This window comes from Netta rufina, assembly GCF_964035555.1.
Source record: "Netta rufina genome assembly, chromosome: 19".
In the NCBI taxonomy this organism is placed as follows: Eukaryota; Metazoa; Chordata; class Aves; order Anseriformes; family Anatidae; genus Netta; species Netta rufina.
Window position 1 is genome coordinate 8,152,786 of NC_140143.1, and position 60,948 is coordinate 8,213,733.

Consider the following 60,948-nt stretch of genomic DNA (forward strand, 5'->3'; position numbering starts at 1 on the left):
CATGAAGAGAAGGTAAAGAAGCAAAGATGCTGCTTGGAAGATCTTTGCCCAGAGCTCACCTCCTCCTGCAGCTGCCCGGGGCTGCAGACACAGTGCTGCTCTTACACCTTCTCCCCCAGGTTCAGCCCGTGCCAATATTTCATCCCAGCTGCTGCAGCACCTCTTCCTTCCTGCCCCACTCAGTCAAAGAGCAAACGGGGCTCTGTGCCCCCACGGGCTGGGGCGCAGGAGTCCCTGGAGGGATGTGCAGTGCCATGCGCACCCTGGCAGGGTGGAGAGCGGCACCAGGGAGGGACCCCTGAGAGCAGCATCCTCTGCAGAGCCCCCCAAAGGGCTGCTCACCCCAGCCCCAGCCTGCCCCTAAATTCCTGGGGGGCACCATGGGCACAGCCCCCCCCTTGAACCCACCCAACGCAGCCCCCATCCTCAGGCTTCGTCCTCCCCAGCCAGGGCGGGCACCGGCAGCCCCCCCCAAGCAGACCAATAACTCCTTGCAGAAGGGCTGGGTGTTGTTTCCCCTTTAATTTACCACTTGTCAGGGAGGGAGTGGTTAAAAAATAAATAAATAAAACGACCTCGGATGCTTCAAGAGGCTGAAAACCCTGAAACTGCAGTCTGCTGGTGGCTCGTCCCCGTTGCCAGAAGAGAGGAAGGGTGTCCCCCACCTCCCCAAGCCCCCTTTTTCTGCCACCCCGCCCCAGCCCCAACACGGTCCGGGTGGGTCCGGATGCGGACGGGCGCTGCGCCTCGAGAAGAAAAGGAAACCAAACGTCGGGACACGGTCATTCACAGCCGGCTGGAGGACGAAACAACCCACGAGAGTCTGGCACCCCCGGCTCAGCGCGCGTCCCGCCGGGAGGGACCCGTCCTGCTGCCCGGCTGTTGCAGAAGCTTTGAGCCCAAGCCCCCGGCTGCAGCACGTGGCCGAGTCACACGCAGTCCCTGCACAGAGCCACTTGTCCTTCGCGGTAGTCGCGGCAGGGGCAGAGGCGCCGGTACTTGGAGTTGTGGCCGGCGCAGCTGAAGAGCAGCGGCTCCTTCTGGAGGTAGCACTCGTGGACGTTCTCGGCCACCGCCGGGTAGAGATGGTTCATCTCGTACTCCGTGCTGTCACAGGTGATGCTGAGCCTGGGAATGAAGGAAAAAAAAAAAGCACGGGTCGGCTTCGGTGCCCCCTCTCCGGGTGGGGAGGCTGCCCGGTGCTTCGCTATGGGGTCTTTAATTCTCTGTCCATCCTCCCCAGGGTGTACCCTGGGTGAGATTTGGGGTCTCTGCTGGTTGAAGGAACCACAAGCACTATGCTTGGCACCTTGATGTGGATGCCAGCTGCCAGCCCAAAACACCCCAAAACCGAACCATGCAACCCGAGGACTGCCCCAAACCTCATGCAGGCCATAGATGGAGGACTCAGGGAATCACAGGCAAAATCCCACTAAAACCCCTTACATCCCCCCTGGGCCAAGGGGGATTCCTGCACCCTGTGGGCACCGTCCCCTGGGAGTGCACCCAAGTCAGATGCACGCCCTGGTGTCCCCTGACAGCCCGAAGCAGGAAAATGAAGATGGGAACCCACAAAGGCCCCAAGGAGCAGCAGGATCCCAGCTTCATCCTTCTCCAGGCTCGTGTCTGCAGCAGGAGCTCCAGCACCAGCGCTGCCCCTGCTCTGTGCCCCTCCAGCCCCCTGAGCCCACCCGCAGCTCCCCCAGGGCTCCAGGCACTGGGGCACAGAGCGAAATGCACGCCCCAGCTCTAATTTGTCATATAAAACTGTCACCAGGCCCCAAATTGCCTGCCTGGCCGGCGTGACGGAAATGGTAATACTCGCATCTTAATTGTCCACGCAGCAGCATGGAGCCCGGTGACAGATTTATACTCTATTAAAACTTCACTGCTGTGTGTTCAAAAGGCAGTTTTATGGAGAAAGACGTAAAAAAAAAAAAAAAAAAAAGGACAGAAAGGGAGAGAGCACGCGGGAGACGGAGAGAAGCGGGGTGGGAGAGGGATGGTGGCACGCCTGGATGTGCCAGCGCTGCTTTGGGAAGGACAAAACCATTCAGCTTTTGGGGTTTTAGGGGGAGGACACGGGGACAACGGGGGTGCAGGACAAAGCAGCCAGCCCTGGGGAACGGGGGAGCATCTCCGGCAGCCCCCCAGGGTGTCACCGCACCGTGCCGAGGAGGAGGACAGGACTTACTGGAGGAAGACCTCCTTCTTGTTGAGGAACCTGAAGAAGGTGGGCTCGCAGACCAGCCCGTGCCGCCGGCACGTCTCGGTGCAGGCGTGCCGCGTCTCCGACACCCACACCTGCAGCGAGTCCACCGGTGGCCAGGCGTGGGGGTCCCGGCTGGCACTGGGGGACCACACCAGGTGGGTGGCGTTGGGGGACAGGGCCAGCATGCTCGGGGGGCTTTGCATAGCAGGGCTCTTGGCCCTGGGAGGGGGAGGAGGAGACGTCGTGGTGCAGAAATCCTAGGAGGGAAAGGCAACAGGTCAGTGCCCGAAGGGAAAGGGGGGGTGGTGAGGATGGGGGCACGGCAGGATGCTCGGGCTGCTGGCGGCTCCTTCCCCAGCCTCCCTCTGCCAGCCCCTGAGCATCTTTGCTTTGTGTCCCCCCCAGGAGCCTCCATGGGCCAGGGGTCCCTTCCCCAGCAGAACAGGGACGGTGCCCGACCTGGTGCTGAATGTAGGCGTGGATCCGCTCCAGCATCCCCTCGCAGGTGTACTCGTAAGGCAGGTAAGGGTCCACCTGTGCAGGGGAAGAGAAGAGCACTGCAGCAGGAGGGAAAGGCTCGCCCATCCCAGCCATCACCGGGCTGGAGAGCACAGGAACCGTGGGGAAATACAGAATAAATAATACTCCTGTCCCTCCATCTACCGCCAGAGCAGAAGGACATGGAAGAAAACCATCCAGTTCCTGAATTAATTCGTCTCCTTTTCCTAAAAATAGCAAGTACCACGCAAGGGCACTGCAGGAATCAGACCCGTACCAGGACTGGGACCTCAGCTTGGAAATCTTCGATCCAATTTGGAGGAAAACTAGGACTGCAAAAACCTAGCACTGCAAAACCTTGGCAAGCAGTAAAGTGTTTGAGAGAAAAAGGGTGAAGGATTAACTGGGGTTTGACCCATATATTGGTTAAAATGAGGTCACCTTGCTCTATTGTCTTTTTTTTTTTCTTGGTGTTGTTTGTAAAATAAAACTGCAAAATAAATTCGGTTTAATGCAATAAGTCACTTCCAAAGGAAAGCTTGAACACTTCCAGCCCAACAAAGTGTCCAGGAGCTCAACAGATTTGCTCCACCCCAGTTTCCCAACCATTTCCAGGGGCATTTCCCTGGCCCCTTGGAGATGCCGGTGGCCGGCGTGTTGGACACGGGGGACCACAGGACAGGTCCTCACCCTGGGATGGAGCAAACGCCTCCCACAGCCCCGTCCTGCTGTTTGTGCAGAGCCAGCAGCACTCCGGTGTATTTTTAGCGCGGGTTATGAAACGCTGCTGCTCTCCTCTTGCTTTTCCACATCGCACCTCCCTCCCCCAGAGCTGCCCTCGCATCCCGCTGTGGAAATCAGCTCCCCCCTCTGCATCCCAGCCCCCGCAACACCCCCAGACCCTGTGGGGTCACCTTATCCCTCCCTCCGTGGGGTTTGGTGCGGGAAGGGGCTGGTGCTGGAGCCCCCCCTTCTCCTGCGCATCTCTGCTGAGCTTCGTGCGAGGGATGGATTAGAAGCAAAAATACCCCAAAGATAGTTCAGCCGGAAAACACTGCTTCTCCTATTTCTGCGCATCCAAAATAGCCGTCTCCTTTGAAGTACCTGTCAAAGCCGGGCTCAAAAGGCTCAGCCTGCCAAGAAGATCCCTCCAAGCGTCTCCCCACCATAAATATCCCACCTGAGATCTCGGCAAGGCTGGAAATCACAGCTGCTCTGTCTCATTACAGGTGTGCAGCATAATCGGGGCTGACACCTTGGCAGGCACTGATCCTGCCTCTGAATTAGCAGTGAGTTAACCGGGGCCGAGTCCTTCACAGAGCACGGTGCTGCTGCATGAAGCCCGAGCAGGGCTGGGGGCTGCCTGGCACAGCTTTGGGGCTGCTTGGAGTGGATTTGGGGCTACCCAGCTACAAAGCATCACCAGCGCTGTGCTCACAGCAGTGATGCTGGGGAACTTTGCTCAGGATGCTGCCATGCAGCAGAAGCCTGTAAAACAGCCTCTTTCCCCCCAAAACACCATGCCTGCAGGGCACAATGTGACTGATGATGGGATGCGACCCCCCCACAGCGCACCCACCACCCCGGAGTTACCCCAAAAGCTCTCGCTGCCCCTGCCACTCCTCACCCACACTCGTTAAAATTCAGCTCCCGCCACCACAACTGCAGGAAAATGCCAATTTCGGGAAGATAATTGTTTAATTAAAACCTGACAGGCTTGGCCTCCCCTTGACAGCTGCGGTGTTAATGCTGCTCCCCGCGCCGGGAGCTCGGGCTCTGCCCTGGGGGATGCTCTGAGCTAGAGGCAGGCAGGGCTGGGGGGGGCTCACCCCATCACCCCAACCCCACAGCTCGAGGTTTGGGGGCCACAGGGGTCCCCCTGGGATGGGTTTTGCCACCCTTTCCTGCACACATCACTGGGGAACCCAGGGCCAAAGCAAGGCGCGAAGGCGCTTTGGGATTTTTACAGTCCTGCTCTGGAATCCCAGAGCTGCAGGGAGGAATAAGCCTCCTTGGGTCCAAAGGGAACAAAAGAGAAAAAAATAAATCCAAACGTCACCAGAGAAATAAGTAGAAAAGTAATGCAATTGTCTGCCAGCACGTAGCAGCAGGCTGGGAAGGCTTTAACCAGCTATTTTGGCGGTGATGTTTAATACGCCACTCTTTCAAGCATAGTCTGAAATGTATAATTTTCCATTATATTCCTGTATGTTTGACTTTAATATAATGAAGCCTTCTCCCTTCGCTACACCAGAATATTGGGTCTATTAAATTGCTTGTGCGGGGACTGTTTTTGACAAGGGAAGAAGCTGAAGGCCAAAAAAATGACCGTGCATGGAAACCTCTCCCCTCCTCGCTCCCAGCCCCTGGCTGGTGTCACTGCTCCGGGGGGCAATTTGTCTCATGTTTTTCCCTCTCCTGGGTGGTGGTTTGCTGTCTGGGTTATATGGGTTTGGCTGTTATATGGAGCTGCCATGCTCCAAATCCTCCTTACGGCCAGGTTGGGGTTGAGAGCAATCGGGGAGCACAAAGCGGCTCCACCGCGGGACGAGCTCCAAAGGGGCCACCCGCAGGGGGTGCTGCCGCTTGCAAAGAGGCATTGCAAACCCAAGCCGTGCTGAAACCTCTAGCAAGAGGGAAAAAAGTTTTTTTTCTTCCAGCAAACCTCAGCTGGCTCACGGAGAAGGACACCTGCTGCATCTCAACGCCGCTATGTGCAGGGCACACAGACCCAGAAGGCGAGCGCAGCCTCAGGATTGCTGCCACCTCCCCACTGGTGGCAGCAGCTCCCAAGCCCCTCGATGGGTCCCAGCACCCCTGGGTGCCAGCACCCCACATGAAGCCTCTTGTGGAGGCACATCAAAGGAGACACCTCGCAGCTTCCCCAGCTTCGCCTCTGGAAAATGTTTTACCGACACCTGCCTCAGAGCTTCAAAGCCAAAGGTGTGCGATGAGTGATTTTTCAGTGTCACGATGGAAAAAAAAAAGGAAAAAAAAAAAAGGAAAAAAAAAATCAGTTTTGGGTCGGATTTCAATTTCCAGTGTTTCCACCCATCAAGGAGAAAAATGTGTTGTTTCAGGTCAGGCAATCTGTTTTGCTTGGGGAGGCAAAGGGAAATGCATCATTTCGGATCCAAGCCTCCCTTTCAATGAGCGAGCCGGGCAGTTTCAGACAAAGCCATGCAGATGGGAAACCAAAACACGTCACCTCATTTCGGTAATGTTGAAATGAAATGTTTCCAGTGAAAATAAAATTATAAATTGATGGTCATTATTCTGAAAGACAAATTTGCCAAATATTCGGATGACACAATGTCCCGTTTTGCCTTGGGGAGAAAAGGAGCCAGGAAAACTGTTCCTCCTACCTGGCTGGGAGCAGCAGCACTGAACCGCCCGCTCCTGCCGCTAAGACATTTGTTTTCATTTCCTGCTGTAACAAACATTACTTTAAAGACAAGATACCAAGGGATTCCTGAAGCCAAAGCCCATAATGGGGCTTTTAAACCTGTGAGGGAGGTCAATTTTAGACTTAATTGCCTTGACAGCATCTCTAGTATTGCAGACCTTTCTATTTAACCAAAAAAAAAAAAAAAAAAAGGAAGAAAAAAAAAGCAGTTGCTCATCCTTGGTCCCTGCTCTGCTTCCAGAGGATTTATAGATCATGTAAAAAATCCCAAAACACAAACCAGCAGAGGTTTGTTGTAGGATTATCCCAGCACCCTTCTTGGTGGACAGGACCTCCTTGGTTTTGGGAGGCAGCCTGAGCTTCCCTCCCTGCTCCCCTTCAAGGTTTAATTTAATAGGACCATGAAGCCCCATTTCCAGTGTGGGTGTCGCACTGTAATGGGGAAGGCACAGAAAGCCCCATACAGTGCCCAGCCCCAGGTTCCCACACCACGGACCTGGCACCCCCCCGCTACCCATTCAGGTCCCACGTTTTTGGTGCTCCCCTGCCTCCCACCAGCTGTTCTGCAATGTAAGAAATGTTAATTAAGGGAGGGAGGAAGGATGTGTTGTGACTGCACCGCAACTGCATTTGCATGAACAGCTGACGGTGGGAACAGGGAGAAAACTGGTGATGGGAACTCATCAGCCTGAGGCAGAACTTCCCAAAATCCTCCCTTTTTTTTTCATTTTAAACCCTGGGCTTACCATTAAACTCCTAAATTACCCAGTCCATATTCAGTCCACATTTCAGCATGACACAGCTGCCCAGGGACCGGATCACCCCAAAAGCCAGCACTTCCCCCACACTTAATTCTAATTCTCCCCTTTTCATGCCCCTGATGGCAGGCAGCCCCAGACACCTCTGTTTTCTCTCTCCAACACCTCTCCCCTTCTCCTGCACACCCTGCAGCATCTCCCCGAGCAGATGGTGCCGGGTCGCTTGCTGCCACTGGCGCACGCCGACAGCTGGCCCGGCGGCACGGCAGCAGGGATGGAATCGTTTTTAATTTCATTTTAATCGAGATCCCACAACGCGTGCGCAAAAGGACAGAATGTTTTCCTAAGTCAGTTTTGTTCGTTCTTTGCAGACTCTTAGGGAAAGTGAGGGAGATGAAGAGCCACAACGGTCATGGGTGACAGAGCCGGGCAGTGACTGCGTTGGCTGGACGAGGTCCTCGGGTTGTCACAGGCACTGGTGCCTCTCGTGCAGGGACAGGCAGCGATGACAGGGACCTTTCCTGTGTTTTCAGCCCCAGTAAGACCAAGAGGCTGGGTTTATCGGATTTCTACAAGTATGTTTGTGTCTGCTTTGTGTTAAGCCAGGAGGAGCAAAGACGCACGTTTCTGCTGGTGACCTCGCCAACAAGCAGGTGACCAGCAAAGCCTGCGGTCACCCCCTGGTCAGCATCACCCCAGCACCCTCCAAAATCCCATCCCGTGAGCCCCAAAGCCCAGCCCCATCTCAGCAACACATTGCTATCACAAGGGGACAGTTCATCGTAACCAAAATAAATCGTGAGAGATCAGAGACCAGCACTTCTCACTCCAGGAAAACTGACTTTACAAACTCGGAGAGGCTCCAACCCCTGCACAGGAGGTAAATATTTGCAGCAGTGTGGTTCAGTGCCAGGTGCCACCACTGCCACGCATCTCCAGCCACCCCCTGGTCCCAAACCTCATCTCCCTCACCCCAGCACCGCCTTGCTCCATCTGACCCACACCAACACAAGCAGCACCCTGAGCTGCCCTGAAGAAACCATCGGTGACCACCCCTCAGCCCTTTCTCCGAGCCTCACCTGGGTCCTCATGATTGCTTTGATAGCAGCTTCGAACTCCTCGGAGTTATTGTAGTCGACAGTCCACACGTGGGGCTTCCCAATGAAGTCCTCGGCATATGGGTGCTGGGAGGACACCTACAAGGCAGCAACGGGAGCTGTTTTTTTTGCAGTCCCTGCCAGAAGCAGCGCTGCTGTCTGGCACCCGCAGCCACACCGGCGGAGAGGAGCAGACTGCCGCCGGCTCAGCCGTGTTTGGTTTTAAACCACTGCACATGGAGATGTGCTGGGAAGAGAGCAGCTCCTCCAAGCCCAGCTGCTCCCCAGCGTTAGGCCGATGCCCTAAAATTCCCGCTGGGTTGGGATGCCTCGTTCCCATCGGTGCCAAAAGTGCCCCAGCTGCTCCGAATGTCCCCATCCCCATAACTCGGGTAAAACCTAACCTTGACCTGAATCATTCAAGGGAGCCAGGGGGCAAAACAGACATCTCTCATTGCCAGGTCAAGAAACAGGTCGGAGACAAAATCTATCCCCACCGAAGGGGCAGAGAAGTTGTCACCAGGAGAAAGTGGTGCTGGCAGATGCTGCAGGAAGCCACTCATTGGTACCCCACCGCCACCCACCTCTCACCAGGCAATTTTGGGGGAACTTGCCTCTTTTATTTAAACCTCTGACACTGCCTTTCCAACCCCACATTGCTGTAAGGCAGCCAGAGCCTGAAATCTCCCCATGGGACAGGAAGAGAGAGGATGCTGAGCTGTTTTGGGGAGCACTGCAGAGCAGGAAAACCTGCCAGGAAGAGGAGGAGAGCCACACACACTCCTCAGTTTATTCCCCAGCTTGCTCTCCCTTCCCTTTGTTTCCCCAGCAGATTACCAAACCTCCTTCCCCTCCCCTTTGTGACCACCCTGGGGCATTTCACAGCCCCAGGCAGCCGGTGGGGACAGGCACGATTGGGGACAGAGTGGCCCAGCCACCAGGCACATGACAGCCACTGCCAGGCTGAGCGCGGGGAGCGAGCGCTGCATTATCCACTTCATTAATAATGAAAGAGGCAATTTTCTCAACCCTTTAACTTTTAAAGAGTTCCTGCTTCGCTCAGATTGAATTCCCAGTGACAGGCAAGCCCGGGAGGGATTTTGTCCCCCTGCAGCCGTGCTGAGGTCCCGGCATCCTTCTCGTTTTGCAGAACGAGGGGGGAGTTGCTGGGCTCAGCCTGCAGGGGAGCACCAGACCCTGTCCAGGAGAGGTGTGCGTGGATCTGCCCTGATCAGAAGGGAATTAACATGCGTTTTTGGGGTCTGCAAGCATCTCCCACACCACGCTCTCCTTTGCAACACCCAGCAGGGCCCCTTCCATCCAAACACTCTGGATACTTCTGCACCTGAGGGTTTGGAGAAAACCTCTCCAAAAAATCCCAGTTTAACACCTTTTTTCCCCACACACACACACTTGCCTCTCTCGACGTCGGCTTCCCGCGGAAGAACTCGTGGTTGAGGGAGCTGTGCGGGGGGTTGAAGCGTGCCTGCAGGAACACGCAGCCGTTGGCGATCGCCTCCAGCGGGGCAGGGCCCTCGTAGGGGAACCCAAAGCCAATAAAGAGCTGCAAGAAGCAAACCCAGGTGATGTGAGTTAATGCTGCCTTGGTCTCTGGCACGCCAGCCCTGTGGAAAGGCTCCTGAATAACCCACCAGCATCTTGTGCTGCTACCGAGCCGCTATGGCAGCTCTACGCGGTTCAACACCCCACAGCTTAAAGGTGTTAAAAACTACCCCCGTGGTCAGATGGATGCTCTGTGGCTCACAGCCCACTGGTACAAGATAATGGGGTGTTTGTAGCAGGGGGACTTGCAGAGATCACCCACAGTGGCTGCAACCACCGTGGTCCTGCAGGGAGATACGCTGCTCTGCTTGGGGAACCAGGAGCACTGTGCCAGCACCCTGCACCTCGCTCTGAGGTTTGTCCCATTTCATTTTATCGAGGCAAGGGGAAGAAGAAAAAGAACTAAAAAAGCCTGAGCATGAAATTAATTAATCAAGAAACTTTGCACTCTGTCTGTGAGGAGGAGAAACTCGTCAGACACGTCTCGAGTTGAAATGAGGTGCTCTGCTCCACTCCCGGGTAATTAGCCCTGCTGACAGCGAACCTAGGAGGCGAGCAGGCACGGGGCTCTCCCCCCACTGCCCTCGCCTTTAATTAGAGCTGGTTTCTCAAGGCCTGCTTAATGAAGGGCCGTGGCAGAGAGCTCGAGGGTTGCCCACCTTCGCCTTCCGCAGCAGCTGCTGGAACTCGTGCTGTGGCAGCAGCCCGTGGTTCTTCACGAAGGCCGGCACCTCTGGCGGCCTCTGCGTCTCGTAGTACACCGTGCCGTGGATCTCCATGTACTTGTTGAGGATGGCCAAGAACCTCTCCTTGCCCTGCGGAGGAGTGACGCAAGAATTTGGGGGGCTGACCCCCCCAAACTCCTGGGGTGGGTGAGATTTAGTTCTGAAACCGCTCGCTTGGAACAGCCAAAAACCACCAAACCCACCCCCAACCCTTTTAGGAAGGGCAAAACTTGTACCCTCTCCTCCCCCATGGATCCCTCAAGAGGAGGGGGTCCCCAAAATCCAGCACCCCAAAACATGCCACGGACACCAGCACCCCAAACCCGGCTTTCCCCGCAGCGTCCACGGGCAGCTTTGGTGCCAGAGCTGCTGAATTACAGATGAGTGGAGGCAGGGGGAGGTTTGCAAAGCCAGGGCTTGTTAACGGCCTCTTATTCCACGTAACAAGTCCCCAGGATGTTCTCACTTGGGTTTAATCCCTCAGCCTGTTTTACTACCTGGAAAATCAAGAGGGTCATCATTTTTCTTCTTTTAGAGGCTTTCTAGCTTTTGCTCTCCGAAGCAGCCTTCCATTTTAACAATTTCTCTGCTGCAGATTTTTTTTTATATTTTTTTTTCTTTTTGCTCAGAAAAGCACAGAGGGACCATACTTTGGATGCTGTGCTTTCAGCTTATTCCAGGGCTGCGATAGGCCCCTAAGGAGCAGGCTGGGAGGGAATCAGGAGGTATAAAGGAGGAATTTGAGAAAACTCCACACGTTGCCTTAAAGCCTCTCTGAACACAGCATTTCTGCACTCAGCCACGTAGCCCTGGACTTCTCTAAGGCTAAAAACCAGAGCTGCATACAGAGGAAAGAAGCCAAGCAGCAGTTCCTGGTGACACAAAGCTGCGGGGTGCAATCTTGGCCACAAAGGGCCTGAGGAGATGGAGGTAAAACACCACAGAGCATCACTGGTGGGGAGAACCAGACCCAGCTCTGCTGAGCATAATCTAACCCCGACATGCTGTTGGGGGCGTTGGATATTATTTGTGGATTCTAGCTAAAGGGAGAAAACGTTTGTAGCACTAAAGGCAGGCAAATGGTGATTTTCACCGTCTTGAATCCCCTCCCAGATGAACCTAACAAAGCTCAAATGAAGCTTCTGGACAAGAAGAGGTTCAGGGGGGTCAAATGAGATGACAAAACATCTTCACCTCTCCCTGTAACACGCCCAGGGCAGAGGCACAAGGGATGGGCAGGGGGCACGATGGCAAAGCCACGAACCCGTGGGCAGGAGGAGGTGACATGGGGAGGTTGGATCTGGGCTCACCATGGATTTCCAGGGCTTTGCCCCAGGATTTCCTGGGCTGTCAATGTGGAAAGCTGGGCATGTGGGTAGATGCAGCCCCCCATCCACTTGGGGGCAAACAAGAGGCAAACATGACGTTTTCCCCCCCCCTAGACAGTGCACAGGGCTAACACGGGACAGCAGCGGGGTGCAGCACCCTACCTGCAGCTGGAACATCCCCAGTGGTGCGCAAAGGGGGAAGGAAAAAAGAAAAACACAAAATCAAGAGTTATCTCCTTGTTCTCAAGCCCTGGGAGGAAAAACAACTCTGGAAGAGAGAGGAGGGGAGGCAGAGCCAGTACCAAGAGCCCGGTACCTCCTATGAATGGGAGAAGGATGTTTTATTTATTTTTTTTTATGGATGCATGGAAAGTGGTGGCCCTGGCGCCCAAGGACACGCACCTTCCAGATGCTGGCCTCCTTCCCGTACACCACCGCCATGCTGCCCACTTTGTTGGACTTGATGAGCTGCCTCTCCGTCTTGTTGAGCTCCTCCGACACGAAGCCCATGAAGGAGTTGTCGGGGGTGTGAGCTGCGGACACCAAAAGAGGGACACGGCTCGGACCTCGTGGGGCTGAGACGAGGCCGGCTCCAGCGCCTTGATGGAGCTTGGAGGAAAAATAATGTGAAATCCCAGGAGAGCACCTCAAAAAATAAAGGCTTTGCACCTGCTCGAGGGGCTCTTTAAAACAAAAGGCATTTTTAAGGATAATAAATGGGTTTCCAGACAGGAAAAATTAATGTTTGAGTCACTGAGCACCCAAAGGGTCACCGGGCTTCGCTCGAGTGCAGCTCCCTTCCACGGCAAGACTTATCAGGTAAATCCAAGCCCTGGGCTGCCTCCTGCCTCAAAAATCCCAGCTGAGGAAAAATTGCACTCTGCAAACCAGACTGTGCCATGGGAGCTGGCAGCGTGCTGGAGCCACCTCTCCTGCATCTCACACTCCCACAGCAGGAGAGGCACCAGGGGATGTGGTGCCTCAGTGCCCACCTGGATGCCTCGGGGAGCGGGATCGCAGCCAGGGAGGACAGCACCGTCCCTGTAGCTCCTTCTAAAGGCAGCCAGAGCTGCTTCTGCGGCACCTACAAGCCCCCAAAATCGCCCCCGTGGGTCCCCATCCCCAGCTTACGGAACATGGTCATGAACTGGGAGGGGTGCAGGTTCCAGTAGCCCCAGTTGGTGCGGAAGCCACGCAGCGTGGCGTACTCCTCGTGGTTGTAGGCTGGCTCCGTCCCAAAGGTATCAATGACTCGGACGCGGCACCTGGGAGAGGATACAGGACATGGTCACGTCCCCACGCCTGCCTAAGGAGCGATTTCCCACCCCAGGGTTTTCTCTCCCTGTTGTTTTCCAGAATGATGCACGTCCTGGAGACTTGCTAATGCTTTTCCCAATATCCCAGGAATGCTGAGGCAGGCATTACCAACACAAGACCAAGGAGAGAAAGGGAAACATCAAGCCGGGGAAGAGAAAAACAAGCTGAATGTGAGAGCAAATGCATTTATAATAAAAGCAATAACATTGCTTGTCATTTTTCTCTCTAATAAAATTGTGCAGGATAGTGGAAGAGATGGGAGAAAACATAATAAATAGCAGGACTATCAGCACTAAATTAAATCGCATATTTTCCTGCCTGGTGATATACCAGGGGATGATGACATTTGTCTTGGTGCTGAAGGAGCCAGGGCCAGGGCTCTGCTTCTCGCAGACACAAAGGGCTCCCGCTCCCTTTGTGGCACAGCAACCCATGCCCGCAGGCTTGCAGCTTGGAGGCACACATGTGCCGCAGACATCCATAAGGTTGGGGGTTTTCCTCCCAGTTCAGACTCTTCTAACGAGGTTTTGTTTCAAACACGTGAGGCTCTGGAGCGAGCAGACCCCCTCGTGTCACTGCAGCAGGGGCTGCAGCACGGCGGCAGCTGGTAAAGCCAGGCAAAAATCCGAGCTGCCATAAAAAAGGGAGAGATTGCCTGGATGAGGCCAGGGGCTCCTGGGGAGGGGAGGCTGCCCCGACAGGGCAGAGCTGGGCTGGGGGCAGAAGCGGTGATGGAGACCCCACCGCTCAGCCCCTGAGGTGCAGCAGCTGGGTGATGATGAGTTTTGGAGCATCTCTTGTTGCCCGTTGTCCTTCGAGGTCACCAGCACCTGCCTTTGCTTGCTAGCTAAGGAGGGTTGGAGAAAGAAGGGGTTTGCTTACCTGTATTTCTTAAAGGAGAGCCCCATGTGCTGCTTCATCTGTTGGAGGCCGTGGTAGTCAGTGTAGATCAGGTCAAAAGGCAAAGGGTTGGTCAAGGGACAGTTTCCCCGTCCTGGAGGCACCCCTAAATTGCTGGAGAGAACCAGGAGGGCCCATCAGCTCCAAACAACACATGTGCACACCCCTCACAGGGCTTTAGGAAGGGTCATTGGCCAGCTCCATGCTCTCCACGTTGTTCTCGTGCCCTGGGGACTCGGGGACAGCCTTGTCCCCACATCTGTCCCCAGGCAGAGCTCCCTGTGCAAGGTGAGGTGAGGCTGGAGCTCCTCTCTCAGCACTTGGAAAGGCAGGAAAATAGCATTTCTCTGCTCAGCCTTCATTTCCTGGGCCAAAAAATTGAGGTTTGGGGGAGTCCTGGTCCCTCCCCATCTTCACACCCGCTCCAGCCAAGTTCCTGCTGCGCACACATGGATGATGAAGCTTTTGCAGAACAAGAAGCAAGAGCTCACCAGCATCTCGTCTGACACACGTGCTCCCCTGGCCCTACAGGACTGGCCTCAAGTTGAAAACACCAGTTTGCTTTGCTTTGTTGGCGATCACATCAGCACCAACAGACTTAACACAACCGTGTCCTCGTGTCCTCTGTGCCCCCGAGTTCTCCAGCTTGGTCACTGGTCCCAAATCCACCCCGTGCAGATCACACACACCCTGTTCCTCTCCAGCCCTTACAGGTACTGATCACATCCCACAGGACCCTCACATTCCCCTCTGCCTGCCCCTGAATTTTGGGTACATTTATTACTATTTCTGAGTTTTTGTCCCATTTGTGGAACAGCTCACAAAGCCAGGGCAGTCAGACCGGGGGTCTCATTCGGTGCCATTTCCAGGGATTTTCAGCCAGTTCCTTAAAATAACCCTTCTCAGCCCCCTCTTCCCTCCTGCAGCAGATAAGGTGCGTTCTGAAAACCCAGATAAACTAGATCGACTGCAATCTCTTTATCAAGATCATCAGTTACCTTGCCGCCAACGTGCAACGTGATTAATCTGGCGTGATACATGGCTGGTAAACCTGCGGCATGTCTCCTTCCATTTTCAATTACCTCTGTGAACTGATGAATCCCTCTCCCCAAAGCTGTTCCATTAAGTGTACCACTGATGTCAGCCTGACAGCCCATCTGCTTGTCTGGACCACGTTTCCTCCTCAGAAAGAAAAAAAAGTGACACCTTCCAACTTCAGCAGGTTTCTCAAAAACCCTTGCAACATGTACGTGTGATTTCAGAGTGCCAGTGTGCTCAGAAATACAGGCGATCCGCCCCTCAGTGGCAATGTTCCTGTGCCTTTTTCCTCCTAAACACTGGCTCCTCCATTACTGTGAAACGAAAACATCCACAAGAAAATAATAATAAAAAATAATAAAAATAAAAAATAAAAATAAATGCTGAGGCCATTTGACCCAGCTGGGTCCTGCCCCACTCCCACCACACTGCAGCCCCCGTTCTGCCTCAGTTCTTCTATCGGGGGGGGGGTTTATCTGTGATTTGTTGTATTTTGCAAAGCTGAGCCCAGCACCATTGGAAATCCTGACTGCTGAGATGTCTGGCTTTGTTTTCTTCTGGGCTCCTCGCTAACTCCTAACGGGAATTTATCCCATCCATCCCTATGTGTATTTTCCCTTTTCTTAGGAATAAAAGACCCAGATGGTTTTTAGATGTCCAGACTTTGAAGCCTTCACTCTTATATCACCTCTCTCATGGGTTCTCTCAATTTCTCTACATTTCTTCTTCCAAAACTGAGCATCCCCTCTGCATCCCTACAAGAGCCATCCCAAACCCTTGAGCACTCCTGCGACTCCACAAAGTGAGTAACCACAGAATCACACCGCTCGCCCAAGCCAGGGAAAGCACAGATTTTCAATTCAAGGCAAAGAGCTGCGTCTGCAGCTGCTTCGCTGCTCCTGTCACAAGGAATATCAGCAGCAGCTCCAGGCAGAGCGGCCGGGTCAGCCGCAGGGGAAACAAGCTGCACTTTTATCACTTTTATGGGTGATTTTACACGATGCAGCAGATTGGGAAGGTGGCAGGAATAGAAAGGCTCTCACCTCCGCGAGCCACCTCAATGAGATAAATAGGGCAGCAAGGTGACCCGGCCTCATGGGGGTGGAGATGTTTCCTCCTGATGGGAGATGATGCCCCGGTGCCCCCCAGGGCGGGCAGGATGCGGTCCCAGAAATGGGTTCGGGCTGGGGACAGGCTGCACCCAGCTGGAGCAACAGGGCACAGCCTGGCTGTCTGCACTAGGGAGAAAGGGAATTTTAAAGCCACTAAAAATCCCCAGGATTTTATAGAGATGCAATAGTAAATGCCACGTTTGCTTGCCTACGTGCCACTTCCACCTCAGGCATCAAGCGATGTGTATTCAGGAGTTATGGAAACCATGCCGTGCCTTTCCCCGAGCCCTCTGCACCTCTGCTCTTCAACCCAGCCCTGAGTTTTGGCTGCAGGCACCTCTGCCCAGAGCCTGGCAGCAGTGCTGGCTTGCACCAAAGTGCACAGCCATGGAGCCAAGCAAACCTTGCATTTAACCAAACCAGATCTTTTCACTTTTTCCACTTCTTTTCCAGCACACACGTGCCATACATTCTGTAATGAGGCTGCTCGTGAGATGCATCCAAGCAAGATGCCACGAGCTCGGATGTGTCACACAGGCACCCTTGTTTCAGAATCATCCAGGATTTGAACAAAGCCCTGACCAGGCTTGACAAGGAGCTGCAGGAGGCAGCAGACAGCGCAGTTCATGCCGAAGCCTCTGCAACCTTCCCCCTGGGTACGTGCCACGGGGCCAGCCCAGCCCTGCCACCTCTCCCCAGATGTCTGGGACTTCTCCACATCCACCCGTGCTCCGAGTCAGGAAGGAATCTGAAGGCAGAGCTGGTGGCTTTGAAGCAGAGCATCTCTCTCCCACTTTCTTATCCTTCCTAACCAATTCTGAACTGCTGATTTTAATAATCCAATCACGCAAATGCAGGCCGCACCTCCTAGGTGGTGGGACTTTTTTCCCCCTTTCCTCCTTATTTAAACATTCTTTATTCAAGCTTTCATCATTTGCCAGTTAAGTCAACTAATTTTCTACTAAACCCAATTTCACTCATGGCTGGAGTGAAATTTCCGTGATTTTTCCTCGTGCCGTGTACCATTAATGGCGCTTGAAATTACGCAAATAAAACTGACGAGCACAAACACCTATTTTTCTCAGCGAGCTCAGCCAGGAGATTTGTTTTCGAGAAACCCTTGATCCCGGTCCTGCTCCTGCAGAAACCTCCCCGCCGAGACGCCCAGCGCATCCCCACGGCCAGCTTCCTCAGCCCTCACTTCCCACGAGGGCTCACATCGCCTCCAATGCCAGCAGACACGAGCACCGAGCTTCCCCCTCCGCCAGCTGCCTCCACCAGCTGTGCCCACTCCAGAATAAATCTACAGCAGCTTCTTGTCCTGCTATTTTCCCCTTGTAGGTACTTCAATCAACCAGGGGACGCGTTCCCTTCCCGAGCGCGGGGCAGGCTCTCTGAATTCAGATGACTGCAGGCTTATCTTTACATCCCGTTGACCTATTTTCAAATTAACCCAACCTTTCCCTCCGAGTCATCGCTCCTGGGGCTGAGAAGCCCAGCAGCAAATAGCTCTCGTGGGAACCTGCTGACAGCCTGAGCCAATATCCCACGTTACATCCGACTGCACCCTCTCTGCCTGCATCTCCTGGCATCAGCCAGCTGGGCTGGAGCAGGGGGACCACAGGAGGGCTCGTGCCCTTTCTGCTCCCTGTTTGCAGAGGCACAGGGAATTACCCGAGGGACAAAGGGTGCTGGAGACAGCCCAAGCAATGTGCTGGCCCCTGGGACAGCCCCGTCACCAGTGATTTAAAGAGCAAAGCAGAGGCTGTGAGATGCACGCCCTGCTGCGTGGCCTCTGCTCCCCGCTCTTCCTCCTGCCAGAAGGGAGGAGATGACCTCAGAAGCAAGGGGTTTCCAGCAATTACAGGACTCTTTGTTAAGCCACCTGCACATTTCTTACACCTGCCACGTGCCACAGGCATCCGGACTCCTTTCCTGGCCTGTGGTTGTGTGCTGTAGCCCAGCTGGGGGAGGGTGCCAGCAATGCTGTTTTCTTCTGAGGTTCAACAGCACCCCGCTTTCCCGTCGTGGCAGGAGGCAGAGCTCCTCTCACCTTTCTAAATTTTGCTGTGATTACCAAGGTTACGATAACCTGTACGTGATTAAAGCAGAAGTTTCTGCAAAGGCGAAGAAGCCAGCTTAGCGAGTCCTCATTTGGCTACAAAATAAACATATTTCACGAAGGAGGGCAATTTAACAGCTCGGTAATTCGCGCTAATTTATGCACCTTCCATCTCCTACGGGATGGAGCCCTCCGAGGTGGCAGAAATCCCTCCGCTTTGTGCCGAGGCGGCTCCATCCCTGCTCCCCACATGGGAGCCACCAGCAAAGCTCTGAGCAGGGAGATGCTGAGTTAAGGGGAGCAGCACTCGTGGCATTTCTCGGCTGGAATTAGCCAGGAGAAGCCAGAAGTGGTGCCTGAGCTGGACAGAGCTGAACCCCAGCAAAGCGCAGAGGGTGCAAAGCTGCTGATTTCAGCCCTGCTTGCTCTGAATGGCTCCCACAGGGTTCAGTGCCAAGTTCAATGAACTGCGGAAAATTACCTGTGTTTGGAGATGTGCTGGCAGAGAGAATGGCTCTTCCTGGTCAGAAATTCAGCAAATAGCCAAGAAACTTCCCAGGAAAGGGAAAGAAATGTTTGGGCTAACCCAGCGAGCAGCCGGGGCACTCTCGTGCCAGCAGTGCCTGTGCACACCTTGCCTTGCTGGGCTGCCTCCTGCTGCCCCGGCGACATCTGCAGCAGCCCAAAATAAAGGATATTTTCAGCCAAATTATCACAGGCACCACTAGAGCAAAGCCGGTTCCTACCCACTGATGTCCCAGGCCCCTGGGTGCTGCATCACCTAGGACGTACCTGCTGGAAGCATGCCCTGATTAAATTACAGATGGAAAAAAAAAATGAAAAATACACCCAGCCTCCCCCCTGGAGTGCAGCATCCAGCCCGATGCCCCAGCACGGACACGAAACCCGCTTATAGAAACACACGGTCTCCAGGAATGGGAAGAGCAGACACTACACAAAACGCATTTCATCCCCAAAGGAGCTGATCAGTCCCACGACCTTGCCATGCCATCAGCACCACGCGTGTCTGGCCACTGCTGGACATCTGCTTGTCCCTGCACGATGCCAGGGCTGCATTTGCCAGCTGGAGAGGGAAGGTGAAGCCTGGAGGCCGGGCACCGCGTTGGTTTTCGTGCGAACAGATGCGAGGCGGAGAGATGGCTTTTATCTGCCAGAAAATAATTAGAAATGCCTTCATCTGGCCATCGCGTTTCCATTCGAATGGCCCTTCTTGCAGCCTGAATACACCTCAGTGACCGTGGAAAGCACGGGAAAATAGCGGCTCTAATTAAGTAGATGCCAGGCAGCGAGATGAGAGCGGTGGCTGCGCTGGCTGCAAGCGCTGGGATGCAGCCCGGGGCCGAGCAGAGCCTCGTGCCGTGGCTGTGCCCCACTTGTTGGGATGCTCCTCGCCTGCACCCCGTGGCTCACAGCCGCTGCTGCTCACCAGGGAGAGGGCTGCCAGCAGGGGAACAAGCACATGCCTAAAATTAAGTACCCTGCCAGGGCCTGTGCTGTGAGTCCAGGACTTGACACCGGAGCAATTAAGCTCCGAGAACACTTTGTAAAGCCCTGACCCCGCGAGGCATCAAATCCTGTTTTCTTCGACTTTCTGTCCTGCCTTATGAGCTGTTAATTTCAAGGGGGCGATTTCAAAAGCACCTTTCAGCGCTGCCAGGATCAATACTCCCCATCACTTCAGCAGCGTGCAGAACTGCCCCCAGCTCCTGATACCCCTTCCCCAGCAGCCCCCCCTAAAAGCAGCCAGAGGTGTTGGTGTGACCATGCCCACCAGCATCCGAGGACAGGGCAGGAGCCCGGTGCCCATCCTGCCACGTCCCCGAGGTGCTGGGGGGGATGCTCAGCTGCATGCACCCAGTGACGATCGTGGGTTTGTGATAGCACAGCCACTGCTCCAAAGGCTCTCCTTGTAATTTTCCAGCATCTCCTTCGAGCTGCCTCATTAGGAACCCAGCTCAGGTCCTGCAGACAACCCTCCCCTCCCCTGCCTCGCACAGCGAGCCTGGTTCTTGTCTCCCTGCAAGCGCATCTGGGCTACCAAAGCAGCACGGGGGGGCTTCAAGCAAGAACCGAGTGCTTATATTCAGATTTGGGAGTGTCTCTTTATTTTATTCAGGCCTCAAAATGCTGCTGTCTCCCTCTCCTGCCCCTGCACACCCAGCACACCTCGTAACCCACCTGGTCCCCTCCCGGCACATTGCAGCACAGCCAACACGTGCCCAGTGATGCTCTGCTGCCGTGTTTCACCTCCAGCCTGGCAAGATGCATCAGAAGGCAGCTAATAAATGAACCAAGAAATGCAGGAGAGGACAAACGCCTGCCTTTGGTTCAACAGCAGGAGAAAAATTAAGCTCTGGCAGGACACAGGAGCGTGATTAGCAGGTCTCGAAGCTCCAGAGTGGGCAAAAATGAGGCTGGATTTGGTGTGGTGCGGTAATTCGGCAGCCCCTGCAGCTCACGGGGAAGTGCTGGCACTAAGCTACAAGATCTGCCCGAGCCAGAAGCGTCTGCAGCCCAGGCAGGACAGACAGACAGACACTGGGTGTGATGGGGACAGAGAAGTTCAGGGACGTGGTGAAGGACACGCAGCAGCGAGGTGGGGACACGGCCTCCTGCCTCCCCTGTGAAGGTGAGCAACCTGATCGATTCCTGGAGCCTGGTTTGGAACCAGGCCATGGAAAAAACAGGGCTGGGCTCAGCAAATCCTTCGCTCCGGGTTCGCTTTCATCCCCAAAGCACCTGGGAAAGGCCAGCTCAGCACCTGGGCACTTCATTTGCAGTTTAGCCGCTGCTGCTCTCCTCCTTGGAGCACCGTGCAGATGCCATGCTCCAGATCCCTTTGCACGCCCAGCCCGCCAGGTGCCACCTCTGGGGGCCAGGGACTTTCTCTTCATCCTGTTTACCCAATCCCCATACTTTAGACCCAATCCTGACCACTGCCTCCGGGCATTGCTGCATTGCAATCAATAAACACACCAGTAACAAGCAGCTGGCAGGTAACTGCTGGCTGAAGAGTGCGCACACAAACCTTTTAGCCATCCCTTGCCAATGATCAATACAGGTATAAAAACCAGCTCAGAAACGTGAAGGAGCAAAAACAGACCAGGAGAGAGGTTATTCCATGCTGAATAATGTATGGGCACCAGGCTTTGCTCCGCGAAGCCGTGCTGGGCAGGAGCAGCTACAGCTCCGAGCCGTGAAGGGAGCAGGGGGGTGCCAGAGAGAAATAAACAAAAAGCGGAATCAACATTTCGCGTTTCTGGAGTGAAATATCCCCAGACCCAGCCCAAAGCTGGATCCTGGCTGCGGGCTGAGCTGGTGATGGCAATGATGAGATGTGAGCCAGGGGAACCCCAAAAAACCTGCAAGGTGGTGCTGCTGGAGGGGCTTCACCCGAGGCACCCGCAGCCACGTGTGAGCTCCCTGAGCCGCCCCAGGGGGCTGCACGGGGTCAGCAGGAGGGGGAATCGGAGCACTTGGGCGGGTTTATCTTTGCTGCCCACCCTCAGCAGACCCAGCTGAGGGGCTGAGCAGGGACAGAAGCATCACAACGCATTCCTGATGTGGGCTGCAGCCAGTTTTCCCTTGAACATCGTGTAAGGAGGGAGAAGAGGGGGGGGTTCTGGGTCCGTCCCAGCACTGCAGCCCCCTCCTCGCACATCCCCAGCTCTCTGCACAGCATCCCGTGCCCGCAGCCACCAGCAAAGCCCCCTCGGGACCTTGGCTAAGCACGCAAGATTAACGGCCAGCACAGCTTGTTATTAATCACACACCTTCAGTTAAGCCTCCCGCTTGCTCCCGGCAGCACGGGGGCTTATCTCAGCCCACCTCCATGGCACGGTGGCAGGGAGCTTTCCAAAAGGTCAGCAGGTACCGAGCCGGGTCCCATCCAGCACCAGGATGGGTCTACAAAGCAGGACCCAGCTCCGGCCCCAGCTCCTGCCCCGCTCGCCCCAGCTGTGGAGGATCCGTGTGTCCAGGCATCTCAGGGAATAGGTCCAAAGCCACACAGCCAGAGCAGATTTCATCATGGCCAAGCGGTGCCAGAACTCCTACGCTTCTAAGAAAGCTGAAACCTTCCAGGGCCTCTCCCCAGGGTGGCTCGCAGGGGGAAACAAACCCTGCACAACCCCCGGGAAGCCTCAGCCAGCTCCTTCCCCTCATTAAACAACCACCGTGAGGCCCTCCATCAAAAAACACAGGCAAGAACGAGGCAGCAACAACAAAAGCCTCCCAGCCATTAACTTCCTCCATCCTGGAGCACACGGATCCAATTCAGCACGTCGATTTAGCTCAGCACGCAGCGCAGCACAGGGATGGCCGCGATGCATGCCCGTGCCTCCTTGAGAAGCTGCTGCATCTTGCAGCAGGACCAGGATTATTTTTTTTTTGGAGTTAATTACTCGGGAGCTAATTCTGTTCATTAATTCTGAATGCTGCAGGGACTGGGTTGGGTTTTTCTTTTCTTTTCTTTCCTTTTTTTTTTTTTTTTTTCCCCAGGATTGTTATTTATTTTTTGCACTCCCTTCCCAGCACAGCTCATTATGCGGCAGATGCTAGCTTAAGCATCGCCCCAAATCTCCCCGGTCCACGAGGCAACTTCAGGCTTTTCTCCATTTACATCCCGCCCTCGTTTGCATTTTCATTGGCACTTGCCCTCCAACTTGACATCTCTGGCAGGAGCCCAGGAAACCTTGTGAGAAGCCCGGTGATAACAAGCTCAGCAGCAGAGCCCCACGCCCGCTCGGGCATCTCCTGTATGACCACCTCCTCCTTTTTTCTTTTTCCACTTAATATTGGTCTCTCTTGGAGACTGGGTGCTGAGGGTGGCAGGGTGCAGCTGTTTGCAAGCTCCCAACCTGCCTCACCCCATGGCACACTGCAGAAAGCACCCCAAAATTCCCCCACAGGTCCCCAAACCAACCCCAGGACCTCCAAAGGAGGGCTCCTTGGTGGCTGCCACCCCCTCGCAAGGGACACGGGTTATTTTTGGCAGCCTTACTCAGCTGCCTCACAGCCGAGCAGGAAGGGAGGGAGGGAAGGAAGGAAGGAAGGGAGCACGGCTGCCGCTCAGACACCGCCGGCACAGCCACGTACCCGCTGTGGTGTGGAGGGAAGAGCCCCCGACCCGTGGGACATCCTGCAGCCACACGGCCCCCAGAGAGCATCGCTGGGGAACGGGGGCCAGAATGGACACGGGAGATGCCGTGTGCTGACAGCAAGGGACTAACGTTGCTCAGATCCAGCCCCAGGACCACTCAATCAGCCCCACGCAAAGCCTTAAATTTGTACCGATCGCTCCCACCTCCTCGGGATGCGGAGGGGATGGGATCAAGCCCAGCATGTCAGCACCAACCTAGAGCCTGCACCAACCATGGGCAAGGGAAAAGCCAGCCCTGAGCTTTGCAGATCTCATGATTTCAGACAAGTGCACGCCCCGAGGGCATCGCGCACCCGCGGCACCCACCTCTGCAGCTCCTTCAGCGACACCGTCACCCTCAGGCTGTGTCCCAGGAGGAAGAGGGCAGCCAGGATGTCCGCCCACTGCACCATCTCGCCCAGCGGGCCCCCCTTCAGCACCCGCGGGCTGAAAACATCCCCCGATTCCTCCGTCAGGAAGCCGATGTGAACCAGGATCTGGGGACGGGAGGAGAGGGGTCAGTGCCGAATGGGCGGCTGGGGGGGGGGAATGATGTTGTCACCATCAGGCAGTTTGGTTTTTAAAGGCTTTGGCCAAAAATGACTGATGATTGTGCCCCCCTCCGCCTCCTCCTGCAGGCTGTAATTACTCAGGGAAATCACTCGGGTGTGAAGACAAACAATCTATGCCCAATTAGCAAGGACCCAATATTCAGATGCTCCCAGCGGCTGGGCTCTCTCTGTCTTTAGACCTGGTCCTTTTCCCCCATGCCCATCAGGGGCTGTTCATGGATGGGGCAAGAATCTCTCTGCAGAAAGGGCCACCCAGGGGAGGGCAGAGGGAAAATGCCAACAGGATGGCCAACAGCCTCCAGCACCCCTAGGAGCTGTGCCACCCCCTCCCCAAATTGCAGTATCCTGCTGTAAAATTCTGCCCAGATTTTGGTCACGCTTGTCCTGTGTCGTCCTGAGCGCACACAGAGCCATGGCCAAGGCCACCCTGCTGGGAATCACAGAATATTAGGGATTGGAAGGGACCCTAAAAGATCATCTAGTCCGATCCCGCTGCCGGAACGGGACCAAAACCCACAGGAACACAGCCCAGCTTCTGAAACCACTGGAGCTGAACGCTCCGTGTCCCCATCCCCACACCAACACCCCCCCCGCAAGCTGCTCCTACGTGTTTCTGGTCTCTTTGCCGCCCCTTCAGCTTCTGCTCGAGGCGCCGGGCGGCCCGCAGCCACTGCTGGGCCAGGTGCCGGATCCTTTTCTTCATGAAGCTGAGCGACTCCTTGCCTGTGCCCACCAGCTCCAGCAGGCGAGCCAGGTCGCTCCGGAAAGCTGCCTGCAGGAGAAGGGAGAGATGCTTTGTGCCTGCTGGGAACTGGCAAGAAAAGTACTAATTTTTTTTTTTTCCCCAAAAAAAAAACAGTTGGAGAGGGATGGCTTCACTTGGGAAGCCTGACGCAGAGGACAGGTGGGAGAAGCGGGGGATTTTAGGGGTTGCTTCCTCTTCTTGTTGCCTCTCAGCTCCGCTCTTGATGTCAGGGACATGGGAAACAGCCCTTGGACTGCCCGCGCCTGGGGATGGCAGTGACACGGGGGCGCCCAGGGCAGCCCCAACCAGCCCCCCTCGCACCACAGTGAACGCCATGCATCCGAGGTGCCTTCCCAACCGAACCACCCCCCTCTCATCAGAATTGGTGCTGGGGACTCTCCCGGGGACATTTATTGCAGCAGCTCCGTGCCCGTCACATCCCCCCCGGTGTCCCCAGCCTTACCTGGGCGCGGGGTGGTGGCGGGGGGGACAGGGCGGCCGCCGTCTGGTTCCTCCAGGGCAGGGGAGGGCAGAACCACTCGACTTCGCTGAGGTAGATGAGGAATGAGCACTCGGTGCCGTCCACGCCAAAAAATGCATAGCAGGGGTCAGAGGTCCACCGGGCCCTCATCCACTGCAAAGGGGGCAAAGAAATATGGGGGGCTTGTCCCTGGCACAGGGACCCTCAGTCCTCGGCCCCCTGAGCTACATTGGGGTTTGGAGGTGAGGGCAGGGGGACAAATGGTGAGGAGCTGCTGGAAAAGGACGGGGTGGTTGTGCTCATTTTTTTTGTGATTTTTTTTTTTTTGTGTGTGTATTTTTTTTTCCCACCAGTTCCAATTCTTCCCCCAGACTGGAGTCATTACCTCCTAGGAAACGATGCGCTATGGGGACTTCTTCCCGTCCCCTGTGCCAGGGCTGCGGATTTCACAGCCCCAGGCACACGGCGGGGTGAGGAGGCAGATCCAGCAGCCATCCCCGTGAAGGATTTCACGTGCAGGAGAACAACCAGCGACCGCAGCCCCCATTCATCATCCCCCCCGCCCGGCTCCTGCCAGCCTCTTCCTAATTCAACTCCAAAACCAAATCTCCTCGGGAGACAGGTCGCAGCGCCTGCTATGTAAAATGCACCAATCACCCAGACAGGAGATCGAATTACAGCCTTCCACAATTAAATTACATCCCGAATTCGCTCCAATCGTGGACGGAAAGGGTGCCTTGTGCTAGGGGAGGTGGAAAACGCAACGCCCCGGTGTCATTTCAATGTACCCTTCAGTGTCTTTGCAGGGAGACTCAGCCCTGCAGGATCCTGAGCTGGAAGCAGGAGGCCGGGGAGGGGAGGGGAGAGGGAGATGCTTTTAATTAGTTCATGTAAATATGCTCTCTGACAAAGCAATCGTGCTCCAGGCCAAATGCCAGGCTGCGCTGAGGTGTAAGGAGCGCGCCGTGGCGGGCAGGACGCGGTATTTGCGATCGAGGTCCCTGCCACCTTAACAAGATGCTCTTCTGCGACACGCTGAGGTTATTCCCCAGACACCGGCACTGCTCCAGATATTTAAAGAAGATGTGACAGTGCTTTCTCCTCGCCGTGCTTCTGTCATTAAACACAGAAAATACCGGCAGGGAGAGACAGACTCAGGGAGCTGAGCCCGCTGCTGCCTGCCAGCCTCCGGGTCCCCAGCCCTTCCCTGCTGCTCGAAGCCTTTCCCAGCAGTTTCCAGTTGGGGTCAGCCCCGACTCACCTCCACCTTCCCAGCGCAGTCAGGGTATTTGGGGTCCCTGGGCACCTCGCACTGGTCCCTCCTGCCGTCCCCCACTGCGGAGAGAGAAGTTGGGTGAGGCAGCGCCGGCTGGAGCCACGCGAGGGGATGGGATGGGAAGGGGCTGGCAGCCCCCGGGCATCACATGGCAATGTTTTTAGGAGAAAACTAGGACTGCCAGAGACCAGGGAGTGGGAGTTCCCACCCAGGCTCCTCTTCCTGGCTGTAACAGCAAGGCGAGAGCCCTGGAAACCACGCTCAGATCAAAGATGCTGCGACCACGCGCTGCATCCGCACTGAGCTGCCCCAAGCGGTGCCAAGAGCTCTGCCCAAGGGCTTCGTGTGCTCCCCTTGGTTTTGCAGACTGGAGTGGGTTATGTAGCCTCAGATCAGCATCCACCCCGCATTTTTACCAAGTTCTCCAGGGCAGGATCTCCCTATTGCACCTGTGTACTGTGTCGGAGCCCGGCTGTGCACAGGACACTTACTTTTTGCGCTCATGAGGCTGTTCCGGAGAATCTGATCTACTTTTATTGCGATGTCCGAGACGTTTTGAGCGATAGCTTGGATTCTCTCCATCAAACCAGCTGCTGGCTGGAACCTGGGAATAAAGCAGAGACACCCTGAAAACATCCCCAAAACCCAGGCAGAGCTGAGCTGTTGTGTGCAACACGGGAGCGCCTCATCCTGCGCGGGCTTGGCACCAAGCTCAGTAGCTTCAAAGAGATTAGGCTTTAAAACAGCATAAATCGGTTTTCTGCTTTTTTTTTTTTTCCAGTGTGCTCATAAACACAGATATAGCCATGCATTTTACATGGGGAAGTATTAAATATGCCGGGGAAATCTGTTTTCCTTATTTCAGACGTGCTATGTTTGAAAATCCTCTGCTGCGATTGTTGGTCTCGCAGTGCATGCAGGAAGGTTGGGGGGAGAAAAGAACCAAAAATCAAGCCAAAGAATGAACAAAACAACAAAGGGTGAAGGACAGAGCCACACCACAAAGCATGCAGGACATGTGGGTGGCCCGAACCACCACCAATGGGCGGGTGGATTTCCACTCCCCCTGGTGAGGTGCAGCGCATGAGGGCTTTGGGGACAGGGGGACGGCTATGGGGACAGCTTCAGGGACAGAGCCATCGGCAGCACAGCCTGAGCTGGCCTTGAGCTCAGTGTCACAGCCCCCACAGAGCATGTGGGGACCTTCCAGGTACAGCTGGAGATCAAATGCCACCGGCGTGAGTTGCTGTACATGTACATGAGCTAAGGCAAATCAATGCCGTCCTGGGTAAACAGCACCATTAAACCCCTCTACACAACGCACCAAGCGGCACAAGTGACAGCACTGCAAAGATGCCTGATGTCAATTAAAACCTGGTATAATTTACACAAAGGCAGGAAAATTCAATCCACTAGCAGTGGCGCCCTGCCTCACTTGGTGAGGGGCAGATCTCCGCCTCCGATGCCTCGCTTACAGTTTCTACCGCAAACGATGCCCTCATGAGCTCGGTTATCATGGAAAATATTTTTCCCTTCTGCAGTGTCAGGGCCACGAGCTTTTTCTGCTGCTGCTGAGATCGTTATAATACAAAGAAATGTCCTAAGCAGGGAGCAAACCCAAAAGGACTACCTTGAATACTCCCGGCACAGAAATAGGTACTGATACCAGGTCCTTCCCCCTGAAGTTTTATGCTTGTTCTCCAGCGGATCACTGAACCTGGAGGCTGGGATTTAAAGCACCTCTGTCCTCAAGGCTAAAAAAATCCTGGTTTTATGAACCGATACTGCTCCGGCTGTTGATTTAAAGTCCATTCTCCGGCAGCAAGCAGCCCACATTTTTCCTTCTGGCATGGTTTATGACCATCGATACTCAAGCTGCATACCTCTATGGGGAGCCACATATCTTAGGCTTTTAAGAAATAATAATTAAATGCAGAGGACACCATTGCCCCCAAGTAACTTCCAACCTTTTGCAGAGAATAAAGCCCAGGTCTCCTGCCAGCTGCTGTAACTGCTGAAACAGGGAGATTCCTCGTGAGACCCTGGCAAAATACAGACACAGAAATGACCTATGACAAGCTTGGCTTGTGAGCGTGGCTCTGAGGAGACAAAACGCTCCCAGTCTGAGGGCAAAAGTGCTCAGCCAGCCCTGAAAACTCTCAAAGCCCTGGTTTTTGGTAGCTTTTTTCCACCAGGAAGCCGTGGTCAGTTCATGCAGGTGATGAGCACGCACGGACTAAAAAATAAAAAGCCAGGATGGGCAGGTGAGGATCAAACATCTCCAGAATTACTGAATTTACAGCCAACGAGCCCAGCCTCCTGCTGTAACAACAGGAGGGGGACGATGGCTTGGCAGGAACGCTCCTCGGGTTTCTCCAGCACTCACAGCAAAGCAAAAGAATGGGCACAGACACAGCAGCCCTGCTCCAAAACACCTAAATCAGGGCACGGTCCAACCTCTACCTGCAGCCAGAAGCTGCCCCAAGACCTGGCCAAGTCTAATCCAGCCCCCAGCAGTCAGGAGAATCCCAATGATTGAAGGCAGCCTTGGTCTCCATTTCCTCCCTGAGAACCTCCAGACATCAGCAAGGACCAAGCACTGGCACTTCCAAACATAAAATCAGGATCTTCGCCCCAAATAAATGGCTCAGCCCCACAGCCAGCACCAATCCTGCTCACTGCCACCAGATCTGGCCCGGTGCCTGTCAGTTCACCCAGCTCCTGCTGCAGCTCTTCCCCAAACACAAAGGCTTCGAGGCTTTGATGTAAGATGTATGTTTGATCACAGCATGTCAGCAGCACTCGCAGCTCTCCAAAACAAGACAGCCGCGTCATGCCGGGCTTCCTGCAAGGCACAGGAGGGTTACCTGAGAGGAGACGAAAACTGAACTGACCTGGATCAAGAAGCCAAGGGGATGTTTCGCTCCCTTCGGCTATTCTGGAGCTGAAATGTCCACTGTGGTCCTTGGCATGTTTTATATATTAAAAGGAAGGAGTAACTGCAGAAAACATCCTGAACCATGCTCAGTCTCGCACCACCTGCACCTTTACTCTTCAAATCAACCTCCTCCAACCTCCCCCCCTGCTTTGGGCACTGGGTTCCAAGGGCTTTGGGTGCAGCACCCAGCCCACCACCTCCTCTGCTGGGCAGCAAGGCACAGCTCGAGCAGCAAATTTCATTTAACGTGCTAATGAGACGAGAAAGAGGTTAAGCAGAAGTTACATCAGCTATCATTAAAGCGATTTGTCACCTGGGTAGAGGACAAGGAAATAACACCAAAGGCAAAACCTCTAAGGCAAAGAGGTTTCCTGCAGCTCGTCAGAATTCGATACCTTAATTCTTAGCACCTGGAGACACTGGGAAGGACAAGGTAAGTGGCTTGTTCTGCTAAATGACAGCTCAGCAGAATGGAAACGTGGCTCGTTATCCAAAAACAGCAGCGAGATCACAAAATGTTTACCCAGCACGAGAAGCAGGGTGCGGAGTCACAGCACATGGCTGGAGCAGGACGGTGCCTGGAAGGGACCGGGCAGGACACGCTCCATGTGCCACAAAGCCTGGCCCCTGCAGGGTCTCAGGCTGTGGGTGCAGCCCCCACCAGCACAGCAGGATGAAAAGCTCTTTACCAGCAACACTGCTGCACAGGGAGCAGCAACGGGCCCCTTCTTTCCTTCTTGCTTTTTAAATTTTTCTCTAGCGATGATATAAATGCCACCGAAATGCACTGGGGCTATGCCAGCTATTGAAACTATAGTAAATTACTACAGGTTTTCTAGAAGAAATTTTTCCCTGGGACCTTAAAACCATTTACTACGGCAAATACAGTACTTTTACTTCTAACCATCAATATTGATTTCATCTTTATTATTTTCAGATTTATACTTCCCCGTGTTGATTACGATTCAGATCACACGGTGGCTTATAACGCACTGTATACAGTATTCATCTCATTTCAAAAACTGCTATTAAGATGTATCTTTCCCCACAGGCAGATCATTTGCCATATAATGTAGCCAGAGGTTGAATTTTCCTTTACTTTTTTATACATTAATTTGGTTCCCTTCACTTTGTCTCTCGCTCGCAACCCTGCAGCAGCGGCTCAGACTCAAGCTTGTTTATCCCTTTACAAGGTACCGTATTTTTATTGCCTTTTATAAAAAGTGGCATTATGAAAAGATGAATCTCTTTCTATTTGTGCGTTGTCTTCATAATACAAACCCTAAGCATATTTGTTTGCTCATCCTATATTTCTTGCTATTAACTGCTGAAAGCGGTGACTTTGGAGGACCGCTACAGATGGGGAAAAGCAGATGTTCTGAAGATACATCAACAAACACAATGTTCGTACAGAGCCGTTTACCAAAGGACTTCAACTTGTTCACAGTGATGTGCTGTCGTTTGCCTCTTTAAAGATTTTTTTTGCCCAAAGACACGAGGCAGAAGAGACAGCCAAGCACAAAACGTGTCTGCCCAGCTGCACCACAGGACAGGGAACCCAAATCCCAAGGGGCACTGATGGCAAACCTTCTATCCACATCCTTGTGTGCATTCCCAAGTCCTCTACAAGGGGATGGCTTGCACTCAAAAACACAAAGAGGAAAAAAAAAAACCCTTAGGGCAGGGAGGTTGCCTGCTGGCTGCTGCTCTCCCCAGATTTCAGATCGCTGCCCCCTGTACCACAGCTCACAACAGGGGTTGTGGTGGGGGTTGGCCAGGTGCCCCATTCATGAGGACCAGCCACACATCTTGTGTTTATTTAAGTTCTGAACCTGGATTTATCGCCAGAAATCTGGTACTGGAGCACATACACAAGCTTTGCTTGGCCTTACCACGCAGCCATGGGTGGCCATGAGAAACACTGAGCCCCGTGGGGTGCCACAATGGGAGTTTGGAAAGGTTCAAAGCCATAGGGAGCAGAGGAAAAGCCCAAAGCCTTTCTATCAGCCTAGCAGAAAAGCACAGTTAAAGGAGGAAAGAAAAAAATAAATAAATAAAAGAGGGAAAAATTGGGAAAAAAAAACAGGCAAAGGTGACCAAAACCTGCTGCACACCACATTACTGGGAATCCCATAGCTGACAGGGCACAAAGTTCAGCAAGATGTGGGGCTGGGGCACGCACCCCATGCTCCCCAGCCTCATTACGGCCCCTGGTGGTCCCCTGGGTGCCCCAGATCCCATCCCAGCACAGGTACGGTGCCGCTGATCCCCAGGAGCTGTGCACTAAACCCTGTGCAACTGAGAAGGGTTTTATGCTTCACAGGCAGCCCCGGCCGGTCAACTGGATAAAAATAAAAAATCGCATTAAAAAAAAATATATCACAGAACCGTGCACGCTTCAAATATAATTTCTGGTATCTCTGTATTCAGCAATCTTTTTCATTACATCTCAGGGCTGAGACAAACAGCTCAATCTCCTCTCCATGAATACTTGAATAAAGACCCAAGATCGCTCGGGCTCTGTTTGCACTCTTTGTGAATTCATATCGGGCAAATAACCTAGAGAATACATTATTTCAGGACAGGACCATGCCAGGGAAACTCATTTGAAGCAAATATTGGATGCTGCACGAGCAGAGCTGCTGCCGAGCTCCTCCAGTCAAGCTACTTCAGCAAATTGTGGGAAGGAAACCACGCGGGTGACCGGCCCCGGCTGTCCGAATGACAGATCACGTTGTAAATACCGGGGCATTTTCCTCACTGAAGTGCTTCGATTTATTTTAATTTCCATTTACCGCAGGTGACGTTCTGCACAAAAATGCATTTAAAGGCTCAGGCCCTGAGCGAGCTGCGGCGCCCCTTGGGAAGCCTCTGCCTTCGCAGGGAGCAGGCAACACATTTCCCAGGAAATAAGGTCCCTGATGAAAACCTGGCCCAGCTTCCCAATCAGGGTGATATTGCAGCCCTGCACCGAGCACCCAGCACATATTTCCACACAAGCAGAACTTGCCAGCGATCAAGTAATCAAGATTGTTAATTAAAATATTTTACGAATGCTATAAGCTGCTGAGGGAGCCTTCCCGAGCTGGATATGAGGCTGCAGCCGCAAGCCCAAGCCCTCTTCTCCCTAACGCCTTGGGGAGCAGAACAGAGCCAAGCCCTAAGCACAGGTGTCAGCGAGTTTTATTCCTGTGAACACAAAGGGTCAAAGATACAAGGGTTACAGGCTCAGTCACCTCGATGTACCTTAATCTTCGCTTGATTGGGGCATAAATCAGAGGTATTTGCTGCACGCTCGGGCAGTCTGATGCCTGCAGGCTGCCAGAAACGGCCTTTGGGGGGTCCTGGAGATGTCGCCATGCTCAGCAAGATGCTGAGAATGACATCCAAAAGCAACCTGCCCAAAAGTTGGACAAAAATACCCATTTTGCCCACGTGAGGCTGTGCTGTGGGCACTGTGGAAGGATGCTCCCCATCTCCCGCGGGTACTGAGGGCTCTCCAGCCGCAAGCTGCCCGAGGTGACTCGAGCACAGCTCCAAACCAACAGGAGAGCACTTTAACTCCACGTGCTAACCCATTGAGAAGCCTCCTTGGCAAAGCCCTGCGTAAGGCAACCCCCGACACATTGACATTTCGGGCTGAAAATGAACAAAAAGCAAAGCCTGCTGAGGAATTGACCACAGCAAACTGAACTGGAGGTGCTGGGGGGATGCAAACCCAGGAGCAAGGGGGGAGAGGAGCCGGGTGCTGCCATGGGGACCCCAACATCAGCAGCAGCGTCCCCAAGGTGCTCCTCGATGGCAGCGATTTGGGGACAAACGGAGCTGGGCAGGACGCAGGAACCCCATCCATTCGGTGACACGCTGTGAGACCTGTAATTACCAGGGGAATTTGGAGTCATGTAACGATTACAAGAACAAATACTTTAAGCGCATGGAAATTAACTGAGCCCTGGCAGTAATTAAGCTTGAAGATTAATCAGTCATTAGCAAATAACACTCTTCGTCTGCTAACCACTACGCAGGGCCGAGGGGCAGCAAGGCAGGGCACCGGCACACAGACCCCAGCCTGGGACCCCTGCTGCCACTTCCCATGTGGGGACAGCCCCAGGATGGGGACCAGGGCTCCCTCTAGCCCCCAGCTCTGGCATTTTTGGGGTCCATTTAGGATCAGCCACCTCGCACCCTCTCCATCCCCCCCCAAACTCTTTCCAACAGGGCACTGGTGTTTCCCCTGCTGGCTAACATTTCCCCTGCCCAGCAAACAGCTCTCCAGGAGGCTTCCATAAGTACTTCTAATTTCCTTCCCTCTGATGATTTACGAGGGTTGCATTCAATTAACAGAGACATTGATTTTCCTGCAGCTGACTGGCAGCCTGCTGGCGCTCGGTACAAAAGCCACCGCTCACCTTCCCGCACGGGCAGGGAGCACAAACAGCTGGAAAAGGGCTCAGAAATCCCAGGGACAAGGCAGGGTGCTGCAGCTGGTGCCCCTAACCCAGCGTGAAAAAACAGAGATCTTCCCAAAAAAACTCTGGGCACCTCCTCTAGGGCAGACTTTGGATGCTTGGGTGTACCAAAACCATCTCTAAAGCCCTGCAGGGGTGATGCACAGAGGCACCCACGCACGCTCAGCCTCAGACAGCACCTATGGAGCTGAAGATGATTTTTGCCATCTTGGGGAGCCTTCCAGCTGCGTAAAGATGCTTGTCCTGACAGCTGGGGGCTTCCCAAGGCCGGTGGTTCATTGCACCCCGTGTATTTGGATTCCTCCCTGTCCCTTTCCCTGCAGAAATCCACCCCTCCGGGCTGGTGCGGGGGCACGGGCTGTGCTGCTGATTGCAGGGTTTCCACACAGCACCCGGGGGGCTTCGGCTCGTCCCTATCCAGGAGGTGCTCTGCGAGCCCACAGCCTTCCTATTTCGGTGGCGATCCTATCATAGGCACGAGAGCAATTTGGGAAAGTGAGAAATAACCCGCTGCTGCTCAGGAGCGGCAGACACTGTGCTCGTGGCTGTGCTGACCGGGTTGGGGATGAGCGCAGCAGCTGTGCTAACCCAGAGGGGCTTTAAAGAATCAAATCCCTTTGAAATTACCACCCTTTAATTGTATCAGCGTTGGCTGACAGCTTCACATCGGTCACGAGAGATCAAAGAGGGAGGGAGGAGGGAACAGGCCGGGATGGAGCCCACAACCCCAAGGCTGGGGCTGCCTCGGGCTCGGCTGGAGCCCCCTTCCCCTTGCAGCCCTATAATAAAGCCAAGCTCCAGGGGCTTCAGGGGAGGAGGAAGGAAAAACTCTCAAAGACACTAAGGACCACCAACCCCACCAGCTTCATCTGCTGTTTGGGATGCTCCCAGGGGATAATTTATAAGGAGCAAAAGGTGAGGAGCTGGCAGAAGTCGCCCCTGCCGAGGAATATTCTGCCCCTGAAAACTGAGGACGCTGTAATTGCCAGCACTCGGTGCCATCTCAGAGGAGCCACAAAACACAGAGGATGCTTTGAGGAGGTCTGTCAGCCCTCATCCTCCATGGTCTCTCTGTCCCAGACTCAGCAGATGAACCAGCCCCCCCCTCAGCCCTGCCATTAGAAACCTGGAGCTGTGACACCCCACAGCCAGGGTCACTGCTAGGTGTCACCCCCACGTGTCCCCAAGGGCCACTCGTCCCTCCGAGGTGCCTGAGACCACCCTGGACCCACCTGGGACAAGCAGCTCCGCAGGGCTGCCGCCACCCAGAGTGACATTTCCCTCCACAGCAATCGCTGCCAGCCCACAGAAACACTTCTAAGCTCATCTTTTGGCTGCTGATGTACAGAAATTACCATAACCTGGAATCGCTCATTCTTTTAATGAGAAATTGGCCAAAAACGTCATCAGATCGGAGCCAGCGCCTTCCAGTCTAGCAGCCACATCCCTTTCCTGGGCAGGATTGCTGCTGTCCTGCTCATGCCCCCAGCCATCAGCCAGCCCCGCGACGACAACATCCCCAGCAGCTGCCGTCACGCAGACGAACGATGTTTTTCAGTGGTTAAAATTACATTACTGAAAAGGCAAGAGTGCGCACTCGCAGGCTTCCTGTGCAACTCTAATTCGTGCGTGCACTCAGTTCAGCGCAGCCCAGCCTTTAATTGCAGGCTCTCTTACTCTATTTTCCATTAGAGGTGCAGAAGAGACTCGGAAGGAAAGCGAGGGAGAGGAGTGGAAATGATCGTGGAAACACCGAGGTGCAGAAACCCTCGCCAGCCGCCGAGCAGAAGCAAAACGCTGCAGCCTCGGTGGCCTCGGTGACAAGGTGCAGGGCAGCAGGGACAATTGCATGTCACATCCCTGCACCGTGTCACCACTCTGCCTGAGCAAAGCCTGCTCTGCATTTTCCCAGACTCGCAGACCTTGCCACAAGCACTGCCCTTTGTTTTTTTCCCCACCTCTGCCCCTCCATATTCAAGTTCCTTTACCTACTATATTTTTGCAGGCCGTGGAGCGACAGCAAATTAGCATGAATAAATGTTCAAAGCCTCCCTAGCAAAGGGTAAATCTCTTTGGTAAATCGGCATGTTGTGATTTGAAGGCACCTTTCACGCCATCGGCACATGGCACGGAGGCATCCCGCATACCATGGGAGCACCAGCACCGTGCCACGAGTGTTTCAGGGCCAGCCAGTTTGCTGCTATTTCATTTTTAGCCTCTCTCAGCTCCAACGCTGGACATCTCAGCCCCGTGTCCCAAAGCACAATCATTTCAGTGGCTGTTTCAGCTTGGCATTTCCAAAAGGGAGGATGGAGAGGGCGGGAGAGGAAGCTGTGGGGCTGGTGGCTTGGTGCCAGGCAGGACACCCGGGCTTTGTTCCCTCCAAAACCCATATTAGATTAATTTTTATTGCTTTACATCCTGGGCAGACCATACAACCACCACCCACCTGGGGCTGCTGCCTGCACGGGAGGTGCGACACCTCCTTACCCTCTGCAGGACACAGCAGCACCGGGTGGATGATGAGAGGAGTGAGGCTGGGATTTCCCAGATCCTCCCCATGGTGTCAGGCATCACCTGAGCAGCGATTTGGAGCCTCAGCTGCAGGCAACCCATCCCCTGCGGAGCTCCTGCAGCGGCAGCAAGCACGATGGAGACGTGTTTGCAGGGAGAACGTGAGCGCAGAGCAGCAGAGCTCGCTCTGGGGGTTGATGGCAGAGGGAGCACAGCCCCTTTGCACCACGTCCTGCTCTAACCCACCTCCAGCTCTGCCACGGCACAGCGGTGAAGAGATGCTCCTCCACGCTGCCACACCACCAGTGGGCACAAGGTAACCCCAAAGTTCACGGGAACTTCAGAAATCCCCCCCAAAAAACCTTCCCAGAAAAGGCAAACACCACTGATGCAGATTTCTCCATACCCCGTGCCCTGGGGAGCTCTGCCAGCAGCTCAGCCCAGGAGTTTTGACACCGCAGAACACACTGGGGGGCTTTTTGCTTCTGCAATTCCCCCGTGCCCGTGATCTGGAGGCCAGCAGCAGTGCCCGGGGCGCAGCCGACTGACCTGTCCAGAGGGAAGCGCGCTTCGTCCCCTTTGTGGAAGTCAGTGCTGTTCTCCAGCCTGGCCAGGATGTCCATCCTCTTCATCAGCAGCTCCAGCATGTCGCTCATCCGCCGCAGCACCCCTCGGGACTCCAGCGCGCCCATCACTGCAGGGCACAAAGAGCAAGGGGACACGGTCACAGCTGGGTGATGAGACAGCGAGACCCCCCCACGACGCTTCAACCCCGAGCTGTCCCTGTGCCCGCCAGCCCCACGGGTGGGTTTGGTGTGTTTGGGGCTGTCTCTGTGCCCTGTACATCCCCTCCCTGGCTTTTCAGCCCCATACCCATCGTCGTGCCCAAGGTGCGGAGCTCAGACTAATCCCTGCCTGTGCCCAAATTTATCCGGGCTGCTGCAGATCCCATCAGCCAGCAGCTGCACCAGCCCCAGCCCTCTCTGGGCACAAACTCCTGGCACACCCACCCGATCCTGCCTGTCCCAAGTGTTTACAGAAACCAAACTTCATTCTCGAGCACTGAACAAGCCTCCTTTTGTTACACGCTTCTATTTTTCACTCTGCAGGATCCACCTAGCCCAGCATCCTGCCTTTGGCAGCAGCCTAAGGTGAATTGTTTAGGGAAAAGCACAAGAAACAGAGCAAATCCCCACTCCTCCCTCAGCACATCCTCCCAGCAACACCACGTTTTCCTCCTGCAGAGAAAAAAAAAAAAATCCTTTCTACCCAAACCAACTACAGGATGGGTGCCCCAGGCTCTGGAAATAGCTCGTTGTTTGTGCATTGCATCTCAGCAAATTCCTCCAGCAGGGAAAAACTCCTGATTCCCAGCCCCATTTTGCACTCTGCTTGCTTCGGGCTGGCACAGCACCAACCAGCGTTGTGCTGAAATTGCTGGCAGCCAAGCTCCCCGAGCCCCCAGACCGGCAACACGCGGGGTCCTGGTTTGATCTTCTGCCTGGTGACAGGCAGCCCCGAGCCCCGAGCCAAGGAATGGAAAATAAAGCTCCTGTTTCATCTCAGCGTGCTTCATTTCATGTCCGTAATAACTTAATCAGCGCATAATCCCCCAACTTCTCCCGTTTAGCTTATCTCCACTCACATGTGCTTGTCAAGAGGCAGCACACATTTCGTTTACGGAGCAGCAGGAGATGCACAGACGGATGCTCCGGGGGGCTATCGGGATCTGGGCACCTCTCCTGCTGCCGCAGACGGCCACAAACCTGGCTGCAGAAAGGTCAGAGTGCAGCCCCTTGCCCACATCAAGCAGCACAGGGACCTGCACATTGGTGGCATCCAAAGGACCATGGTGTTTATGGCCGTGCTGGGATCTGGCTGCCCCAGGAAATCTCCCAAGGTTTGACTCCTGATGCTGTGGTGCTGGAGCTGTGCAGGCAGCAGGATGGGATTCCCAGCTCCGACATGGGAGGGCTGCATCAGGTACCACAGCTCATCCAGGGGCTTTGGCACCCACGTCCCCCCCTGCACCAGGCTCCTGAGCACCCCAAGGAGCTGGGCGGCGCTGGGTGCTCGCCCCAGCAGCTCCGTGGGTGCTGTGAAAGCATCACATTGCTGCCACATGCACCTGAGTGTGGTTACATCCGAGCCCTAAACCCTACGGGAAGCTGATGGCAGGCCAGCAGGAATCTTGCTGCTTGGCTGGGATTATCAACAACACATTATTTTTTTCCTGGCACTATTCAATAAAATGGAAGAAAAACAAAGAGTGAAAGAAATTCCTAAAAATAAATTAAAAAAAAAGTCCCATCCATTCCTGAGACTTTCAAACACTCCCTGCGCTCCCATGGCGAGGAGCCAGAGATTTCTGCAGGTGCTCGGGGTCCTGAGCAGCCCCAGACCACCCTGGCCAGGTCCAGCAATGCAGCAGCCACCTTTGCCCACCCTATCACCCAAGCCAGAGCCCAATCCTCTGGGTGGGACAGGAGTCGCAGCCTTTCTCACTAAAACACAGAACTGCTGAAAAATGTGCAATTAAAAGGTGCTGTGGGGGACAAAAGCGGAAATTTGGAACCTGGAGCCCAATTTGCAGGGGCCAGGGACATCCCCAGACACAGCTGGGCAAATATGGCAAAGACACAGCCGATAAAAATGCTTCGAAATGGGCTTAAGTCAAAAAATCCACCCCAAAAACGTGTCCTGGGTGGATCAGGAGCCCGCAGCTGTGCTGCTGTGCTGGGAATTGGTGAGGGAGATCCCAGCAGGGGAGCAGGAATGACTTAGAGCCGCTGCTGCCTGCACCGCTCAGAGCCGGGCTGCCACCCCGCTTCGCAGCCAGGCTGCCCTCGTTTAATTAAGAACGCTCATTTAGCCGTGCTGCTCGTTTGAAATTTAAATGGCCGCTCGCAAAGCCCAGGGAGCAGCCAGCTCAGCCCCTTATTAGCACCCAGCCCCACGCAGGGAGCTGGTCCCCGTGGAGGAGAGCCAGGAAAAGCCCTCCTATGGGTGACCCTGGGGGGCTGCCACCTCCCCACTGAGCCCCCCAGGGTCACCCATGGGCATCCCCCATATCCCAACCCCCCCAGGACCCTGCTGCAGCCCCCCTGTGCCAGGGGGGTCTCTGCTTTAACGCAGGGCTGTCCTGGCACACGTGTCCCCCCCCTCCGTGCCCTCCCCTGGCTCCTGGAGCGAAGTCCCAGCTCTGCCCATCGCCGCCTCTCCTCTGCCGGCGTTGGCTTTTCCCCTTGTTGTTGTTGTTCCAGGAGCTTAAGGAGGATAACGAGGACAATTTGACATTTTTGGCAACCATTATTACATCTCTTGGAAAGCCTGCCTCATTAAGAGCCCCAAAGAAAGGAGGAAAAGTGCTGAAGCCACTCTTTTAAAACACGCAGGAGCCGGGGTTCATTTGTCACCCCGACGCGGGCACTCACAGCAGCCGGGCAGGGGCTGCGCTGCCCCCGAGCCCCCATCTGCATTTTGCCTGCTCCCCCTCGAATAAAATTCCTTAAAATAATTCACCAGCAAGCTCAGAAGATGTCACATCCCCAGACAGCTGCCTAGGGTGAGGGCTCCTGCCTGACTGCAAGGATTTGAGCCTCTAAACCCATGATGAAGATCCTCGAGAGCATGGCAGGAGGCAGGAAAAACCCAAACCTGAACGAAAACAGCACGAAAACCCAGCGAAACGGCCTCGCAAGCAACTTTCCTCTAAAAAAAAAAACAAAAAGCAAGAGAGCTGCTAATTACAAAAGAGAAATATTCTAATTACCCTCGATAATCAGCAATGATGGGAGAGAAAACACAAGTAAAACTGCTCAACGGATTAATTGGAGTTTGCCAAAGTGTGACAGGTTCCTGACAGTCTGCTGAGTGGCAGACACTCTTTAAAGGCAATCACCGAACCTGACAGAGGTTTTCATAGTAGCACTATGAAATAATGATTGCAATCAATCATATCTTACTGGATTTCGTGAGACATGCTGGTAAACACAGCAGAGGGAGGAGAATTATTTATGGTGTTTCAGAAGAGCACACAGCTCCGTAATTGGATGAAATCAGGGGAAAAAAGAGAAAGCATCCCCTCCGGGTGATATCTATTGGAAGAAGAAATAGTTTCTCTGCAGAACTGCTGGAGGAGATGGCCAATATGCTCAGATTTGGATGGGTCAGATCCCCAGGGAAGGCACTAATGATGCCGGTGTCTTTAAAGCACCTTCTCGGAGCATCTCTGGGCGAGCATCCCACCCACGCGCCCACCTGGCACCAAAAGCTGCAGCAGCAGGAGCCAGGAAGCACACGGGTGGATCCTGCTCCGTGTGCAGGCGGCCCCAGTGGGGACAGCGAAATTTGGTGCTGGGTGTCCTGGCGGGGGCTGCAGGAGAGCCCAACATGGGGCTGGGGGCTGTGGGGAGGGAGTGGGGCAAAGTCCAGGCTGCACTGGGGGGGAGCAGCACATGGGAAGGAGGTTTTCTTGCTGGAGCATCACATTTGGGGACCCTGAGCATCTTCACCACGCCACCCCAGGCTGATACACCATTGCTCGTACTCACCCAGAGCTTCTCCAGGTTTTCAGAAGGTTTCTCCTAGGAGAAACACCCGCACTGAGCAGCACGGTCCCCTTAGCTTCTTGGGCTGATTTCAGCCTCCTGGCCCTGCTCGGTGCCCGGACCCAGATGGCAGCTCCCATCCCTGGGTCACCTCAGGCTCATTCTGCCCAGGACAGGTCTCACGCTGCTCAGCACCAGCCCATCAACCCCGGCTTCATGTTGAGGAGCCAGGGAAAAGAGAGGAACACATCAGGGAAACGGTGCTTGGGGTGGCACCCAGCCTTCTGCATCCCTTGTGGTTTCCTCCTCATGGGTGCAGGACCCCAGCACCACTCGGGGATGCAGCAGTAGCACCTCACCTCACCCTGGTCCTTCTCACTGTGCCCTGCATGGGGCTTTTCTACCCAAAACCAGCCCAGTTTCAAGAGCATCAAAAGCCTCCCTAACCCAGCAGCCCCAAGATCCCATCCCAGCCGTGCTGGGGAAACCGAGGCACAGCCTCAACCCACCTCTCCACGGCCCTGAACATCCTCCTGACATTTAAGATGCGATTCTGCAATCTCTCTCTGCTGTTCATAACATGGCTGATTTGCTGGGGATTTTTTTTCCTCCTTCTCAGACATAAGTCACATCCCTGCCTGGCTGTCTTGCAACAGCTGAACGCTCCACTACGAGAAGGGAATTTGCTCAGAGATGGTAAGATATTACTTACATCCACCGAAAATACCAGCTGAATTAATTTCAATCTAAAGCATCATTTGCTTTGCTTTGTTTTTCTCCTTTAAAGGACAACTCTAGGCTACTTAAACTCCTCCAAAGGACAGCAGGCTCCTGAAGGAGCAGATGTTCCCGGGGTTACTCAGCACAGCCACAGCCCCGTACCCTCTGCCAGGACCACGGCAGCTGGGAGATGTACCCGGGGCAGCCTGCACTGTCCTGGGCCAGCAGCCAGCCCCGTGGCTGATCCTAAAACAACAAACCACGGAGGCTTGGAGCTGGAGAGCTGGTTGGAGCTGGAGTCCACCTTCCCTGCTTCCCAGGGAGCAGGGCAGCAGCCCCCCGCTGCTCTCCTGCACTCCTCCATTTACCTTCACTATCATTTTTGATTCAAGCAGCTTAAAAGGCCACAGAGCCAACTAGCCCAGGGCTGGCCCCAGTATAATCCAGTCAAATCACAGCTCAGCACCACGTAAGTCCCAGGGCAGACCCGAACTAGTGGCGCCCGGGTCCCTTTGGGGTCCCCAGCCTCGCCTCCTCCCCGGAGGCAGCCTCCACTCACCGACCCGTGTCCACGCCTGGCAGGGAGCAGAGGGGGCTCCGGGAGCTTCCCCCCACCCCATCACCTCCCCTTTTCCCCCACCATCCTCACAGAAACGCGCCCAGCACCAGGCTGCAGCTCCGTACCTCCCCGCTAACACGTGCCCGCTCCGCATTTCCATAGAAATAAGAAAAGGCAGGAGGCTGAGCAGTACAAACAGACGCTTGCATTTATAGACAGGAGCGTTTCGATACCACGACAGAGAGCACAGGGCTGCTCCCTCCCCATTTTTATTACTTCTTTACCCTCCCACCCACCAAGGGACGGAGATCTGCCCTGGGGGCCATGGGGACAGTCCCAGAAGCCCTGCCACAAGCTGTCACACCGCAGGGAAAACAAGCCTGGTCGTCTCCTCCTGTCCCCAGTCCCATGGGAGAGAGGACAAGAACACACCCAAACCCAGCATAAGCTGCAGGTCAGCATTTTTTATTTATTTATTTTTTATTTTTTTTAAAGTAAAGAGAACTTCCCCATCCCCCTCTCCACTTTTTTTAATGGGTGCTCGCAGGGTATTTTTAGTTGCTCCTCTATCGCCAGCCAGCACTATTTTAAATTGCATCTTAAGCTATTCCACAGCGCTGCAAACACCTCGCGCCGCAGGCGAGGCTGCTCCAAACAACAAGATTAACATCGATTTTAAATTGCTTCCTAAAACACAAGGACTGGATCAGCTGCGGTCACGGCGGTGCCCCGGCCCGAAGGACACAGGGCTCCGGGGCTGTGCTGGGCACATTCAGCACCGAGGGGCAAAGCTGGACCCCAGATTTGGAGCTGGGACCCCCGCTTAGGTGACAGCCCCAACATCTCTTCGTCCATCATCTTTACCAGAGAGGCATCCCCCTGAGGGCACCGGCACCTAACCAGCTGGTTCTCCTGCAGCCCCCATTGCTGGCCCAGGGAAAATGGCATTTTTGGGGAGCCGATGTGCCACGGACGGCAGGAAATTGGCTCAGAGGATTCCAGGCTGGCATTCACATGCCCCATCCGCTCCCTCTGCCTCACCGCACGCCCAACTTTATTTACGACCTCGCATTTGAGAGCTTCTCTAATTTAACATTCCCAAAATGACCACCGGTTTTGTTCCAGCCAAAACTACCGGCCAAACAGCTCTGGGCAGCCTGCCACCGCGTTTCAGGGGGGCAAAGAACTCATCCCTCCCTCCAAACCACCCCACTCAGCGGCCACATCCAGCTGGGCATCAGCAGAGCCATGGGAAGGGGCTCAGCTAACATCTGCCCGGGCTGGATGAAGCCCTGGGCCCTCCGTTTTGGCCACAGCAACAAATAAATCAGTGGGGAAAATTCCAGCTTTTAGCAGCTGCTCTGGTTCCTGCTGTGCTAGCTTTCTTTTCTGAAGTACCTGCTGCCTCCCGGGCTCAGGATGAATTTTGATTTAGGAGCGAAAGGGGTAATAAAAGCACAGAGAGCCATTAACATTCCTCCTGGCCGTGGTGGGGTGTTTGCTCATCGCAGGTTGATGGAAATGCCATTTGACTTCCTTAGGAGCTATAGAAAATCAATTAATTGATTTAATCATTCCCCGGGGAGCCGCTGCTCATGGAGATAATGGAGCGCCGGGGGCCAGCGGGGCGCTGCTGGTCCCACACAGGGGGGGACGTGGGCAGGAGGGGGCCACAGCCCTGGGCTTTGCTTGGACAAAGGGCTCACCCCAAAGGGACAAGGACCAAGGGGACAGCGCTTCCTGAGCCCCACAGTCCCCCCGTGCACCACAGCAGCCCTGGGGAACACAGCGGGACCATCGCTCACCTCAGCTCCCACCCCGTCACAATTAGCTGCTCCATCAATTCATGGCTTGTGAACCAGCACTGCTGTCTTTCACTAAGTTTGGTGGCATTTAAATTTATTTTTTTTTCAAGCCTGCAGGCATCCAGTACCGGGCAGTGATTGTGCCAAGCGGGCACTCGGGGAGGAGACGTGCGCCCAGGGCGGGTTAAGCCTTACCCACCACTTCAGCCCCGGCTTCGTTCCACACCTCTTTGCCCTGGAAAGTGCCCATCTGCGTCTTACTCCCATGTGCATCCCAGTGGACTCTCTGCTGAGCCCTTCTCAAGCACACAAAAACCAGGCTGGGTGCCCCATCCCTCCCCAAAAACTGCCACTGGGAGAAACCATCTCCAAGCTAACACAGCTGAGCCATTCAGAGATAAATGGGGACCCCAGATGGATGTCTTTATTTTCCCCCTATTCCAGCAGGGCTCCTTTCCCTGCCCGGAATAGCAATTTAATAAGAGCTGTAAAGTTTTATGCTTCCACTTTAAGCTCTCTTTTCAGAAGGGGGATGGAGGCTCGAGCACAGCTCGTGTACCCCAAGCACGGGGGGTGTGTTGGGAGCAAAGCGCCCAACAGGCAGCACGGCCTCGCACAGGGACCAGCACTCCCAGCCCCTCTGCTACATCCCTGCCTGGCATCCTAGGGGACTCCAGAAGACTCAGGCACAAGGAGAGGATGGGTATTTTAACCAAATTCCACTTTTGCCACCTGATCCCAGTGCCAGCAGCACCCGCACCCCCAGACAGAGCTGCTGCCACCCGCAGCCGCTCCCCGCGGCCACTTCTTGTCACCGAGCATGGCTTTAACCAATAATTAACAAAGCCTCCCTGTACCCAACAGCCAGAGCAGCAGAAGTCATCACTGCAGCTGCGTGCAGCGCTATCTACTTAAAAGAGCCCCTGGAGCACCCAAGCATCTGCCAGGAGCGGCAGGGAGCGGGGCTGGGGGGGAGGCAGAAAGCCCTCGCTCCCCGTTTGGGATCTGCCTTGTTTCAGCATCTCCATTCCCTACAAAGGACCAGAGGGCAGCAGGGAGGAGATGGTCCTGAGCCACGGCAGCCACCACGGTGCAGCTTCTCCAGGCAGGGAGGGGAAGCAGGAAGCTCTCCAGGCTTCCCGAGCCAAGGAGGTGCTCCAGCACCAGTCGGTTTGCCTTGGCACTGGCCAGGCAGCCTGGTCCAGGATCAGCTTCGGATGGGGGCAGCAGCAGCAGAGCCAGCCACGAGGCGCTGCAGGGGCTGGAGGACACCACCCGCAGCTGCAGGCAGGCTCTGGGTACCAAAGAGCTGCCTGGCACACTTCTCCAGGCAGGTTTCACCTGGCTGGCATCCCTCCAGCTGCCTGCAAGCTCCAGCAGACTCAAACCCAGCTCTCGATGCAGCAGCAGCAGAAATAACCTGCGGGGATATGCAGGACCCGCACCCTCCTAGCAGCCTTGCTGCCACCAGCACCCGCCCCAGGGACCTGGGGAAGCCACCAGCTACCCCGCTGGGGTAGATATCAGGCAGGGGAGCCTCCCGCTGCCTTTTTCCAGAGTTTTGCATAAGCCAAATCTGAATTCAGGTCACGGTGCTGCGACAGCGCTCCCGTCCCCCCGCCTGCACACGCGCCCCGCTGCTGCCCGGGCGAAGCGCTCACGCTCCAGCGGCGGATCCTGACAAGGTGCTTACAAGCCACTGCAGATGGTTATCCGGCCCCGCTCAGCAAACAACGACAAAACATAGCCAAGGCAGCCCTGGGGAGAGCTGTAACTCACCCGGGAAGAAACTGGGAATAATTATTGCTGAGTCTGCCCAGCCGAACCTGCCCAGCTCTGTCCCCCCATCACTGCCACTTGGGGGCACGAGACTTTGCGAGCAGTTCTCTCCTGGCATCATCAGCATGCCCTAAAGGCAGTAAGACAAATTGATAGCCCTGCACAACCTTTTGAAAGCAAAGGGAACGTGAGCATCGCTGGAAAGGTACGTGCGTGCCCTTCATCTCCAGCCCAGCAGGCAGCAGCCCAAGCACTTGCTCCCAGGGGGTTTCTCCAGCAAGACCCAGACAGGTCAGATGAGAGGGGCTGGCAAAGCTACTTGGAGGGGTTTTGCTCATCCCAAGCCACGTTCCCATCAAAAGAGCTTCATACCCTGCCTGAAGGCGGGGGAAAAAGCAGCAAAAACCCTTCCCAGGACAGAAGGAGGGGGGATTTATAAGGACAGACACCTGTGCACTGTTTTAACCCCCCAAGGCTGAGCAGCACCTGGCTGCAGCCAGGACCCCACAAGCAGAGCCGAGCCACCCCCACACAATCAGCTCCACAGAGAGGTCAGGACTACGCGCACACCTCCTCCTCCTCGAGCCGCAGGAGGACGACAGTTTCTCGAGCTCTCTCTGATCATTAGCGATGCTGAGCTTGACCTTTCCGCATCTCCTGCGAGAACAAACGACGGAGGTACCCGGCCAGGCTAAGCCAGCCGGGGAGCTGCCGGAGCAGGAGGGGAGCCAGCAGAGGCAGGAGTGAGAGCAAAAGACCCTTCTTAGGGGATCACATCAGTTTTCTCACGTTTCTGCTCAGCCTCTTCGCTCAGCTCCTCGGGGAGCCATTCAGGGGGTTGAACGAACACGAGATCCCGTCGTTTCATGGTGCTGTGACTCCGGAACGGCAGAGATGCCCTACAAAACCCTCAGCAACCTTCACCATTATCTTCTGCGGCACAATTCCCCCTCCGTGAGCATCCCTCCTCCTGAGGGAGGAATCCCAGCCCCAAGGTACTGAGCTGTGCTGCACAGCCCTAAACAACCTCTCCACTTCTGTGTTCACTGAGGGAAGAAATTGCTTTAAGCAGGTGAGACTCCGGGATCTGGAGCAAGCCACGACCGCAGGAGAGGCGCAGAGCTTTGGTAGCTGTAAAACAGAACAAGGGCTGGTTTCGGGAGGGCAGGGGGGGGATTTCTGCCAGGTGATGCTCAGTACCATTTCCAGCACAAAGTGCCTTGGCTGCTGGCCCTCTCCCGAGAGTCCTGAAGTCCCGAGCAATGAACCGGAGCCATCCTGGCAGCCCAGGAAAGCAGCACTGCAGATCAGGATGCCTGGGAAGCCTGGTACTCATCCCACAAGGTGGTCAGTAACCTCAACCCCAAGGAGATCGGGCCCCAAAACGCATCTCAGCAACCCAGGACGAGGTGCAGCAGCCTTGCAGAGGACGTGCTAAAAGCAGCTCAGCACCACCCTTCCCTTCCTTCATCCCATTTCCCATTAGGCTGAGAAAACACAATGTAGGAGCCATGGCCACCAGCAGGAAGCCATCTGGAGACGCTGCTGGGGGATTGTTTTGGGGGAAAAAAGGCAGGTGCTGAGCTTCTCAAGCCAAGCATCAGCCCGGACAGGAACCACCTGAGGCCAGGTTGGAGAGGCAGCTGCAGAAGCAGCATCAGCAAGCACAGCCCCAGTGCTCAGCCAGCAACCACATCCCGAAGGTGGCTACGAGAGCTGCTCGAAGCACTCGCACCCAAGCACCACCAGCATCAGCAGAACTCAGCCTGTGCTCTCGGAGCCAGCAGCGAGGGCTGGTTTGGGAATTCAGACCCATCCTACACATCCCCGGGGCTGCTGCAGCACCTTCCGCTCCAGCATCTTCCGCTCCAGCATATGGGAGAAAAACAACAATCAGAAGTCCTGCCACTCCTAAACTAGCTACAGCAGTTGCAGGCGATATTCCAGCCACTTGTAATCACGGTTTAACACTTAATAACCTATTTTCCTCTGCTAAGCCCCGCAGCAGCGGGCTGTGCATCATCACCGAGACCAGCCCAGGGCCCCAGAGCTGCCGTCGCCCTGCCAGCACTCACTGCTCCGCTCTGCCCATTAAGCATTTTGGTGAGGTTTTCGGATCAGACCCCTGCCCCAGGCCAGCTCTACTCCAGCAGTAAAACAAAGCGGAGAAGCTCAGGAGGAGAAAGAATAAGAAAAAAACATTTCAAATTCTAAGCAGGAGGAGAGACGAGGGCACAGAAACCTGAATCTCTCGAGTCTCGAGCTGCTCCCAAAGCGTCTCCCACATTCAAAATTTATAGACTTGTCTATTCTCTCTTTCTCATCTAGATCCTTGTTTGTAGAACAAATTCTCTCGGTGGCCATTTCAAAACAAAGGAACCTTTGTCTGTGTTTACTTGACGGCGGCAGATTAGGATAAAATAACTCGCATTTCTGAAGGTTTTTATTTATCGTTAAGAGGCAAAGCCTCTGCTGCATCGAATCGCCAGGCAGAGAACCCATCCGAGGCATGATTTCTGGCACACACCAGGAAACTTGGAGAAAGCCTCCAAGAAGCGGATTCACGTATAAAAATAAAATTAAAAAGGGGATTAGCTCCTAGATTGTGACATTATCCATTTCTCCTTTTCATGCTCTGGCCTTACATCTGTCTTCATTTGGCTTTGATTGTTGCTCACCCAGCTCCAAGCCAAGACAACCCTGGGTGAGTCTGTGCCATTCCCCTAAGCCCCCTGCTCTGCTCGGAGCACCCTTTGGGTGAGCACACATCAGACCCAGGGGCAGATTTTGGGTTGCAGCACCCGAGAGGCAGGGCTGGGCTGGGCAGGACACGGGGGAGAAGCAGGAACAGCCCCAGCCTGGGTTATAAACCAGCAGCACGATGGGTGCTCCACAAGCCAGCAGGATTTCTCCAGCACGAATTATTTTGAAGCCCCTGGGTGCCAGGTCCAACTCCTGGCTCTCCACAGCCACAAATTTTGGGACGTGGGATTATTCGCTCACACCTGGCAGGCCAGGATGCTCCAGTTCCACCCTGCGGACACAACCAGCACCAACACAGGGACCAGAGCAGGATGGGATCCTGGCTAGCCAAGCAGCCTGGTAAAAGCTCCTGCTCTGTCGGTGAGGCAGCCCACAGCTGAGCAGATGGGAAGGATGCTGCCGGCTTGCAACACAAAATTAATCTGTTAACGAAGGATGCTCAGAAGGGGCCGCTGAACCCAGCACCCCGAGGAGCCCAAGCACCCCTTGCCCAGACAGGCAGCACTGCAGAGGACCTCGGTTCATTGTAGATGGGGAGCCTGTCCCAGGACACCCAAACCAGGAGGCTCAGCAGACCTGAGCACGCACCCAGGAATTCCTCCAGAGCCACTGGGCTTGGACCCGTGCAGGTTTGTGAGTGCTGGCCCGCTTCCCATCGCTGCTTGCATCAAAGCTCATCAGCCCAGCAAAATTAACCTGCTCCTCCGAGCTTGTCTCCAGCCCGGCATCGTGCTCTTAACAGCAACGATAACAGCCAGCAATATTTCTTGGGATCCGTAACACGTGTTAATTAAATGCCCGTGTATTATTCAAACAGACCTGTTGAGACCTCACGGCGCTAATAAAAGCGCATCTGTCTCTGTCCCACCGACCCTTGCCCCATCACGCAGGGGTCCAGCACAGCTCAGCACCCCTCCATGGGGTCAGGCTCATGTCCCTGCCCCAAGCAGAGCAGTCCTAGAGCTCTGACCGAGGTTTCTGCAGCCTCACATCACCCAGAGGGGCTTTGGATGTCTCCAAGGATAGGGTTTTCCCCACACGCAGGTACCCAGCACCAAACAGCACCCCTGCTTCAGGTACAGGAGAGGAGCCCTCCTCTTCCAGGCGGTGTGTTGGATGATAAATGGACCAAACCTTCCCCAAGAAGAGGCACGGCAGCAGCCACACCTGCAGCAAATCACCTGGAAGCAGTAACTTTGTCGGCAAATCCACCCAATGACTTAAAATGGACTTGGTCACAATTCCTGAGCTTGCTAACAAAGCAGCACTTTCCTTGCCTGGAGTTACAGACCAACCGAAGACATGAAAAATTGGAAGATTTAGGATCATGGATGTTTTTCTCTTTTTATAAATGAAACACACCCAGAATGTGCAGCCCCCGAGCAGAGCCGGGGCCATCTCTCCCTGCTGGTGAGGAGCACCCCAGAGCCCAGAGGCAGCACGGGGAGCCAGCTCACACATCTTGGCTTAATCGCCTACAGCAGGGAGCCCAGCTGAGTCAAAGATGTGATAAAAGGCTCCTTCTGCTCCCTGATCCATCTCACCTGGTAAAAGGAGACACACAAAGGTGTGAGTCAGGGGACTCAGGTTTGGGTTAAATTGGTGACCGGAGTGAGGATGGGAAAAGGGACCCCACTACCGCATCCAGAAAGGGGAGGAAGAGGCTGAATAATAGTTCTGCCCCAGCTTTATAAAGTTTTTTGGGGATGGGACCAGGAACTTCTGCCCTTCCAGTGTTCACCCCTTCTCCTCAAGCTCCTGAGGGTGCTGGGGCTCTCCTGGGACAGAGGGAAATGTCCCAGGCAGGTGAATTTAAGCACATGTCTTCTAAAAGATAACCACAAAAAAGCTTCTCCTCACCTTCCTCATATGCATCTTCTCATCCCCAGCAGCCCCAAATCCCTCCTAACCAGACTTTTGTAAGCACGACCCAGACTGGTTGCACTCAGCATGGGGACATGGATGCTAACAGGCTCTGTGACCCTGCTGCGGGACCGGAGGGAGCTCTGGGATGTACCAAGCACCATCCTCTCGGCATCCCCAGCACTCCTCAGCTGGACCACAGGCAGTCATCGAGCATCGGGGGGGCAGGATGCTTACCTTCGGTTCGGATGGTGAAGGGCGAGTCCCCCAGGCGCTTGGCTGAGAACTGCCCTCCCAGAGACGTCATCAAGAAGCACAGGGTGAAAAATCCAATGCCCAGCACGAATATCCTGCAGGAAGGAAAGCAGCGCTGTAAGGAGGTGTGCAGGGTGCCCGGCTCGCTCCCCAGGACAGCCCCACCACCCGTGGGTCCATAGAGCAGCCCCTCGGCACCCACATGAGCTGCTTTGCTTGGGGACATGTGGCAGAGGTGGCCAGGGCAGCCCCTGCTCACTCCTCCAGCCTGGGGAAGGAGCATCCCTGCTGCCCCTGCAGTGCAAAAGCAGAGCAGCACCTTGCCTCCCACCACAGCCAGAGCCACGCACACTTAATGAGAGCCCCAGGATGCTCCTGCCTGAAGCCCGGCAGCAAACCGGTGGATTTAGCCCAAATCCACCCTCCAAAATCACTGCGACCTCCTCAGATGGACAGGCCTAGAGAGGGAGCCAAGGGCCCGTGCCCGGGGTGGGAAAGCTCGGGCAGAGCGGGCTGCAGGAACCGCTCAGACAATAGCCATTCTCCTTCAGAGGGGGCCCAGAGAAAAGACAGACCTTGTGCCTTCCCTTCCTTCCACAGGAGCTAAAAAAAGCACACACCACAGGACCCTTTTGTTCCCCCCGTAGCTAGACCACCGGTGTTTCCCCTTGTGTCTGCTTCACACGCAAGGCACAGGCAGCCCTATTCCAGGGGCCGGGGAGGGACCTATGCTGACTGGGAAACCATCCCCCAAATCCCCTGGTCCCTCTGTGGGCATGATGAGAGAGCTCTCCGGGATACTCCTCTCTATGCCAGAGCTCTCTGGGGTGCTGCTCTCCAATTTAGGGGTGAAAAGCCTGAAGGCAGGGCTCTGCACAAGCAGCAGGGTTATCACACACCATAGGAGCATCACACAAAGCCTGCCCATCTCCCTGGAGGGCAAGCACACGAGGACAGCACGCTGTGCTTGGGGACAGCGAGGAGAGGAGCGCAGAGCCCACTCCACTTCATCCTGCACCTTGGGAGGTTTCTCCCAGAAAGGATTTTTGGAAAAGCCTGTCCATGAGGGATCCTCAGCGTAGATTTGTGAGCGTTACAGCCTCTCCTCTGAGAGATATAAAAGGGTTCTTCACTAGCTCGTGCTGAAGGGTGCTTTCCAGAGGCCAGGAAGCCCTCTCAGGCTTTCAGACACAGACTTGGCCACCGCTCGTGGGATCACAGCGCGCCCAAACAGCCAAGCCCAGCAAGCGCCTGGCTGCCTTCCACCGCCAGTTCCAAGGAGAAGAGACAACAGCCAAACATCCTCATGGAGCACAGGGTTTGTCTTTAAATAGCTGCACCCCACAGGTGATGAACAGCCCCGTACAGGTGCTCGTTGGCATTTCTGCCTCGCTGAGCCCCAAAGAAGCGAGTCACGGACACCGGGCAGCAGCAGCGTGCTCAGCAGCTCACAGCATTACCCGCGGGGTGCAGGACTCACACGTGGAAATACAGCACAGCTACCTAACACCAAAATCACACTTTTCCAAAGAAAAGCTTGGAAAGGAACTCTGCAGCCCTCCATCTAATCGTTATTTTGTAGTTTAAAGGCAGGGATTAGGAGCCAGCCATAAACCTAGCCTCCGGCACATCAGCATTGCTATTACCCGCTGCTGGTAAAACAAAGCGCCTTCCTTCAACACATCTTCACTACAGGAGATGCTTTGGAGAGCTAAAGCACAGCACTAGGAGGCTGGAGAAGGACTGGGATTCCCAGGGAACCTACAGAGGAGCCCCCAGGGCTGCCCCCTAGAAGAAGCACCTTTGGGGACACCACCAGCTCCCACCTGCATCGCGCTGGCTCCGACGCTCCTCTCACCCCAGAGTTACACACCCCAGACCCAGCCAGCTCACAAGCAAAGCATTTCCTCTGCTGGAAGCCCTCTGCTCCAAGGAGCCCCTGCCAAAAAGCAGCCACCTGCCCCCCCCCACTCACATTTATCCTCTCCAACCCCCAGCTGGGTCCCGCAGCAGATCAGGGTCACCCGGGCACCGGCTGCAGTTCCCCAGCTGTTTCTCACCCCCTGCTTATCAAGAGAAAAAGCAACGCCCTGCCTCGTTAGCATTCATTTGGTGGCCCTGGAGGAGAAGCTGCTGCGCGGGTGTGTGGCATCTCTGGACCTGCTCCATGGCCCAGGCTGGGGCACAGCCCTGCTGAATGCCACCGGGAACACTCACAGATCTCTTTGGATACCCACGGCCAGGCACAAGGACAGCTGACTTCACCAAGGGAGGGGATGTTCAAATGCCTGAGTAAAGCAGCCTAAAATCCCATGCAGACACTCCAGGAATGAAGCAGACCAAGGCCCTTTTATTTGTGAATGAGCCTGCCCCAGGGGATGGAAAGCAGTTTAGCCAAGCTATAAAAAGCATCACATCCAGACCTGCATCCCTAAAGGCTCGTTTGTGGCTGATGCTTGTGAGCACGCAGGGATGACCGGGGAGCTCGGCCCCCTCCCAAAGCAGACCTTGTGGAAGGGTTCCCAGGGAGCTTTCGGCTCAGCTCGGGCAGGGAGGTGACTGCAGAGGCCACAGAGCATCCCTGATGCTGCGAAGCATCGGGGCGTCGCATGATCTGCTTGGGGAGGTGGCGATTTGGGGACCATGGGCACACCACGCTCCCTGTCCCCATCACCCTGCCCTGTGCCCAGCCACGCTGGGTCGGGGAAAGGCAACGCAGGGGTGGCAGAATTCACCCCTGGGGCAGAGGATCTGCAGGACCTCCGTGGCAGAGGACAACAGCCTCGCGGAGGAGGCACAAGCAGGAGGAGGAGGTCAAAGCTCAGCCCGTGACCGAGGGTCCCCCGGGGGCACAAGGTGCTGCAGAGCCCACCCGCTGCCTGCTGCCCCTTCCCAAGGGGCGCCCAGGGATGCATCACCCGAGGGAGGGCTGCTGAAGGAAGCAGAGCTGCTCCCGCTCTTTATTCTCACCCCTCCTATTGACAGTATCTTCATCGTTATGCAAGAGCTTGTTTACGCATTTTTAATCTTCATAATTATAACCTGGCAAGGAGCGGTGGTTCAACTCCGGGAAGAAAGGGAGGGAAGAGGGAAAGGCTGGGAGGTGATCTGTGCTCAGGCATCTCATTAGCAGACAAAATCTTTTTGATTTGGACTGGATTACAGAGAGTGGCGGAGACACAGGAAGCTTTTTTTTTTTTTCTTCTTTTTTAAATAAAAATGAGGCTCAGAGCCTAACCCAAATTAAGGTGCTTAGGAGGAGAAGCAGACCCAGCCCGACGGCAGCAGGGAGCTTCCAGGGGCAGCTCGCAGCAGAGGACCCTGTCTCGTTCACCTCATGCTGACCTGCTCCTGGGGAATAAAGACATTTGGCCCAGCCTTAATCGAGCAGAAATTTTCCTTGTCCGGAAAATGAAGCACGAAGTAGGTAAATCTACCAGAACTCAGCTCTTCCAGCAACTGAGCTGGGAGCTCTGTGGGACCCAAATGACATCCCCCCCGCTCGCTGGCTCTGCCTGTCACCTGTAATCCACCACCACGGCGCTCCGACGGGCCAGGGCTCTGGTGCCAAGTCCCTCCACACGTCCACCTCGCGCTGCAATGTTCACAAATCAGGGCTGTGGCTCCATGCCCAAACCAGGAGGAAGCCAAATTCCCTGGCTCGTCAGTGCAGATCAGAAGCGCTGCCCACACGTCGCAGGTTTTAGCCCTGCAGGTAAGAGCTGGATGCACCCGGAGGGACCGAGCACCGCGAGGGGGGCCAGCAGCACCCAGCAGGATGGGGCTGTGCCACCGGGGCCAGCTGCACGCGGTGCTGCGGCGCCTTGCTGGGACCAAACGGGGAATATCACCCAAGAGCACAGGGAAGCCGAGGGCTGGTATCTCGTATCAGACAGGTTTTCAACGCCTGAGTCTCTGGAGCCCAAAGGCTGAAGCACAATTTCCAACAGCAGCAGCCGGACTAACGCCAACTGCTGTGTCTCCTACAGAAATATTTCAGGGGAAATATTCCCCCACGAGGGGCCACGGAGCAAATTCTCCTTCTGATCAGCATTGTAGATGCACTAAAAGCCTGCCCTTGGTATCCAGCAGGCAAACTGTCCCAAACACCCCACGCTCCGCAAAAACCCAGCGCCAGGCGAGCTGCAGCGGGGCGCTCCCAGCCCCGTGGTAAACCCCAGCCTGAACCCAGCACTCACAAACTGCACTCCTTTCACTGCTGAGGCTGAAGTCAGAGCCATCCGCGGGCACTTCCACAACCCGTTCACACGCTGACTTGCTCTCTCTCTCCCTTTTCCACTTGCCGCAGGCGCTTTCACGGCTCAGGGCTTCGCGTTGCTTTGCTAAGCATGTCTGGAGCGTGATTAATGAAATGTTTTGGTGCAAAGGGTCAGGTTTCCTGCTCGCTGTTTGCTGATGGCACCGCTGCCAGGAGCCTACACCAGGCAGGGGATCACACCACGGGTTTCTGCTGAGCAGTGCAGCTTTGCCCAGACAGAAACAAGGATCTGATTTACGGGACCTGTCCCAAATACCCCCACAGCAGCACCTTCCCTGGCTCCTGCAGATTGTCCCCAGCTCACATCAGCTGGGGGTGCTGATTTTAGGGGAGCAGAGCTGATTTGCACCGGGTTACAGCTGGACCAGGGCACAGCCAACACTCGCCCAGGGTGGGAGCAAGGTGACAGCCCCACAGGGCCACGGCACAGAGGGGTCCGGATCAGCAGGGCACCAACGCAGAGGAGGTGCTGAGCTGGGCACTGGGACAGCTGGGAGAGGGTCTCAGGACTTCCTCCTCTTGTAGAAGAAAATCTGACTGGTTCACAGAGAAACCCTGCTGGTCGCAGTGGTATCCTTACTGGTCTGCACTGGTTTGAGAGCAGAAGCCAGCTCAGGGCATGCAGGCAGGACTGTGTGGGACACCAGAAAAAACCCAGCCTGGAGCATTCTCACCCTCACAGCCCCCCACCCACATCCTCATTTCTAACAGGTCTTTGTGACCACCCTGAGACTCAATCCCTGATCCCAGGTCACTGCTGAGGATGAGCTTCCCCTGCCCCAGGAGTGATGCTCAGGGCACAGGGGGAGTGATGCTCAACCCAGTCCCTTCCACCTGGGGACTTCAAACCCACCTGAGGAAGCAAGCAGCCACTGTCAAAGCTGTGCTGAGCACACCCCTGGGGTGCAAGCATCCTTCCCACCTCTCATGGCTGTTGCCCTCCCACTGCTGCATGCTCACAGCCCCAAAGCTTTGCCCCTTTTCATCCTACTGAGCCACCCATGCACCCCACGCCCTGAGCAAGCCCAAGCCGCAGGGACCCTCACACCTCTGCTCCGCCACCACTTTCCCTTGTGACCTTGGCCAAGTCCCTGAGCCCCAGGGCGCTGCCACAGGATCCGGCAGCAAGAATGCCTCCAGGCAAACAGCACAGAGCCAGGCGGAGCCGGACATCTCCAAAACACGAGCGCAAGTGAGCGGCACAAGCACAGCCCCATCCTCCCGACCGTCTGCGAGCAGCAGCCTGGGCTCAGCAGAAAGGCAGTGGTCAGACCCCTCCGGTGGTCCCAGGCTCCCCCATGCAGGGGGGAGCACTGCCAGCCTCAGCTCACCCCATGCCACGCTTTGCTTTCCCCTCGTGTGGGTTTTTTTTGCTCCCCTTAGAAAACATAAAACAAATCCAAGCAATTACCGGTGCCTCCCATGTGGTGCAGGTCTGGGAGTGACCAAAAAGCATCCCTGGCGAAATGAGGATGCTGGAGAGCAAGGAGAGGAAGGGGAAAGCCAGTGCATGGAGGCAAGGATGAGGAGAGTTCAACCAAGGGGGGGAAAAAAAAGCCAGGAGTGGGCACGGACGTGCTGGGTTTCAGGCACGGATACGATATCAGCCCCAGCCCTGCTGCCAGTTCAGGTGTGGGTTTCAAAATCCCCGTCAGCAGCAGCGGATCCAAGCCAGAGGAACCAATTCTCCCGTGAGTACCAACACCTCCGACAGAGGTATTAAAAAAAAGGCAGCCACAAACAGCCCTGAAATGAATCCCCCAAAAGGTACCAGCATGAGGAGTGAACAGGGAGCTGGGGGGCAGCGAGCGCTGCGGGACCAGCACGGCACCGACCTGCGGGCAAACTTGCCTGGACGCCTGATATTTCCAGGTGGCACCAATGCCCCCGGTAAGCCCCATGCAGAAATAAAAATGAAATTAAAATAAGAAGAAGCAGCGAGCCGCAAACACCAGGCACAAATAAAAATAAAATTTAAATAATAAGAAGCAGCGAGCCGCAAACCCCAGGCGCAAATAAAAATAAAATCATGATAATAATGGTAAAATAAAGAAAATAAAAATTAAAATAATAATAATAATACTAATAAAAATGCTTTCCATCCCAGAGCCAAGACAACCAACTTTACCTAAAGGGTCTCAAGGTGACGAGACATCTTCTGACCATTATCTTGCCATCCGCGTTGACTGTGATCATCCTTCACAGGCGGGGGGGCGGCGGGGAGGGGGCGACCCTCGCCCCCCCCCCCCCCCACCTCAATCCCCCAAAGGGGAACCTCAGCAGCGAGCTGGGGAGACTTGGGGGGGGTCCTCAGCGGGGCCGCATGGTGCGGAGCGGGGCGCGGAGCGGGTGCGGAGCGGGGCGCGGAGCGGGGCCAGCGCTGCCCCCCCAGCCGCCCGGCGCGCCCCCGGCGGGGCCGCCCCGCTCCGCTCCGCGCAGCCCCGCGGGCAGCTCCGCACCGCTCCGCTCCGCCCCGCTCCGCGCAGCCTGCGCCGGGGATGCCCGGCCACCGTGTGCCATCTAGCGGCCCCGGCGCCGGAGTAATTGGGGAGATTTCGGGGTTTTTTTAGCCCTTTTTTAATTTTTTTTTTTTTGGAGTCACGGGGTTTTGGGGATGGATGGGAGAGGCTGGAAAAGCGGGGAGGGATGAAGTTGGGGTGTTGCGTTGGGGGGTGGTTTTGCGGTAAGATGGGGTTTTGTATTGTGATGGGGGTTTGGGGAGGTGGTTTGTGCAGCGAAAATGTGGTTTTGCAGTGGAAAATTCCACTAATCTTGCATATTCCAAAGTGATTGTTCAGGTATAACAGCGTGGGGTACGTTAAGCAGGTAAGGGGACAGCAGAAGGTCCCCAGTGGAAGGTCCCACTGTCCCCAAACAAAGAGGATAGCTAAGAAAAAAAGGAGACGAGCAGCACGAAATATGTAAAAATAAAAAATCACCAGCCCTCTTGTCCTTTTTCCCCAAAGAAAAAGGAGAAATTAACGGCTGGTCAAATAAAATTGTACGTATAGGGTATAGAAATAAGCATCCAGTAGGTTGTGAACCTGTAGTGCTGGGCCAATGAGGAAACGGGAGGAATTAAGTGTAATAACAGGGAATATAAGGTTAGGAGGTTAATAGGGAATAATAGGGAATCTAAGGTTATATTTAAGGTTATAATAAGGGAATATAAGGTTATAATACGCTTTTGCTCCTGCTTCAGGCTGCCTGGTATTGCAGTCACAAATAAAAATGCCACTCCAGCAGCTGCAGGTGGTTTCTCACAGTGCTTTACTCCATGTGGCTGGTTCAGGAGGAGCACGCTTATCCCTGGGGCAGGCTGAGCTCAGGGGGAGCGTGGCTGTCCCTGGTCCCTACAGCCACCCCCTGGGGGGGGCTGAGAGCCCAGGAGGCCAGCAGCACCCCCAGGAGCTGGGTGCCCTGTGCTCAGTGCGGGGCTGTGAGCACGGTTCCCCCTTGCCTTGGGGGAACGGGGGAGTCCTTGGGTCTGCAATTGGGCTCTGGCTGTGGTTTTGCTTCCCCATCGACCTCTTTGCTCACTGCTACATCCCACGGTGCAGCTTTCCCGGGCACCCCTGGGTGCTGCCAAAAGGAGTGCCCGGGCACAGGGCCAGGCAGGGAGGCAGAGACGTGACCTTGGTGGCCGTAGGAGCTGAGGGAGGAGAAGCAGCTGCTGAGCTCAGCAGAGGTTCTCCCATCCTCCCCCAGCTCATGCACCAGGGAGGTGACAAAGGTGACGAGCACAAAGAGCATCCCCATGCTTAAAGCAGCCCGAGGCTCACAGACCCCATGGGTGCCCCATGTCCAGCCCCCAGCAGGGATCCCTCTGCTTCCTTTTCCCTAAAAGCAGTGACCCTAAGTCAGCGATGCTCCAGGTAGCGCGTGCTACGACAGCCCCAGACACAGGCGAGCTCGCAGACAAAAGGCAGCTAGAAATTCCCCATGAAACAGCACTTTTTGCCGAGAAGTAAGAAAAAAAAATCCTCTCTCAGAGTTTCCTGAGCACAAAAGGGATTTTGTGCTCATCCACCCTTTAGGATGGTGCTGGGCTGAGGCAGGTGGACATAAGGACGTGCAGTGGATTTGCAGGAAGAGTGGATCAGAAGCAGCAGCCAGCCCTGCCAAGCCAAACTGAAACCCCTGGGACAGCTCTCCCTGCTCTCCAAAGCAGGCAGCCCAACATCCCAGCAGGACACCCCTCCTCGAAGCCGTTCCTGGGGGCACCTCATGGAAACGGCCTTCCCGAGGAGCTGGGAGGAAATTCGGGCGTCCTGTCCAAAAGATGCAAAGCAGGGGGATGGAAAAACCTGAGTTTTGCAGCAGGACAGGACCCCCCCGCCTCACCTAAGGATGACTCTGGGCTGTGCCAAGCAGCAGCAGCAGGCAAAGGGCAGGCAGGGACCAGGAAGGAGATGGTGGCCCCAAACATCTTGATCTGGGGCTGCCCCAGGCTGGTTCAGTCCCTTCTGCCTCGCAAGGGGAATTTTCTCCAGCAGGCAGAAGGCAGCTCCGACACCTTGGCTCCCTCCAGGTGCCTCCTGCAGTGCCAGCCAGCCAAAAATACACAGCAGAATAAAACACAGAAATCCGTTTCTGGCAATCCCAGTTTAACAAGCTTTTGTCCTGGCTCCAGCCAGCACGTTAAGTGGCAACTGGCCATTACCCTGCATGGGATCACCGAGGCATTAGTGATGTGGTAACAGCCCTATTAACGATGTGCAAAACCCCATAAACACTGCGATTAGAGGGAAACCCTGACTCAAAAGGACACGTCCAGGTCTCCTTGGCACAGACCTCAAGCCTTCACCTGCTCCCAGCTCCATGGGACCCTGCTGGGGGAATCACCCGGGGAGGAGGCAAGGCATTTCCCATACACACAGCCCAGGAGGGTGCAGGGGACAGCAGGGAGCCACTGGGGCTCTGAGAGATGGATGTGATGGGCCACGGCCCAGGCAGAGTCCTCGGTGCTGCTGGGTGCAGGATTTGCCCCCCGTGATGGAGACGTGGCGCTCGCCAGCCCCGCGGGGCTCCTGTCCCCGAGGAGCAGCGCCGCAGCAGCCGGTCCCTTCCCTGTGCTGCTGCTGGAAAGAAAAGCTTAATTAACCACCAGCCCGCTGGCTGTTTAAAGCAATAAATCTAAAACCCAAGGATGGAAAAAAAAAGGTGGTGAATTATCGTCTACGGAGGCTGGAAAGCAATGCCCCCCAGGTGATGAAGTTACACGCACAATGTGTGCACATTTGTTGTTGTTGTGAATTGGGTAGAGCAGTGAATGGAGGGAGCCTGCTCAGCAGACAGGTGGTACCAAATAAAACAGTTTTACACCAGCTCAAACCCCTTCCCAGTCAGAGACGGGCTGGGAGCATCTCTGTTGAGGGGTGCGGACAGGAACCTTTGTGGTCCTGCTCGTAACTCCAGCCAGAGCCGCAGCTCCATCTCCTGCACGTGCCCAGCAAAAGACTCGGGAATTTCCAACTCATCCCAAGCACCCAGTTACTGAGTCCCAAGACTCCCTGAGTTGGATGAAACAGTGGCTTAGATCACCACAGCTAGAGAAAAGGGGCTATAAGTGCAAGGGGGGTGCTGTAAACCACTACAGATGGTGCTTAAAGCACAACAGCCCAGCACGGGGTGACCACCACCACTGCTCAGCTGAGGGTAACGTGTCCTTGGGCAGTGCCAGTGGTTATATTGGGTTTGGGGTGCAATGCCCTAGGGTTACAAAAGCACCCCAAACCCTCCAGAGACTGCTCTGCTCCAGCCCAGGGCCCCTCTTCCATGCCTGGGTCTCCGACCCTGCCCACGTTTTCTCCTTGGAGCCTTCCAGCTGCTCGGCCTTCGTGGAAAAATAATGATCAGAGCAGAGGAGAATCACAGCAAGCCACCGAGCTGTAATGTGCACCGACAAGCTACTTGTCTCAAGTTCTCCCTGCACACAATTTTACCCTTGAGATGGGAAATATAATTTGATTGCCGGAGCTGCGATGCCCAAATGCTTTGGGCAATAAGATCACTTAGTCACAGTAACTTCTCCATCCCCCTCGAGCGACGCTGCTGCGTACAAGGCCCTCTTTATTGGTACGCAACAACTCGGCTCCGTCGCTGGCTCAGCCTCAATTACAGCATTCACGCCTCTGTCCATCTCTGTAGCAACAAGGCGGAAAGGCTCCCAGCCTGGTGCTGATCTCCTGCACCAGCGAGCC

General features: G+C 55.1%; 1 protein-coding gene across 1 annotated transcript; it reads right to left on the bottom strand.

Annotated features, from left to right (window-relative positions):
* Window positions 1-929: 929 nt before the first annotated feature.
* MGAT5B (alpha-1,6-mannosylglycoprotein 6-beta-N-acetylglucosaminyltransferase B) lies at window positions 930-56,941 on the bottom strand (the record flags this gene model as incomplete). The annotated part of the gene is made up of 17 exons (XM_084298333.1): window positions 930-1,128; window positions 2,195-2,469; window positions 2,672-2,746; window positions 7,954-8,070; window positions 9,389-9,535; window positions 10,194-10,349; window positions 11,990-12,120; window positions 12,719-12,852; window positions 13,787-13,918; window positions 23,505-23,674; window positions 24,357-24,521; window positions 24,958-25,128; window positions 26,237-26,310; window positions 26,743-26,855; window positions 36,722-36,866; window positions 50,449-50,561; window positions 56,874-56,941. The coding sequence occupies 17 exons, from the start codon at window positions 56,939-56,941 to the stop codon at window positions 930-932; spliced, it is 2,385 nt and encodes a 794-aa protein (XP_084154459.1).
* Window positions 56,942-60,948: the final 4,007 nt, after the last annotated feature.